The following is a 72,089-nucleotide window of genomic DNA, read 5'->3' as shown; positions in this document are numbered from 1 at the left end:
GAAGGGGTGGGAAAGGTGGGCCTCACAAATGCAATTTTCTCACCATGGGAGGACCATACGTATGAATTTTTGCTATGGGAGAGTTTGAATGAGAGAGAGACTTGTAAGGGAGAGAGAGAGAGAGAATGATGGGTGATGGAGTGATGGATGGGAGAGAGGGATGGGGGTGTAAGAACTTTTTGACTTTTTGGCTAAATGTTGTAAGAAAGGGTATGGGGGTTGTAAGAACTTTTTGACTTTGGGGGTTGCTTGGGAAAGGGGTGAAAAGTGATGTGTACTTGACATGATGGGATAGATTGATTGATGTGACACCTTGTAGAGATTCCCTCGGAATTCGCACGCGCGGCGTTTCCTCGCACCGAACGCTGGCCCACATCTCCCAACCAGAGTATCGCATCAGCGCGCGAGTCGCGGCATCGGAACCGCGGCGACGACGCGGTCGCTAAGGTACGAGTCCTGGGTTGAGTTGACTCGGGTTGACGGCACGAGAATCCAGGTCGCGCGCAATTATCGGTTAAAGGTCGAAGGTTGCCGGAATTCGACCGGGAAGACCGCGGAAGCCTATGGAACGGTACGGTCTAGGACATGGGGCTTACAACGGGCTTGTACCCTGTTCGGTACTCCAATTGGATAATTCTACGAAGGACTCCGTAGTAAGGTTGATTTTCATCCACTGTATTGATATCCTTAGCACTGGATCGAAAGGTTGTCATACCCTCTGTCCTAACCCCACTGTTTTGGTTCGTTTTATTCTCCTCATAGTCCTTAGTGACAAAGAGGAAACCATTAATACAATATTTATTGTATTGCATAGAAAAAGCTAGAGGTCCTCTCACAACATCTTTAAATTCATTATCGTCAGATTCAATGAACTCTGGTTGCCTCTTCAACCAAGATATGAATTCGTCCTCGCTAGGCACCCTGTTGATCCTCTTATAGCATCGCTGCAAGAAATCTTTGTGCTTCCTGCGCGATATTCGATAACATTATTATATTGAAATCGCATAAAGTAAGGAAGATATATATATATATATATATATATATATATACATACATACATACATATATATATATATATATGTATATATATATATATATATGAGCTTATTATACATACCATTCCCACTCGTTGTAGCTAGGATGAGTCTTCAGTACTCATCTACGAGCTTGTTCGTATTCGATACCTGCTAGGATAACACTTCGACCCGAACTTACTGGACCAACATCGTCATCATTAAGGTCATCATCAACGATATCTTCTAACTTACGTAGTCCTGGAATGACTCTGTTAAAACATTTTTCCAACTTTTCCAGTAGGCTTGTTTTCTGTTTTCCTTTATATTGGTTGCAGAATATAACTGTATCCTCTTGGATGTACTGCTCTGCAATACAACCCTCAGGTCGTGTCTAGTTACGGACATAGGCCTTGAATGTCTTCATTAACCTGACAAAGTTAATGATACATTACATATACATGCAAATGGATACATCCATCGATAGTATACAGGACCACATATGCGAGCCTCGTAAGCCAAATGGATCGACAAATGCATCATAATGACAAATATCGATGGCGGGCATATAGTCTCAAGCTCACATAACGTCCTAGCCATGCCTCTCTCGAGAGTAAGGAGTGTTTGAAGGTCTACGGCACAGGGCATTAAAGAAGGTGCAAAAGCTTGTAATTATAGGACGAATGACCTTTCTATCCCTGAATGCATGCTGGATGAGAACTGGAAGCAGATGTTGCATCAACACATGATAAGAATGAGACTTCATTCCCTTTAAATCTATGCAATCTTCCTTTACGATGGTCCTCCAATTCGCACTAAAACCGATCAGAACACGCAGCTCATGCAAAGTCTGGATGAAAAGTTTTTTCTCTTCTTTTCTTAGACAGAAAGGACTTTGTTTCTGGATCACCTTGCCATTTTTCTTTTTCAGCCATAGACGCTTCTTAATTCCCAATTGTTTCAGGTCCCTGCGTGCATTGGCATCATCCTTGGTTTTGCTAGGCGTATTCAACATCAAGGCAACAAGGATTTCACATATATTTTTCTCAATATGCATGACATCAAGGTTGTGACGCACGGGAATATCTTTCCAATACTCTAGATCAAATAATATAGACCGTTTGAAGAACCACGGTGATTCAACATCATCCGCTAGCTCTTGTCGGCCTCCATCAATACCCCTTATATTACTCTTCCCAGTCTTCCCCCACTGCATATTCAAGTTCGCTGTTTGTCTTTTAACCTCAATCCCATCCAGACGGATCGGTTGATGTTGTATCTCCACCTTCTTGTTGAACGTGCCAGCACTTGTGTCCTTCCTAGCCTGTTCTGACATTGGCAACCATCATCTGTGACCCATATAAACATGTTTCTTTCCATATTGGAGTCGCAAAGAATCTGTGTTAGGACCACATAGAGGACAACTATACTTACCCTTTGTCCTACAACCAGAAACGTTACCATATGCTGGAAAGTCATGAATTGTCCAAAGCAGAACGGCACGCATGTTGAAATTATTTTTATGGTATGCATCGAACGTCGTGACCCCTTCTCGCCATAACTTTTGCAGTTCTTCAATCAATGACTGTAAATAAACATCAATATCCTTTCCCGGTTGTCGCGGTCCCTCAATGAGCAAAGTCAACATAGTAAACTGAGGTTTCATGCAAAGCTTTGGTGGAAGGTTGTACGTCACACACATAACGGGCCATGAACTATGCGACATACTGAAAGTGCCGAATGGGTTAAACCCATCTGTAGCCAAACCCAATCGAACATTGCGAGGCTCAGCTGAAAAATCTGTATACTTGTCATCAAGATTCTTCCATGCAATAGAATCAGCCGGATGCTCCATCTTTTCATGTTGAAATTTTCTGGTTGAGTGCCAAGACATTTCTTTCGCCAACCATGGCACACTGAACATTCTTTGTAGCCTTGGTGTTAATGGAAAATAGCTTAACACCTTCCTAGGTATTGTAGATCCTTTTTTCTCAGAACCCATTTCAGTCTTGTACCTAGAAGTTTTACAATTTGGACAAATAGTTTTCATCTCGTTCTCTCTCCAGTATAAGATGCAGTCATTTCGACAAGCATGAATTTTCACATAATCAAGACTCAACTTTGTAATGATCTTCTTTGCTTGGTAGGTATTAGTTGGGGCCTTGTTACCGGAAGGTAACACCTTCTTTAGTAGTTGAAGGAGCTCTGTAAAGCTTTTTTCACTCCATCCATGATTCACCTTTAATTTGAAAAGCTGTACAATGAAAGTCAGCACGGTGAAATCTTGGGCCCCAGGGTATAGCTCAGCCATTGCGTCTCGTAGATTTGCTTCAAACTCATTAGTTTCATTTTCTTCGAAGACGCTTTCAACTATAGGGGTCACGTTGGGCTCATCCTGTACAACTTCATCTAAGTTATTACCACCAAGTTCTTGAACGATCGCATTGTGAACCTCATTTAAGTTCGAGACACTATGGTATTGTTGGGAACTTGATTCACGTACAGTACACTTAGGTGATACATGTTCCCCATGCATGTTCCAAACCCTATAGCTTGGGTCGAATCCATTTTTCATTAGATGTATTTCCATATCATCATAAGAAACCGGAAAACGTGCACATCTGCAAGTGGTGCATGGACAAGGAACAAATTCTCTACCAGGAAGGTTTTCTTATGCAAACTTTGAAAAACTTCTGATTCCAGAAAGAAAACGTGGGTCAGGGAAACTTAGTGTCATCCACTCCCTATTCAATACAGCCAAATCTCGATTAACCAATGAGTCCATTTTTAACCTGCATCTTACCAAAAATTAAAGTTGAAAATTAACCTAATGCACCATCCTCCTCAAAAGTTAAAAATGAAGAAAGTGCTATCAGATGATTGGACCCATACAAATATTATCTACCAAATACAATGTATTAAGGAGTTTGCAATCATTGTATTTTTACAATAAATTAATAATGTAATTAATAAGTAAAATATTAAACCAATTGCATAGATGAAAAGTCTCGCATGCAATTCTAATATATCAAGCTAAATGATGGATCGTACCAGTCAAAGACTTCACCACACAAGGGCAATAGAATGCTTACAAAGACGTAGGATGAAGAAACCACACAAATATCAGCTCTATCCAAAATTTCTTCAACCCACATTAAGTTTTAATGGTGAATTACCACTATTTCCTGTGCATCCAATCCATTCATATAGTATTGGCTCATCATGATGAAAAAAACTAACCAAAAATTGTATTATTCCGAGACTGAAGTGGACCATATGATGTATATTTACAATTTTTAGGTATAATTTTATAAGTGGCCAGACTAGGGGTCGAAATAGCCTGATTTTTCGAATAAAAGCCAAAAATGTTTACCCCCAAGCTTGATTCCTGATGAATGCAATGCAGTGGATTAACATGTTTTATGACACGTGTGGTGGATGAGTCACTAACATTTAAAAAAATGGTGTAAATGCACATGCTAGTCTAGCACTTCAATCATATTTCTCAATATATATATGAATGCCTATGCCAGTCACATAAAAGACACTGTAAAAAAAAATATATATATAGAAATTCAAATTGATGTCACAATCTGACAAACCCAAAAAAAATAAATAAATTCTGGAATTCCTTTCAGGATCTTAAGACAATCCACTTACATCACCATCATTACCTTTAAATCCCATCCAATCCACCCTAATCCCTTTAAAATTGCTTGGGACGTGTTTGGTTCAAGGGATTAAAAGGGATTGGAAGGTTTAATCCCGGGATTGGCCAGGCATCCCAAATAGACCAGAAATAGCAATCCCGGGATATAGCAATCCCATAGATATTGCACCAATCCATTGATGCAACTATCATTACCTTGAAATCTATACAATCTACTCTAATACCATCCAAATCCATCCAATCTGCCCAGCCAAACAGGCCCTAATGGTGAGCATTCAATCACCACAGTTTCCTATAGTGTGGTCCACCTGAGATTTGGCCCTTAAATGAAGTTAAAAAAATGAATGGCCTATATACACATATTATGGTGGAGCCCATAAAGCATTTTTAGGGCCCGTTTGGCGGGAACGGATTGGCTACTCCCCCTGCCACCAGCCCCATGGCTGGTGGTCGGTGCTCTGTGGGCCCTACCATGATGTATGTTTTTCATCCATTCTGTTTATCCATTTTTAAAGATCATTCTATGGTATTATCAAAAAAATTAGAAGGATATAAATCTCAGGTGGTCCACACCCCATGAAAACAATGCTGATTGGATATCCACCATTAAAATCCTCCTAAGGCCCACTGTACTGTTTATTTGACATCCAATCTGTTGATTTGGTCAGACAGACCTAGATGAAGGGAAAAAACAAAAATCAGCTTCATCCAAAACTTTTATGGCCACCAAAATTTTTTTAATGGTCGACGCTCATTCAACACTGTTTCCTGTAATGTGGTCCACTTGAGATTTGGATATATCTCATTTTTTGTCTCATATTTTACAATTATCTGTAAAAATAGATGGACGGCATGGATGAAACACATACATCATGGTGGGGCCCACAGAGCACCGATCACTAGCCACTGGCTGGTGTCAGGGGGAGTAGCTAGTCCGTTCCCCCGTTTGGCTGGGTGGATTGAAAGGGATTGAATGGTATTATGGTGGATGGCCTGGATTTCTAGGTATTGATGGTGTTGTCAGTGGATTGTCTTCAGATACATGGGATTGCTATATCCCTGGATTGATATATCCAGTCTGTTTGGCACACCCGGCCAATACTGGGATTAAACCTTCCCATCCCTTCCAATCCCTCGAGCCAAACACGTCTCAGGCATTGGGATCTGATCACCGACTCTGTTTGGCACGCCCGACCAATCCCAGGATTTAACTTCCAATCCCTTCCAATAACATCCAATCCCTTCCAATCCGACCGGCCAAACGGCCCTTAGATTTCAGAAACAGAGAGAGGGGCAAATCCTTCCAATCCCTTCCAATCCGACCGGCCAAACGGCCCTTACATTTCAGAAACAGGGAGAGGGGAATGCGGATTGAACCTCTGAAAGATTTGAGAAAGAGAAAAAGAGGGAAAAAGAAATAAACTAATCGTACGATGCTTCTTCTTCTTCTCCTTCATGCAGCAAAATGGGTTTCGGGAGATGCGGAATGCGGCCTTGAGACAGGGAGAGAGGGTGAGGGAGATCGGGAGATGAAGAGAGGGCAAGGGAACGAGAGAGACTGAGTGCGAGAGAGAGAGAGAGAGAGAGAGAGAGAGAGAGAGAGAGAGAGAGAGAGAGAGAGAGAGATGGAGACAGAGATGGAGAGATGGGGAGATGGGTTTCGGTCTTGGAGGGCGGGAGAAAATGGGATGGGTTTCGGTTTTGGAGGGAGTAGGGGTTTTGGATCGGCACGTGACAGACGGCCCTGGGAAGTTTTATTATTTTAGTTACGTGGGGCCCGCTGTGATGTATTTCATATATCCACTCCATCCAATAAATTTAAATTAATATTTTAAGTGTGATAAAAAATTATTTAGATAAACTCTTTAAGGTAACCACACAACAAATTAATAGTAAAAATTTAATGTATATTATTTCTTATGGTGTGGTCCACTTAGACATTTAATCCACATAATTTTTGGGCCCATACAATAAAATTATATATCCGAATTTTTGGACGGCTTAAATCAAACACATATATTCCAATGGACCTCATGGATCCCCCTAAGCACCATCTATATTTAATATGCTTTAGGTAGAGAGGTACGCTTTAGCTACAGAGCACTTAGGCTATAGCTACGGATTAAATTCGTAGCTGTTTTACTACTGATTAAATCCGTAGCTAAATGCTTTCAACCTACATGGCCATTGCTCGATTTTTTAGTAGTGGTATGCCTTTCATTAACTTCATTGTATAATTGATATTTGTTGTAACTTAAGGCTAATAGTAACCACTGAGTTAGCTACTCACTCCCACTCTGGAACGGTTTTTAAAACACCAACCAGACCCTTTACTAGATGCAGGTGAGGCAGAGCTCGACGAGCCGAGCGGTGTGAGCACAGATGTGGAAGAGGAGCTTCCTACTTCCAGCTTATGGGCGGATCACTGTAGATTATGCGGGTTGATTATGGGTTGTTGAGCTGTGGATCTAGTGCACCATTTCTTTTGAACATTTATTTTATAAATTTTTGGACGACGCCTTGTGCGATCCGTTTGATGTTCCTGTAGACTTGTGTTTCTTAGCTGCATTTCTTTTAGTAGGTTAGTTGTAGTTGTGGTTTATGTTCCAGCCTACTCCTATATTGCTCATTTAAACTGATTTATGTACAAATCACTATAATTAGAATACAAGCGACACCCGAGAATTTGGAGGCCGAGTTCCTACACGGCCCCTGAAAACCCGGGGTATTAGAATGGTAGATTTAGCAACCCAGGGTCTAATATTAACGATTGATTGTCCATATTGGAAATTAGCGGACAGATGATTTGATTTATGATTGCAGATCACTCCCAAGGGTGGGGTTGATCCCAATTCAATATCAATACTCAAGTTATATCATGATATGTTTGTCAATCATTACAAAGGTTCTTAGCCTGGTTTGGATAGGTTTTAGCAAATTGTTTTCGAAGTCCAATGGCTCGATTGTATGATCAAGTGATGGATTACCTAGTAGTTGTAGATCTAATTATCGGTGGCTCTTGATGTACAACGATTAGTCCATAATTACTTTGAGGAATCATATGAGATTTCATCTAGGTTAGGTTTCCATGAATAGGGTATTTTGTATCAACTTAGAAAAATTTTCAAGTTTTGTTTATATGTGAGCATGTTTATTGTATAAGTTACGTGTACTCTATTACAAATGTGTTGAATTAAATTACAATGATAACACCTGAGTACTGAAAAGTACAGGGTGTTATAAGAATGCTACACATCTGAGCTCCAGTCCGTTTGAGCAGCCAACTTCCTTAACCATCCTTGCCTAAGGCTCCTCCTACCCTTAGCCACCACCTCATTCAACTCCGAGTTACTCACCGATGAGAACTCTACTCTAGTGGATTCTATGTCACCACAAAGGTCCACCTAGAGGATCGAATTCTCCACTAGATTTCCTTAGGTAAAACTGGTTGAACCCCTAGCACCATCCACGGTTTTCCTCCACTTCAGCCTCAAGCTATCCAAACTTTGCCCCTCCCTATTCAGACCCTTCGATTCCACCGACTAAGCTTTGCGAAACCCTCTCTCATCCCTGCTATTGAGTCACCACTATTTGTGCCGTCACCTCTTTAGCTAGCGGCTCACGGGATTCAGATAGCAACATTCTTCTTGACTGATAAACTGTTTGGAATAGACTCACTAAGTATCCTGATTGGGCTATTTACAAACTAATTATGGGCTTAGAGAGACACCCTGACATTACAAGAAATAAGTCGATTATCGGTGCATTTTTCTCCGGTGGCCAACACAATACACCGGTGTATATGTGAATCAGCGGCATTTTTGTGTGGCTATTAGTAATTTGAATGAATAAGCACTGGTGATTCTAAACCTATTTAAAGTCCTTATTTTAGTGGGGTGGCTAACAGTGAAGTGTGAACTAATGGGTGTACTAACAAGCTTTTTTAAAAAATAAAATAAAATAAAAAAATAAAAAATCCTTATTTTAGCTCCCACATCAGGTCGTGCGATCTCCTCCTCTCTTCTCCCTAGAGGTGGGCATATTGGACCCGATCCGGTGGATCCGACCCAATCCGACCCGACTCGGTACCGTTCCGAACAGAACCGACGGCCTAGATCGGCCTTGATCGAGTTTGCCAATCCAGATCCGATCATTTTCGGTTCAGGTTCGGATAGAGGTGTATCTGGACAGAACCGATCCGAAAACTCGAACCGAAATGGTCCGACTCGACCCGACCCAACCCGACCCGGATGTAAATATATATCTAAACAAAAATTTCATCGCCTAGGCTTTTCGTTCGGCGCCAAAAAGTCCCGCCCAACTCTATCTCTATATCTATCTATTTCTCTTTATATTTGCCTCTCTGTCTCTGTTGAAGAAAAAAAGTAAGAAGAAGGCTAATTAAATATTCTTTGATAGATCAAATTCTTTTTTTTTGCTGTTGGATTTTGTAGCTTCATGGTATTTCTCTATTGGAGAAGAATATATACAGAGAAGTGGTGTATAGTTTAATTCGAAAGAGAGAGTCGTACTCGTAGCAGGTTGACGGTCATACCCGAAGTTGACGGAAGTAGATTGATTAGATCGGCCGGTGTAACGGGTCTGATCACGAGGTATGTATTATATCCAAATCGTCCATCCATTTGGTCAGCTTATTTTAAGGCTTCAGACAAAAAATAAGACAGATCTAACCTTCAACTAGACCACACTTCAAAAATTAGTAGGTGATTCAACATCTTCCATTGAAACCCTTTCTAGGGTCACATTAAATTTTGGATTAAATTTTGTTTTTCCTCTTCATTTGGTACTTAAGTTCTTATGAAATTTATTTTTCATATTCATTCAGTTACTTGTGACCTTATAAACAGATTGGATGTAAAATAAACGTTTTAGTGGGCCCTACAAATTTTTTAACGGTGAAAATCATTATCTCTATTGCTATTTATGGTGTGGTTCAGATGATCTTTGGATATGATTCATTTTTTTGGATAATGCTCTAAAATCATCTCTAAAAATAGATGAACGGTGTAGATATAATAAATACATCACTGTGGGGCCCACATAAGATGTAACATTGATCTCCTTTGAACCGTTCTCACAGCTCGGAGATCGAGGAGCGTCAGTGTTGTCTTCGTACAGCACGTAGCTAATAGGCTAGGGAGTAGGGAAGCGGACTGCGTACTGAGTAACTCAGTACGGTAAGCGTACTGAGTAAACTCCGTGGGCCACTGTGTCACTCGTGCGTTGTATCCACTCCGTCCATTTCTTTTAACACATAATTTTAGGTCTCTATACCAACAATGGATTATATCCAAACCTCAAATGGACCACACCACTGGAAACTGTGTGAATTGAAAATCTACCGTTGAAAAATTCTTGGGGACAAAAGAGGTTTTAGATCAAGCTGATATTTGTGTTTTTCATTCATCCATGTCCTTCTCATCTTATGAACAGGTTGGATGACAAATAAACATACTGGGGGCCTTAAAAAATTTTCAACGGTTGAAATCAATAGTTTCACTTTTTCCAGTGGTATGGCCCACTTAAACTTTGTGTATACATCAATTTTGGATTGAACCCATAAAATGATCTAGAAAAACGAATGGACGGCGTGGATAAACCACATGCATTCGCAGTGGGCCCAACCTAGTTTACTCGGCACGATAAGAGTATACTACACGGACCAATTTCATAGGCTAGCTGGTGCTAGCTACAAATAGCATTTATAAAGCTTCTCTAAGAAGCTATGTCACCGGTGTGAAGCTTCTTCAAGAAGCTACACAACAATAGTTTTTATTCAACTAGGTAAACTATGTGGGCCCATCATGAATTTTTTTGGTTTATCTACACCGTCCATCAGTTTTTTTAGATCATTTAAGGAGTTGATACTAAATTTTAAGTGATTTCAATAATCAAGTAGATCACACCATACGGAACACTGATATAATGATTTTAATGTCATTGGAAAAAACGAACGATTCAAGCTTTCCCCAATCTGATCCGACTCGGTTTTCTTGACCGGGTCGGACCCGGATCGATTCAGGTCAACAAACGTTCGAATCTGTTCGAATTAGATGATCCAAACTCGGTCCCGGATCGGAACGAGTACGGATCAGGTTCTACAAATTTCGAATCTGGTCGGGTTGGGCCGAATCCGATCCGACTCGGCCCGATGCCCACCTCTACCTCTCCCAATACCTTCTCTCCTCTTCTTTCCTCCCTACAAAAACTGACTCTCTCTCTCTCTCACCATCACCATGGACATCGCCATCGGCAGCATCTGGTATGCCCTCTTTGTCACACCATAGCCATCGACAGCATCTGGTATGCTCCCACCCATCTTGGCAGCCCCTATCTCTCACAACCCTCATCTCTCATAACTCCATTTTGGCAGTCCCCATCTCTTACAGCCACCATCTCTCACATTTGCGAGCCTCCTAACCTTGTGCCCGGTTGGTGGTTCTCTCAGCCTTGGGAAAACATCACATTGACAGACGGTTCAGATGTATTTTGATTGGTACATTCATGTTGCAAGCTCTGATCTCAAACGTGGGAGCATGGAGGAAGCCTTTCATGTGTTGAAAGTATGGTCCACAAGGATCTCATGAAATGGAATTCCATGATTTGTTACTTGTTGTGAATGGAGTGGGATTCAACAGTTTTTGGGCAACCTTTCTATTGGTTCTTGGCCTGGAATCTCGTAACTGTATAATTTCCTGGCTATGATTGATCTTACTGCTGTTTTGATTGGCCGCAGCCCAAGGTTCTTCTCGGCCTCTGAATGGATTTCATTGATCGTCTTTGCTTTCACCTTAAAACAAGAGGAGCCATATGCTCAAATTGAAGGTCCAAATCAATGGTTTCAAAACCAGACAGGAACAAGCAGTCAGACCAGTTTGCGCGAGAACCTGCTACCAAAAATTCAAACCAGGAACAACAATCAAAGCTCAAGCACATCCCTGTACTTGAAACTAAACACCCCAACCCACCACTAGGCCAATAGCAGACCAACTCATTTTTTCCTCTTTAGAATTTCAAATGAAGCAAATTAATTTCCAGGCCATAGCAGACAGCGGTTCTGACCATTTTCATCGGCAATTCGACCAAATTGGCAGGCCTGATGGAGCCTATGGAAACCCAAATGCCCTTAATGCTGGGTACGTAGGTTACCCGCATGGTGCTGCAAGAAGCCCATGGAACAACCAAGCTACTGTTGGATATGGCTCTACTGGTGGAGGTATGTTGCCGGTAGTGGTGGGATTGCTTCTGCACCAGCAGGCCAACCTCTGACATACATGCATGTATCTATCAGTAGGATAGAATTAGAAAATTGGGTGTATTTATCAACCTGGGTAAGTAATGACACACATGTATGTGACGCAGGATGAACGTGATGAGGATAACTACTCTGAATCCACGGAGCTTCTCTGGACTCCTCACAGAGACTTCTCGAATCCATGAGGAAAGAAAGCAGAAAATAGAAATAAATTCTAAGAAATTCGAAATTGATTAATTGATGAATAGAAACGAGTTCACAACCCTTTAAATAGGGGTACCAAGCAATAGGAAAGAAACCAGAATCAAACTACAACTCAAACTCCTAGAATCCGCGACTTACTATAAATAGTAAACTTACTATTTATAGACGATCGTGATGTCTACTAGTGCGCAAGGTTTTCGGCCAAAAATAGTAAGTGTCCTATTTGGCTTCACCAAACCGTTCTTCTAATTATTCTAAGATCTTTTCACGTTCGGTGCAACTCTTAAGGCCCGATGGAAGAAGAGTTATAATCAAACTAAAACTTACTATTTATTGTAAAAACAAAATTAAAACAGGGAAACGACCATCGATCTAGGGGTTTTTTGCAATTCCGGGCTGCATAACCCGGCATAGCAGGGTTGGTTGGCTTCAGTAGCTTGTTCTACCCCAAAATCATATATTTTACGTCAGATAACTCATTCCGGATTGCAAGATACGCCCGATTTAAGGTTCGATGGTCTGGATCACTTATGTCGTCGACCGGGCCTTTTCTGATCCATCTTGGCCATGTAACTGTCCGCGACCCGCTCTACATCAGTATGTATCTATAGAATTAGAAAATTGGGTATATATATCAACTGGGTAGGCAATGACATGCAAGGATGCATCTAAGTATAGGGAATTGATATTCAGACCCAACCTGTTTGATATCCAGATCAAAATGTACAAGGCTGTTGGCTCAGTTAATTTATTTTTCTTTGGGCAGCATGATGTTTTAGTGACGGCTGCGCAGTCCATCAATTGCAACAGGTCTTGTGAGGACCTAAACGCAATAATCAAGCTAATCCAAAGCATATTTGGGCTACATCGCAGTGAACAGTGGAGATGGGACATCCAACATCAACATGATACCGTAATAGCTTTTCGATTGGATCAGGTGCTGATTGTTTTGTATATTATGATGCTTTGAATCTTTAAGCATATGGATGATTTTTCCCCTTTGCTATATCTTAAGGTTATTTGTTTATTTATTTATTTATTTTTTAGATCATCATCATGATTGAAATTTTAGAGTGTTTCTTGGATTGGAATAGAAAAATTCGTGGATCCCATTGTTTGTCATTCAATCCCTGTTTCTTTTTTTTCTTTTTTTCTTTTTTTTTTTTTCTTTTTTATTTTTTTTGTTTCTTTGTTTCTTTCTTTTTGTTTTTTGTTTTGTTTTGTTTTTTTTTTTTTTTTTTTTTTTTTTTTTTTTTTTGCATATGTACTTATCTAGCTTCATCGTTAGTAATAGTGTTCTTGTTTATTCTACAATGAAATGTATTGACCAATTAATAGAACTACTGGTTGTCTGTCCGGCTGTACTGATCCCTTTGGAATTAAATGTACTTCTATGCTATAGTTTTTTATTTGCTTATGTGAAGATTATTTGTTGGACATTAGCTACTTATGTTACTTTAATGAGGAAGGACATTCTAGCAAAGTTGAGAGGTTTGGGTAAGTCTTGTTTTCTGTGTCGTGTCATTTGGATGGCCTAGTGGAAGGGTTCTGATTTCATTGTGTTGCCATTTTCAAGTGGTGACACAATGATGGTTGCATTGCGAGGTCTAGAAAACAATGAAGGCTGACAACCATCTGTAAGCTGCAAATCTGGCATTATGCATGCACATCAATCTAGTCTGTCAAAATCTTGGCTCCAAATTTGCATTGATCAAACATCTTAATAATTTGATTATGCTGGAACTGGAACACAGTCCATTTTAACTTTAAACATTGATTTAAGCACCCAATGTGGTGGTCAAAATTGTTTCTTGGGATTGACCTGTGTATATGCTTGTAGATAAGATAACGTGGTGGTGAACTATCACCATCATCTTTCCCTTTGTCATGCACATTATATTTGTTACTTTGCAACTTCATTTCATATTCTGATCAAGCATATTGCTTCTCATAGCTGGGTATCATATTCTTGTGAAGGGCACATCAGTTACCCTCTTCTGCATTTGGAATTTAGCTTATAGTCTACAGTTCCTGTGTATTCCTGTGTTAAGCCATTCCTGATAAAACTTGCATCACACACAGTATTCCCAGATATTTGTTCACGCTTAGGCTATTGTTATGATACTTTAAAAAATAAATTGTTTTTTAGTAACAAAAAATTTAGAGAAAAATTACATTTATGAAAGCAAATTTCTAATTTCTAGTTTCTCTTTGTTGGATATCGGAGAGCGCACAGTTGAATGGTGTTGAAATGAATTCTGAGGTGATGAAGGAATTAATATGTTGGGTAGCTCTTTTTTGTGAAGTATAACTGGAACAAACCTTTCATGGTGCGAGCTGTAAGATGTTTTGCAGGATGGAAACCAAACACATGAGATTTGAAGCCATATATGTGCAATGGAATGCCAGGTCTGTGAAAGTCTGTGACGTTATGCATCTGACCGTAGTCTACATTTAAAATTTACAAGTCTGTGAAAGTTCAATGCTTGAATATGGTCCTCTCTTACCGTTTGCGGTTTCCTGCAGCATTTGGCTGCATCAAGAGGATCATACAACGAGGAGCAAATGTAAACTGCATAGCTGAATCATTAGATAACTGATGACCTTTTAAGGTCTATTTGGTTGGGGGATCCCACCTAATCAGAATTTAATCTAATCCTGTTTTTGGTCGGCCCCATGCCATACACGTTGAATTTTCCACACTTAAGTGGCATTTCCCCCCTGCATAAATGCAATTAGTGAAGTTTTAGGAAATAAAAAATATGACATAGAGGGCATGGGGCCTACCAGAATCAGTGTTAGGTTTAATCCCATTTAGTAGGATCCCCTACCCAAATGAACGCTAACTTCTTTTGAGTGTCTAATTGCAATGAATTGGATGCTTCTGTTTTCTATCTTAGATTTTTTTTTCCTAAATAGGAAAATTAGAGTTGTATCTTTATAAACAAACCTCGATTCGTACTCTTATAGCTTCATTTCTCATGCATCTCTCCCGTACAAGTATCCTTTCTTGGCGTGCAAATGGGTCAGGTTGGGTCCGACTGTGCAGACGATTTGGCTCGAAATCAAGCTAGTCCACCCATTTGCCAAATTTTTAAAAACCATCCAATATTATCGCATGTGTGGCTCATGTGATGAGTTGACCAGTTTGATTTTTGGGTCAGGTCATTCACTATGCATATGATCTATTAGTTACGGCACACATGTCACGTTGGGCCGTATAGAGGTGTGTTGGTGAGGTTGTCTATGGATCAGATCTGGTCTGAATTCAATCCTACGAAACCGACACATATATAAAGATCCAATCCAATCCAATCCAATCCCATCCGTTTGAAATATATACACATATGAATTTTTCTTTCTTAACCTTTTAAATAAAACCCATAAAAGATCCCTCCCTCTCTCTCTCTCTCTCTGTTTTTTTTTTTTTTTTTTTAATTTATTATTATTATTATTATTATTATTATTATTATTATTATTATTATTATTATTTTGTTTTGATGATGGTATATGAATGACAGAGTGCATAAGTGCATGAGTGGTGTAAAAATAGAGAGTGGCTTATATGAGTCGATTTATCTAGGCATGTACTAGCAATGGTAATATATATATATATATATATTCTATTTCTATTTATTTTTTCTCTTTCTTTGTTTCTTTTAGGTTGTTGTAGCTTCATCTTCCCATGAATCAATCCCTACCATTGATTTTCACTATGGGTGGAAAGAAGCAAAAAGTGGTAAAGGCACATGTCATTTAAGGTGAGGATGGAGAACGGGCGAGAGGGAGAGTGCCCTTGGGAGAGAGTTTGGCCATGGAAATCCTCTTCACAATATTTCACCCTCTTTGTCGCCAACCTCACCTTCGACACTACGAAAGATGACCTTTATCACATTTTCAATAGATTTGGGAGGTTGTCGGACGTTTTCCTCCCCAAGGATCACTCCAGATTGAAGCCCCGGGGCTTCGCCTTTGTCTGATTTCGGTATGAATAGGATGCCTTCAATGCAGCTCAATGCCTGAATAAGAGGAGAGTTGACGGTAGGATCATCTCTTTTTCCAAAGCCAAGAACCAGTCGGGCAACCCTAGCGCAGAGAAGGCCCGACAGGCCCCATTGAAGCCCCAAGCAGGCTCAGAATCCCTCCCGGACAGGGCACAGGTACCGCCTCCCATTCAACTAGGGCTGAAAGTTGGGCGGGTTCAACCCGACTGACCTGACAGTGGGTTGGGCCGGGACAGGATATTTGGAGTCAGATCGTAAGCTTGGGCTATACAAACACCAACCCGATAAAACTTGGGTTGGGCTCGAGTTGAGGTCTCGGGTTGCTCGACCCAACCTGAACCCGATCAATATATAAGTTACTTATAAATTATAATTGAGTGTGGATCGTTTGTATCGAAGGCACACTAGTGATGTCGAGTCTCATTTGTCCATGTCATTTCCAAGGACTCAAGCTAACAAGATATGCCAGATTTCTCTCTCCCAAATAGACTTTGTGCTATGCTACATGACTTTTAAAGGAATAGTTGTCTTATATTTTAGCTTATTTTTTAAAAGAAAAAATGAAGTTCTTTATAATGAATAATCACATATATTATTAATAAAACTATAGATACAAAAAATAAGTCCTATATTGAAATATAATAAATTAATGTAATAATGAAAATATTAGCATGTACATACCCGACCAACCTGATCAACCAGACCGAGCCCGCTTGGGTTGGGCTTGGGTTGAGAATTCCCAACCCGAGATTGGGTTGGGTTGGGTTTCGGTTGAGGTATAGGAACCTTGGGTTGGGTTAGGGTTGAGCACCAACCCGACCCAACCCAACCCGCCCGACTTTCAGCCATACATTCGACTGGGCAATCCCACGACACTAGTCAAGAGTTGTGCAGAAGATTTGTTCATGGTTGTGGCAAATAGAGGGGAGGCAGAGAAATTGGAGGCTGGGCTTTCTTCAACCCTCATTGCCATTACTTTAAAAGTATCCATTTCGATCTTGCACTTGATTGATTCTTTTCGCAACTCCACCTTCTCCTCCCTGCAAGTTGACTTCACTAGGATTGGCCCCAAACATTTCCTTCTTTGATTTCAATCCCGGCAGGAGATGGCCACCTTTGCGGCTGCCGCTGCTCTGCACTCAGATATGAGGCTAGTAGATGTGGCTATCTGGTCGGTTGAATCCACTCTCCTGTTTCAGGGGATCTAGATTCATCTATTGGGGATTCCAGCCCAATCGTGGTTGGCCTCGATGATTGAAGCTCTAGCAAGCACCTTTGGAGAGGTCGTGAAGATTAATCGTGCAACATTGCAAGGAACATTCCATGCGTTTGCCAGAGTTCGGATCAAGCCCAAACAGGGGGCATGACCTTCACAGCCTGAGGTACTTGTTGGTAAGGGGGAAGTCTTTCCCTATCTGTGTGGTAGTGGAGAGCCATTGCTCTAGTGAGATAGCAACCAATCTCAGCCCGTCTGTTCATAGGGCATAGGAATCCACAAAATCTTGGGTGGAAAGGGCGTTCCACTCGCACAGGGACCCCCTCATTCCCTGCCTCCCACATGTTTGTGCTAATGCCTCTGAAGCCCCCACAACATTCATGCCTTTCCATTCACCCCAATCCCTTCCCCTGGTTATGAGTGGTGCCCAATCCATACCCAATTCCGCTGCTAACCCCCTCGACCCCTCTCACCCGAGGGTCGTAGGGCTCCAAGCTCTTCCTGATAGGGGAGTGTCTACACTGCCCCAGCTAAGTATTCCCCATCCTTCACCCCCATCAGATGTGCTTCAGAGGGCCAGTCCCATGCTTCATTAGGCATGAATCCAGCAGGCCCAGCATCTTCATCAAGCTCGGTCGGTTTCTAGGGTCTCTCAACACCCCAGTAGCCCTCTGCATAGAGCCTCTCAGTCATTCGAGAGAGAGAATTCAGCTCCTGTAGCTCGTGAGTCGATGGGTCATCGTCCCAGCTGTTAGGTGATAGCCAAAGTTCGCTGAGGGGAGAGCCCCTAGTTGTAGTGGGGAGCCTATGTAGAGTCAGTTCCGTTTAGAATAAGGGTCCAGAACAGCCACAATTGGGGCAGGATTAGAAGGAGATTCAGTCAGCCCCCATAGCTAGCCTCTCCAGCAGCTAGTCGACAACTTGTCCAGGCAGATGATTCCCTGGTTAAGCTAGCATCCCGTGAGCTAAGAGGGGTTGTTCGCCGAACGAGAGCCAGATCAGTTGGATGCTCCCTTCTCAGGCCTGCAGTTAGCCCTCAAGACTGGCTATAAGACAGGGAGAATATCTAGATCAACATCCTGATTCCAACTAGAAAATGGCCCAGTAGGGAGGGTCAGATTACACAGCCTGAGTTCACGGCCTGATGCTTTAGTCTCCGGAGCCTATTAACCCACTCTCCGTCTTCCAACTGCCTTGGTATTTTCCTACTCAACATCTTTTTCCTTCGCCCTTTAACTGCGCTATTAGCTGCACCTGCTGAGTGGGTGGGGGCACCGCTAAGGGTTGGGATCGCAGCGGGATCCTCCTGAATCTACTAGGCCATCGCTTGTACGCACAATTCCAGTATGGGAGAAATGGGAGGATCTCGATCTTCTGACCTTTGTCTCCAGCAAGGGCTGGATAGAGGGGTTGGGAGCCCCTTATCCAACAAGGTGTTGGTGAAGTAAGGAGACAGGTCCATAGCTATGTGACCTAACCTCCCTAATCCTGAGATTCTGCCAATCTGACCCTCAGGTCCATAGCTATGTGACCTACACATCCTAATAGAGCCCTGATTTGGAATGCCCGTGGGGTAGGCAATGTGTCTACCATCAGATCGCTGAGGAGATTGGTCAGGGACTTTAAACCCTCGCTGGTGACTATTCTAGAGCCCATGCTGCACGAGGAGAGGCGTGTGGCCATAGGTTTGAAACTAGGCTTCCACTCATCCCTTTCCAATGGCGATGAGGGGGGTAAAATTTGGGTGTTTTACCTCAACTAATTAAATGTTTATATTCAGTCCAAGTCTAACCAAATGCTCTCCGTGAGTTTGTCCGTGTAGAACTCCAGTGACAACATCCTTCTATCCATTGTCTACGCTATTTGCTCTAAAATCAACCGTAGAGCTTTGTGGCTCGAGATGGCTGACCTAAGAAAAGGCTTATCAATTCCGTGGGCAGTCGGAGGGGACTTTAATGCAATTGAGGGTGCAGACGAGAGATTAGGGACCCGAAAGGGAGACAAAGCCAGCATGACATAATTCTCAGATGCCATACAAAATGCAGGCCTCCTTGATGCAGGTTATGTTGGGAACAAGTACACGTGGAGCAAGAACCGCTCTAGGTCTGCGTGAGTGTGGGCTAGGTTGGACAGGGTTCTTTTAAATGATAAATGGTCGCTGGCTTTTCCTGCATTCAGAGTGGAACATTTGCCTAGAGCTTAATCAGATCACGCCCCCCTTTTATTGTCTCTTTCGTCGCAACACCATCCCATAAACAGACCATTCTGGTTCCTCAGAATGTAGACATTCCATGACACGTTCTAGCAAACCATCAAGAAGGCATGGGAGGGTGAATATTCTAATTAGGTAATGGTGAACGTTTAGCTCAAACTCAAGAAGACGAAATAGCTGCTGAAAGTCTGGAATAAGGAAGTATATGGGAGCATCTTCCACAAGATCAAGGCAGTGAGGATGAGCTTCAGAACATAGAGTTTAGGTTGCAGGACTCTATCAGTGACGAGTTGATCTAGGAGAGTGTGTTAGCCAGACAGCAGTTGGAGCATCTGGAGCACATGGAAGAGATTTATTGGAAACAGAAATCGCGTATTCATTGGTTAGAGGAGGGAGATAGAAACTCCAAACTCTTCCATGCATCAGCCAGCGAGAAGATTAGGTGATCATCACGTCCATCAGAGACGCAGCGCAGAATACACCGTCCAATCTAAGATAGATCAAATTAGCCGCGGTGGAGTTCTTTGAAGACCTGTTCTCAACTGAGCCCTCTACCGGCCAAGACGTCTTCACCTCTACTGTTCCCAGCTTATTGTCACAGCAGGAGGACGATGAGTTGATGGCCCCACCTTCCCTAGTCGAAACTCATATGGCGGTGACTGCCATCCCGAAGGATGGAGCTCTATGCCCTGACGGATTCTCAGCAGCATTCTTTGCTGATCGCTTACCCACGGTGGGGGGGCATGATGTCCACAAGGCAGCGGTGTTCTTGTTTGCTGGGGGTGAGCTCCCTAGGGCCTTCTCAGCGTCCCTAATCTGCTTAATCCCCAAGTCCTCCTCAGCCCAATCATTCGCAGATTATCGCCTTATCAGCCTATGCAACGTTATCTACAAAATAAGAGAAAAAATCCTAGCCACTAGGCTGAACAAACTTCTCCTTAAACTGATTGCTTGTGAGCAAGGGGCCTTTGTAAAGGTCGATCTATCACAGAGAACATTGCACTAGCTCAGGATGCTATGCGAGACCTCAACAGAAAGGTTAGGGAGGGCAACACAATCATCAAGCTAGACTTAAAGAAAGCTTATGACAGGATAGACTGACATTTCCTCAAACAAGTGTTGGTTAGATTCTGTTTCAGTGAGAGATGGGTGGCCTTGATGGAAACTTGCTGGGCTAATAACTAGTTCTCGGTTCTTATTAATGGGGAAGTGGCGGGATTCTTCAGATCAACCAGAGGGCTAAGACAAGGGGACCCTTTTTCTCCCGAACTCTTTATCCTTGTAGCCGAAGCTTTCTCTCGGAGCTTCAAAAACCTAGTTGTTCATGGTGGGTGCCATCCCTACAAGTAGAAAAGGGGCAACCCTCTTCTCACACACTTGCTGTTCGTGGATGACACCTTGTCATTTGTGAATGGTAGCAGGGCCACGCTCAAATTAGTAAAGGAATTTCTGGCGTCCTATCAAGCGGCCTTGGGCTAGAAGATCAACAATAGCAAGAGCAGTTTTATCTGTTCAAACAGGTTGTCTGCAACCAAAGTTTTATCCTTTGTGAAAAGTTACTAAATCAACAACATTACTTGTTGTTAATGAACTGATTTTCTTTGTTTTTCTTAGTAATTTTTAGAAATTTGGTTTTAATAGCAATTCATTATCAATTAATATGCTTGCTTAGATTCTACTCCGTTTTATTTCCAATTTTTTAAAAATAATGTATGCTATTAATTAGTATTTTAAATACATGAATATCAAATGGTATGTTATTTGTAAATCTATCCTTAAAAAAATTAAATTAAACATATGACCAACCTGGTCAAATTTATGAGATTCGGCCAAGTCACCAGGTCAACTTGTTTGAGTCTTGACTCATTGGTCAACCGAGCTGAGTTAGAATTCCTGGTTATCAAACAATGTGTTGACTAATAGTCCCAATATTTTTGTTAGTTTTGGTATAAGTGGGACACCTTTTTTTGGAGATCAAGGCTGTTCATTTGTTGAGGGCAACCTTTGGTGGGTGATGCTTGCTGCAAATGACACCCCTGTACGTTGGACAATTCTAGCCATCTGATCGTGGGCCTTAAATGCATGGTTAAAAATAAGATATTTCCCAATCCACTGTGGGGTCCACCAGGTGGATGATCTGGGTCACTGAAAGCTGGATCCGTGCTAGAACTCGAACTCCGCTTGTTTGTATATCATTGTGTGATATTATCTTTCTACTCATGATTTTTTTTCATCCCTTCTATTTGTTCCTCGGACATGGTCATCTCTAACAAGTAGTGATTTTTCTCTTTCACGGATGTCTGATTAATCTACGCAATTATGTGAATATTGGTCAGGGCCCATACTACTGTGGTGCGGGTGCTGACAAAGCATTCGGCCGTGACATAGTGGATTCCCACTACAAGGCCTGTCTTTACGCAGGCATCAACATCAGCGGCATAAATGGAGAAGTCATGCCAGGCCAGGTGAGAATCCATTTCACCCATCCTTTTCTTTAACAGATTTGGTCTGCTTGCATCTCTTCATTATTCGATGCAGTTCTTTAACTTTGCTTCTCATGCAGTGGGAATTCCAAGTCGGCCCTGTCATTGGTATCTCTGCCGGTGATGAACTATGGGTCGCTCGCTACATTCTTGAGGTAAATTGCAGATGCCCAAATGGCAACCTGATTCTTTTACTGTCTAATACGAGATTCCCATGTGTGGTAGTCCCATTCCCATTGGTCATATGGTTCGGCAACCACACAATTCATGGGGTGGCCCATTGTTTCCGGGTTTGGTCCTGCACAAGTAATAATTATTCATTTGAATGTAGTTATGGTGTAATTCTAAAAAAACAGACAGGCATTCCTACTATATATATGTTTCCTGTCTCCATTTTCTAAAATTAGTCTCAAAAGGAATTTTACCAGACATGATTCCTACAACCTGTTATGGGATTCCTACTGTATGTATGATTCCTATAAGATGGAATGTTGCTTGTGTGAAATTTTTAAAAGAATCATAGTATATGTATGATTCATATGTTCTCTTTGCTATGTAAACAGAGAATTAGAGTCCATGGCTGTTGTGGAGACCTTAATTTTGATATGTATATATATAGGGCTGAAAAGGAGAATTACATGGAATGTCTTGCTTATTTTAAAAGAATCTAATTATATGTATGATTCTACATTTCGTAAAACTAGTCGTAAGATTGTTCTCTTTGTTATGGAAACAGAGGATTACAGAGATTGCTGGCGTTGTTCTCTCATTTGACCCGAAGCCTATCCAGGTAAATTTATTTTTGTATGCCACCTACCTTTTTTATTTTTATTTTTCATTGTTTTACAACTTCTTGTGGTTCTCTTTGTATTTTGATTCCATTCATATTGTGTTTGGTGTCACCAGGGAGATTGGAATGGAGCTGGCGCTCATATGAATCATAGGTAATATAGTTGTTTTATGTGGAATGAGAAGAGGAATCCATTCATTCCATGTTTCTTGGTAGCAACACCAAGAAATCCTTCTCTTTTTTAGTATCTTTATGATCCAATTCCAGACCTTTGATTTGATGGACCTTACCATGGATGGAGGATGGTCCCAAAAAATTCTAGATTGGAGGATCATAGCCATTTAATCGTTGGCCTTTTTCTCCACCCAATGTGGGATAATTTTACTTACCTGTCTGTTTATAGGCCTGCAGATTGAAGGGGTTAGGATTGTTTTGTTGGGTGGATTTTTGGGGCATGGGCTATCTTCCATCCATAATGGAGCCTATCAGATCAATTGTCTTGACTAACAGCCATGGTCCCCACACGTACCTACCGAAGGCCACCCACAAACACTATCCTAGATCACATACTTATTTTCAACTGATTTGGAACAATTTGAACTTATTTGGAGTGAGTCTTGTTTTTTTTTTTTTTTTTTTTGGGGGGGGGGGGGTTTCAGCACCAAGTCAATGAGAGAAGATGGCAGTTATGAAGTTATCAAGAAGGCAATTGAAAAGCTTGGGCTGAAGCACAAGGAACACATTGCTGCCTATGGTGAAGGCAACGAACGGCGTCTCACTGGACGGCATGAGACTGCTGATATCAATACTTTCTTATGGGTATCCCTTCCACTTCATTCAATCCAAGACATGTTCTAAATACCAATGTCTGGAAAACGCATATTCATTATTCGTTTTGCTTATTGTGATTTGTGCAGGGAGTTGCTAACTGTGGTGCTTCCATTCGAGTCGGTCGAGACACAGAGAAAGCTGGCAAAGGTGAGGGTTCTTTTAAGCTTTAATCATCATCTCCTTTGTTGTTTTCCAAATTCCGCCATTTGGGTATGTTTTCCAAATTCCGCCATTTTGGATGGCTGATCAGTTTCTCTTGAATTGTTTTTTCTATTTCTTAATTGGACAATCTTAACCATCCCATATCAGCTGTTGTCCAATTATGGCCACCAATCGAATGTTTAGGACAATCGAATAAATGCAGTCTTCAGGATATATTCCATCCAAAATGGCACCATCATTTGGATTGCTTGCCCTCACCATGGATGGATCTTCAGGATGTATTCTGTCTCTGGTCCATTTTGTTTTAATTTGAACTGTTGCTGTATTTTCTTCTTTGGCCATCCATTTCATTAAAACAATCAAAGGGTCATTAGTCAATTCTCCCATTTGGGTCAATGATTTGGATGGCCTGGATTTCATATTACGTGTATGCATGTGTACTGCAGATGAGTTGTTGCCATCTAAGTAATGGTGGAAAGCCCATATCAGTGTAGTAGACCTTGTTTATCTATCAAGTTCAATTCATCAATCGGCCTAAAATGATTCGGTCTTATGATGAAGGGACTAAACATGTTGTGATGATCTTGTGGGCTATTTTGAGGACAGGAGGCCCGCCTCGAACATGGATCCCTATGTGGTCACTTCCATGATAGCAGAAACGACGATCCTGTGGAAGCCAACATAAGCTAAACATGGGTAGATTGGCCACATCCCCATTCTTCGTGGGGCCCGAATTTCCATTGGTTTGAGACCTTCCAAATGCATTTAGGATCTCTAATCATCTATTCTCATTGAAAAATTGCATGTGGTGCACGTAGTGTGTTTTTACTAGTCTTCCTTGTCCTTTTGTTTTTTTTAGGTTGTAGAGAGGCAGGTGAGAGAATGCCTCATGTTGAATAACACATTAGTAACAGCTAATAAATGCAAAGTCTTCAAAGTCTCCTTTTCTTGTATGGGAAAAAAAAACGTTGTTGAATCTTCATCACTGTCTGATCTGGGGCCCACCTCGTCTTCATGAGTGAATCAGATTAAGTGGAAAGAACGAGCTCTTTCATGTCTGCAAGAGTATGATTTCATGATTTTTTGAAATTCCACGAGCTGTGGTGGCCCAAGCCATATGTAGCCATTTTTTAAAGGCCCGTTTGGATGGCACCTAGAAAGAAACATTAGGTGCCTAAACTACATTTTTCAGCCAAGCCCGAGTCTTTACTGTATTACGGTCTCCATCTGCTTGGCAAAATAGGAAACGGATTGGCTACTCCCCCTGCCACCAGCCCGGTGGCTGGTGGTCGGTGCTATGTGGGCCCCACCATGATGTATGTGTTCCGTTCATCCATTTTTACGTATCATTTTAGTCTTGATCCGGAAAATGATAGGGATGTAAATCTCAGGTGGAACACACCGTAGGAAAACAATAGTCATTGGATAATGGATATCCACCATTATAATCCTCCTAAGGCCCACTGTACTGTTTATTTGACATCCAATCTGTTGATTAGGTCATACAGACCCAGATGAAGGTAAAAAACAAAGATCAACTTGATCCAAAACTTTTATGGCCCCCAAAAAGTTTTTCATGGTTGACGTTCATTCAACACTGTTTCCTGTAATGTGGTCCACTTGAGATTGGGATATATGTCATTTTTTGTCTCATACCATAAAATGATCTAGAAAAATAGATGGACGGCATGGATGAAACACATACATCATGGTGGGGCCCACAGAGCACTTCTCGTTGGGTCCACCAAAAAAGTTGGCGTGGAAACCCCTTTTGCAAAAGTGCATCCAAGCGGGATTGGGGAAATTGGATTGCGTCAGGCCGCCATGATTGTACGCTGTTTATCCACGCCGTCCATCCGTTTTTCCAGCTTATTTTAGGGGTTGAGCCCAAAAATCCAAAGCTCAAGTGGACCACACCACAGGAAACAGTGGGAATAATGATTTCCACCGTTGAAACCTTCCTAGGGTGATTTGTCATCTACTCTTCATAGGATCACTTAGACATGGATGGAGGGAAAACACAAACATCAGCTTATCCAAAACTTCTGTGGCGCGGAGAATTTTTCAATGGTAGAAGTTCAATTCACACTGTTTCCTTTGATGTGGTCAGCTTGAGCTTTGAATATGCTTCATTTTAGATCTAACCCAAAAATTATCTCGTAAAACGGATGGATGGAGTGGATAAAGTACATAAAATCACGGTGGGACCCGCAGAGTGATTCCGTGTTTGGGTACTACCCCCGGCAGGCCAAGCCAGAGGCAGACGGTCCTCTCAGGGATTACATGAGGCCCACCGTAATGTATGTATTTTATCCAGACCGTCCATGCATTTTTACTTATCATTTTAGGTGATGAGCCTAAAAATAGGCAGATTTGAATCTTAGCTTCAATGGCATTTTTACCTATCATTTTAGGTGATGAGCCTAAAAATAGGCAGATTTGAATCTTCGCTTCATCCATTGAATGTTCGTATCATGAGTCTAATGACCCGCGTAGCATATGCCGTGGATCATCATTTGGATTCTGTAGTAACCCCTACGGTACCCAGGTCGGTACTGGTCCTTGTTGGAAAAGCTGTGGGCCCCAACATGATGAATGCGTTTTATCCATGTCCATCCAATTTCCTACATCAGGCATATCTAAATCTCAGGAGTATCACACACCAGTAAACAATGGTGATTGAATGCCCACCATTAAAAAAATCTTGAGGTCCACAAAAGTTTTGGATCAAGATGATATTTGTGTTTTCCCTTCATCCAGTTCTGTGTGACCTAATCAACAGGTTGGATGGTACATAAACATTACAGCGGTCCCTAAGAACATTTTAATGGTGGTAGTTCAATCAGCACTATTTTCTGTGGTGTGGTCCACCTTCATATTTAGATCTGCCTTATTTTTGGTATCATGACTTAAAATTAGCTGATAAAATGGATGGACGGAATGGATTAAACACATAGATTATAGTGGGACCCACAGTAGCGAGGGGTACCAAGATCTAGAGGCGGAGCTACTGTCCGAGTCCAATTGGAAACCGAAACCAGCCACGTACCGTACTATGGAACGGCGCATCATAGCCCTATCAAAGCCCATTTAGAATAAAAAAAGGAAATGAGTAAGTTAGCGATATATGCAGTATGAGAAAAGCTACAGTGCTCCGTATCACTATATAAGTTACGAAAGCAGATTGGGTGCGTTATGGGGCCCACAGTAAGTATGTGTTTTATCCACGCCGTCCATCCGTCTTTCCATCTAAGTTTAGGGAATGAGCCTAAAAATGAAGCAGACAAAAAACCTAAGGGGCCACCATTAAAAACTTCTGAGGGGCCACAAAAGTTTTGGATCAAACTGATATTTGTGTTTTCCCTTTCTCGAGGTCCGTGTGACCTTATCAACAGGTTGGATGGCAAATAAACACTACGGTGGTCCCTAGGAAGGTTTCAACTGTAAGTGTCATTACCCCCATTTTTTCACGTGGTGTGGTCCAGTTGAGCTTCAGATCTTCTTTATTTTTTATTTCATGCCTTAAAATGACATGGAAAAACGGATGGACAGCATGGATATGAAACAGATATATCACGTTGGGCCCCGCAGCGCTAGGTGGTGTTGGGGTGACCACCCAATCCGCTTCCATAAGGTATAGGGCTCCTTGTTGCATTGCGATATTTAGAAGGCGCAATCCATTGATTCAGACAGTTCATTGTGTCTAGAGAACATTTTTTGGGCTATCATTGAAACAACACACTGATCCGACAAATATTAACCATTTGATCGATGGTCTTCAATATGAATGGACAAGATTAGTTACATAAAAAATAGTCGAAATCATAATTCGATCCATCTATTTGTCAGGATAATCATGGATTGCTTATGATTCTAAAGAATTACTTTCGTAAGGCAGTTGCAACCATCCCATCCATGGCTTGGAAGAAAGGATGGCTGTCGAAATATGGCCAAATCAAGGTCGATTGGATCATCCGATCAATGTGAATTTTGAATCATAGATTATAAAATATATTTTGGACTTAATGGACGGTTCAGAGTAATTGATAGAATTGTCAAAGTGAACCGATGTAACTAGAAGCACCCTGACTGAGTGCTCTCCTCATTTCTCATTAAATATAGGGAATTTGAAATTAAAAGAACTACTTCGGCATGATATAGAATTTACATTTCCGTACCTTCATGAAGAAGGCTTTTTTTTTTTTTTTTGAAATAAAACCACGCACCCCACTAGAGCTGGACATCAACCCAAACTAAGATGAGCTTGGCACAACTCTACTCGTTCGGCCAGCAGCTTACCTTGGCTTGAGTTCAGCTCAGCTCGGTCCTCAAGTTGTATTGGACAGCTCCGCCTGGGTCGGTCAATAGCTTGAGCTAGCTAGAATCGAGTTTGAGTTTGAGCTTTTGAGTTCGAGAACTTACGGTATTCACAACATCAAGTTAATATCTTCCATATGAGGAGTGCTTTCTTGGCATATAACCATGGTCGTGTCCATGATAGTTACCTCCTGCACCTGAATCGGATCCATCACTTTCATCGTCGATCCATCCTTAGATGTGTTTCTGTCCTTTTTTACAACAAGAGATTCGTTTATCAAGCTTGAGTTGCTATCTAAATCTCTATATAGGTGCTCATTCATCTCTCTTGAATCATAACGTGGAGAGAGTTATTATTATTATTATTATCATGCTCTTATATAGTTATAAGAGTTTAAACTAGATTTTTCAAGCTTTCTTTATGAGTATATTTATATGGAGTACCCAACACTGTATAAAATACACCAAGACAGAAGAGAAACTTGGTTTATTACTTTTTTTTTTTCGCTCGTGTTCAATTCTACTTCAATATCATGTTGTATAGGAGGACATCGATGATATCTAAAAGCCTATTCCATACTACGATTCAAGCCGAGTTGTAATTGCTCTTTTTTCAATTCTAATAATCTGACTTACTCTTCTCACTTTTCCATAGTAGTTCTCTGATTCCTTATCTTTCGTGTATTAGAACTTTTCCCTATTAAAACTCTTATGGAAGGTTTGGATAGGGTCAAAGGCTTTTTATTTGAATTTAGAATAGCCTGAAAAATAAGTTGGATCTCCTTTGGGGCTTTAGGACACGGTTTTGCATCTCCACTCCTACATGCTAGGTGTAACCTAAGTTGATTAGTTTTATTAACAAACTTTGTCCTATATAAACGATACATAATCTTCTTTTTTTTAGACCTTGAGGAATGGACTAGGGAATCGTAGTCCCAAACGTCAAGTAATGAGTCAGATGATGACATATCTATACTTCATATTTTAAAAGTTAGTATTTTGATATAGTTAGAAAAAAATAAAAAATAGAAGCAACAACTTGATGTAAAAGCTAAACAAAAAGTCTGTAATATAATAAACAAAAGCAATAATGAAAATAAATAGTCTATTATGTGAAACGGATATTACTAGATTGGTGACGGTCGGAGTCTGTTGGTCAGACTGACTGTGTTCTATTAGTCCTACCGACAGGAACCGACAATCCTGTTAGTCAGACTGATAGAACAGAAACTCAGTCTGTTTGCCACTGTCCATAGGTTAATTAGACCGATATGGGTGCTGGTTGAACGGATAAAGCCTAAAAGTCTCTCTATACAGACTCAAAGACAAATTATTGACAAATCAAGGTACTAATATTATGTAAAGAAAATAAAATAAAAGTGATTGTATTTCTTCGTTTGTGTGATATATTTAAATATACAGTACACCACTTTCAACAGATTAATAATAATCTATAACCTCCTTCATGTTGATGTCGTTGCAGGTGCAGTCTCTTTTTGAAACTCGATATTCTTCCTTCTCCTTATCCTCATCCTCAATATCAAAAGTATTGCCTCCCCAAACCAAATACAACCAATCTTTGTATAAATTAATGCTTTAATTATTTTTGGTGAAAGTGAGCTTCGATACTTGCTCACAGCCTTACTCCCTATATTAAAAGTGGATTCTGATGTCACTGTTGAAATTGAAATTGACAATATGTCCCGTTCCATCATTGACAGTGTAGGATATTTTGAGTCAATGAATCTCATCTTCCACCATCTCAAAACATGAAAGTCTAAATCCGAGCACTTTACAATTGGCTCTTTGAGATACAAATCTAGTTCTGATTCCTTTATATGATCATCTGTTTTTTCTTGTGTTAAATAAGACATGTATTTATGGAGCATAATATCATGATTTATAGAAATACTCACAGTTCTAACTTCTTTATCACCTACTATAGTTGTGGATAAAGTAGAAACATACGAAGTGTACAATTCATTGATTGCGTCATGAACCTTAGAGGTTTTGGTTACCGCCCTTTCAAAAGAATAATTTTTTATAAAAATGAACTTATCCAAGCCCATATTGCAATGATAATAAAAAATAACTGTTAAGACTATTAATAAATGGTATTCATCCTAGTACTTATCAAACTTCATTTGCATATCAATTACTATTAGTTGTAGAAAATTCAAACCTTCGTCGACACTTTTTTCAGGGCTTTTTTAATCTTCTAAAGAGATGAATGAAAAAGATTTGCTGTAGGATACTTATTTTTAGAAAAAAATTATATAGTCATAAAAAACTTTGAAAAATGTGTGTAGTTGTTTTGTTTTGTTCCAACCATCTTTATTAGGCAATCAAGTATACGGTTTATCATGCGTCGCATATTTAAGAAATGCAAGCTCTATTTCTATAACCGATTCTAATATTTTAAAAGTTGAATTCCAACATATGCATACATCTAACTTAATTTTTTTTTTTTTTTGAGATTTCTCATTCAAACATTGGATTATATCACTACATGTACTCAATCTTGAAGGTCACCCCCTTATTATTTTATATACACTCTTATGTTTTTTATAATGTAGTTAATTATTTTCAACTATTCTTGTATAATCAAGTTTAGTATGTGAGTACAACACCCAATCTAAAATATTTTCTCAAAAAATAAATAAATTTTCAGTTACCTTAAACTTGTTATATAAGAAGGAAATTATACTATTATTTGCAGAAGCATTATCTAAAGTTATTAGAGATATTTTCTTTTTAATGCCCCACTTCAATGGACAACTATATATGTAATTAGAAATAACTAAATCAGTATGAGGAGGACGAAGGTAGCATAAGTTAAAAATTATCTTACAGAATTTTCAATTTTCATCAACGTAGTGTGCACGGTTAATGAAATATATCTATTTTTTTGATTGAACTTCATCCACAAATCACAAGTCAAACTTATTCTAGAGACTAATGCAATTTTTATTTTCATTTTTATTTTCTTGTTTACGTATATCTTCATACACTCTTATTACAGTGATGCGGGAGGTCTTCTCAAGTTAATGATTAAAGAATTTACTATATCTTATGAAAACTTTGCTCTTTATCATTTAAATTTTTTTTGTACAATAATTAATAATCTTGCATACTACACTTTCAACTTTTCTTTGTCATACTTATGAGTGAAAAATATACGTTGAGAGTCGTGCCCTTTAATCTTGGTAAATGAAAACAATTGTTGACCTAGAATTGAAATTTTGATTTATTTTAACAACTTTTCTTATGTCTATTTAAATGAGTATTTCCCTCCTCATGATTCTTAGTGTATAATAATTTACAATGAACATATAATCTTCACTATATCATTAAGCACGACTTCTTAAAAGTTATTCCACACTGCTGATATTTTCTTTCCTTTGGTTTAAGGTGAAGACACTTCACCCTTCATAATAAGAGGAGATATGGCTGATCCATTGATATTAGAGGTACATGAGACTTTCTAACTAGTCATTTATAAATATAAAGATAAAAAATTAATTTTATGCATTTATCATAACAAAGTAGTGTTAACTTATAGCAGAGTGGGATTTAAGGAATGAGAATTTGAATATCATGAAAATAAATTATCTACACTCCATATATTGTAATGCTTTCATACAGGCTATACTTGCCTAACTATAACTATCTAAATTAGTTACCTATTTAAGGTTAGATAGATTGTAATTCATTTATTTTATAATTAAAATGTAATGTTAAAATTCTGATAGCATTCCCCCTTATTTCTATAGAAATATTGATCATGTATTTGATTCTCATGTTAAGTATCAATATAAAGTGTGGATATTTAACGACATAAATAAATATAAGAAATATATCTATAGAAAAAAGGAAGATGAGTCGAATCAAATAGATGTATTTAAATTAGAACAAATGAAAGCATTCCAATATATATAACCTTGAACTATAAAAAAAATGAGATAATTTGAGAATTTCTATGTGTTAAAAAACACACTATATTAATGCCTGAAAATATAAAAATTCTCAATTGAGTATAAGAGAATGAATAACTAATTATCCTATACTACAACAATTAAAAAAAATAAAAAATCAATTTAACCAATTGAACAATTGATGAAAATTTGATATACAACCTAACAATAACAAGAACAATCTAATAATAAAAATCTAATATACAATATAATAATAACAATAATAATCTAACAATAAAAATCTAATATATAATCTAACTATAACAATAACAAATTAACAAACTAACAATAACAATCACATAACTAACAATTTAACAATAAAAATTTAATATACAATTTAACATTAAAAATCTAATATATATACAATTTAACAATAAAACTTTAATATATAACATAACAATAGTAATAACAAATTAACAATCTAACAATAGCAATCATATAACTAATAATTTAATAGTAAAAATCTAACATATAATTTAATAATAAAAATATAATATACAACCTAAAAATAATAATAACAAATTAACAATCTAACAATAATAATCATAGAACTAATAATTTAATAGAAACAAATTTAATATATAATTTACTTTAAAAATATAATATATATATATATATATATATATATATATATATATATATATATATAATTTAAAAATAATAATTTAAATAATAAAAATCTAATATACTATCTAACAATAACAATAACAAATTCACAATTTAATAGAAAAAATTTAATATATGATTTACTTAAAAATCTAATATCTATACAATTTAAGAATAACAATTTAATAATAAAAATCTAATATATAACCTAACAATAATAATAACAAATTAACAATATAATAATAACAATCACATAACTGCTACACCTTTATGTTTATATGCTATCCAAACCGTTTATAAGGTCATTCTCAATAGGATGAAGTGAAAACACTGAAAAGATAACCTAAAATAAAACTTTTATGGTCATAAGAATGCTTCAATGGTGCTCGCTGAATTCCCGCTATTTCCTCTTTATGTCCCAATTAAGTTTTGGATACATTTCATTTTTTGTCACATTCTAAAATGAGCTACTAAAACTAATGGATGGGGTGGATTTCTCAAAAACATCACGTGGGACTCCATCTAGAATCCTTGCGTACGAACTTTGTAAGAAATATGTGTCCCAAGTTACAGACGACATAAACCAAACATTATAAATAAAAGCCCATACCAACCCTTAAATACCCATAAAATAACAATGGCTAGAATCTTCCTCTCTATCTTTCTCTCCATCCTTGTCGTTCTGAGTTTGGTGATTCGACGGTCAACACTAGCAACAACAACTACATTGATGCATCGTTGAAGACTGATCACCCGTCGTACGATGTAGATGACCCTGATTATGAGGCTAATTGGACTCGGACTGTAGCGAATAGGTTGGATGGTAAAAAAATCACGATAACCCTTAAAAAGATTTCAATGGTGGGTGTCATTATCATCGCAGCTTCCTTTGGTGTGCTCTACTGGAGGAATTGTGAGACCTGACCCGAGTTCGCATGTGTGCATGTGTGTGTGTAAGTATGCATCTCATGTATTTTGGTCCCGCGGTCCTACCGGTCAAATTTCGGTGACTCGCGATCTTCGGATAGTGATTGTGGTCACCCTTGAGTTTGGTCACGTAGATCCGACTCGGATTGACCCAAGACTTATGCCATTGCGACCGCATCGTCGCCGCAGTTCCAGCGCCGCATCTCATGCGTAAATCCGGCGTGTCCATCAAAAGTTATAGGCTACGCATTATTTGGACTGTTGATTGCATTTTTGGTGGGACCCACCTGATTGCACATTTCCCAATGTGCACTATTTCCCATGTAAGCCACCTTTAGCCTAGCAATGATGGCTTCTTTTCTCAAGAAAATCATGATGAGATTAGTTTCTCTAGGCAATGATGAGCCACCCTATCCCATGAGCAATGATTATTTTCTTTTTTCAAGAACTCATCTTTTTCTAAGAAAGTAATCATTTCAATTTTAGAAACTCTCTCATCTCCCTCTCTCTTTCTTCATTTCTCTCTTCTCCTCTTTGCAAATGCCCTCCAATGTCCTCCATTGCTGAACTTTTCCAGCCCTCTTTCCTCTTCTTTCCCCCTAGATCTAACCATTTAAGATCCATCATCACCATTAAACCTCATTCCTTGAAGCTTAAGGAGCATGGTGGTTGAAAAATCTTGAAGATCCAACAAGTGGGTGAGCATGTAGGATAGATTGCATGGTTCTTATTTTCATAGATATTTTGTTGCTTCATATGGAGAGTGTAGGACTCACCACATCAATGGTGAAGGTCCACCACTCCTTGGATAAGGTTTTTTTTAGCCATCACTTGCATGCATGTAATCTTGATGGGGCCATTCTCCATGGACCCCATCTTGATGAGATTTCATTTCTTCTTCTCTTCTCTCCTTTCTGTGGTTTGGATGTAATGATTATGTGGCCCACCTGATGTGCCATGCAACCAGAATTTTTAAATTTTTGGGATATCTAGGCCCAAGTTGTTGGACACCCAGGCCCAACTGTGTTGCCTAGTTTTGCTGCTTGATTTGGAAAGCCTTTGGGCCTAGTTTTATGGATTTTCTTGGGGAGGGGCTGGGCCTGGGAGTTGTGTGACACATCAGGGTGGACCCCACCTTGTGGAATCTATGATTTATTTCACATTTATTAATTTTTTGGGCTGATCTAGACAGCAACATGTTGCTGTCCAGATTGCTGGAATTTTTTTTATATGCTATAATGTATGGGTTGTAAGCCTTGTTTGTGGTCTCTTTTTCCTGATTTCTTAGACTTCTCTTTGAGGTGTGGACCCCACCTAAAAGTATGCTAAGCCTCACCTTCAAATGTCCCTATTTGATCACCCAAAAGGGTGGGCCAAGGAGGGTGGACGGTCCAGATTTTTCTGGACTGTCCAGCCACACTGTTTGTTGGAAAATCATAAATATCAGTCTGATTTTGAAATGGTGGGCCACCTTTGTGGACCCCACCTTACTGTATACTTGTATAAGAAGGTTGGCCTTGTATTTTTCCAAATTTACATAGACCTGGGCCCACTCAAATGGGGTGCTAAAGTCAGGGACAGCAGCATTGCTGCAGCAGGAAAATAAAAATCTGGACCTTGCTGTCCATAAATTGCATGAGTTAAATAAAATATTTTTACTATCCCAAAAATCCTAAATTTTTGTAGGGAGGTGTCCCACCCATGGTAGGACCTATCCACACAATTTTAGGGCCAAGGAATCCTATTTGGGCATCCAAAAGGGTGGGCCAACATACTGGACTGCCAGAAATTTCTGCTGTGCAGTCCAGCGGCATAGTCCCATAAAAATAATATTAAAAAAATAATTTCTAAGAAGGTGGGCCATATTTCTGGATCCCACCTTGTTTTAGGCTTGATTATGGACCTTGGGTCCAAATTTCAGGAATTTTGGAGGCCCAGAACCCACCCATTGGATGACCCAAATTCAGGACAGTTATATTCCAGCAATATTTCACCCTGTATAGATTGTATTATTTAAATTAATTTAAATACTTTTGAGTATCCTAAAATCATGAAAATTTATAGGGAGGTGTTCCACCCATGGTGGGACTCACCTACAAATTTTTGGGGCCAATGGAGTCCCATGCACATCGTGAAAAGTGCTGGACTGGCTCACCACGTTCAGGTGTCCCGATTCACCAGATTTTCTTGATGGTCTGTCCATCCAAAAATCACAAAATTTTGAGGATTCGTGGTCCACCTATGGGAGGACCATCTTGTAAATTTTCATGGCCATCGGGCCCCTGTACTGACCATGGTGTGGCCTGTAAACTTGGGTCAGTTTTGGGCCAGATACTTAGGCCCGTAGGACTACCCACCACGGGACGCCCCTACCTTGGGCTGTTGGTGGGCCTGTATTCCAGCGGCATAGCCCACTTCTAATGTGTGTTGTGCATTTTCCTCTCATCCGGTGGGACCCACTGTGATATGTGTGGGTCACCATGGGCTAGTAACTCATCTGAATTACATAAATTTCTGGATTCCAGCAGGCCCAGGAAGTGGGTGGGCTGGAATTCCAGTAAGGGGCCCAAATTTGGTCCATAGTTGATTGTTTTGGAGCTGTTGTGGCCCACCAGATTTAAGGGAGTATTGCACACACTCCTTGCCTTATTTCCTTAGATATTTTTGGGTGTAATTAGTGGCTCTTAAGGCTCACCTTTGTGGTGATGTGGGGGTTAGCCTTAACCAGATTTTTGGTAGTTTATAGGCCCAATGGGCTGGAAACCTATTTCTTGAGCCCAAGATCATGCAAGGCCTGACTTTATTATTTCATGGGCCCAACGGGCCGTCTACAGGCTAACCGTGTGTATTTATTAACCGTGATGCCCTCATGAAATGCTTAATTATGGGCTGACCTGCGGGGCCCACATAAATGTATATTGTGGAGGGCCTTGCTAAGTCTTTGGGCTGATGTGGCAAGGCTCACACTGTCAGTATAGGCCTTGCCTATGTGTATTCTTGGGTTTATGGGCTGCCCTCAAGCCCACCATAATGTATGAATTGGATGACTTTTATTTTGGGCCATTTCTTTAGGGCCCATTATGTGATATAGTATATGCATGTTTGTGTTAGCAAGTAGGCCTTGTGGACTCAGTTCTTTTGGATAGGCCCATTGATCTTGGGCCTATACTCTCCTATCTATTGTGATGGGCTTAGGGGCAATGATACACAAGAAGTCGGGCCCTTGGCTGCCCACTAAACTGACCCTATAGTTAGGCCAAAAGTGAGGCCCAACTCACTTGTGTTAAATGTGAAACTTGCCCAAGTAAATGAATTACTGGGCTGCCCATGAAGCCCACCACAATATGTGGAATTATGACCTTTGTGGTTGGGCCCAAACCTTACTTGAGGGCCCACTATATGGCCTATGAGTTGGGCTTGGTGTATGGCCTACTAGTCCACACATTGCTTAGGCCTTAAATCTTTCATTATATGGGTAGTGGCGAGTTACCTCTTGGAAACCAGTTGAGGTTAGATGTCCTCCTGGGTGATCCTAAGGTAAGCTCATAGGCTTCTCTATGGGTGGTTAAAGGCCCACCATAGACCTTAGGCCATTTATTTAAGGCTCAATGTGCATGTATGTGGAACCTACCTTAATGCATGTTTGGTCCAGGCCGTCCAAGCCTTGGATCTCCCGATTGTGGAAGCACTCTTTGCCTTGGGTTGCTGCTGGACTCACAATCTAGTAGCAGGCCCACTTGATCTTTTCATGATATATACACACTTTCTATCTGGTGGGATCCCCCAGTGAGTATAGTTGGCCTTCATGAGATTATTTTCACATACTCAACTAATTTTTGGACCTTAGCAGGCCTAGGAAGTCAAACGGTCCAAAAGTTTATCAAGGGGCCTTCGATGTACAATTTTATGGTTACAACTTTATTTGGCTGTGGGGCTCACCATATTGAGAACTTGTGTACGTGTTATATGCTTATGCTTTCTTATAATCTTTGGGCTTAATCAATGCATTCTTTTGGGTCACTTTTAGTGATCTTATGAGGACCCCATCTTAAGATCAGAATTTTGGGACATCCAGTGAGCCCAGATTGGGCAGGGACATCCCAGCTTGGCCCAACCATACATTGGGCCGACTTCCACCATTTTGATGGACTTGTGGGCTGAGGTAAGGATAGTATTGGGCCCTCAGTTGCCTACTTAAATTGTTAGTTATTGGGCTGATGTAGTGGGGCCCATTTCATCCAAACTTAAACCTATTTTTATTGGCCGTATATTGTGTATGCGGGCTGCCCACCAAGTCCAATTTAATGTATGGATTCTATGGCCATTGGGAATTGGGCCTTGGGCCTTAATTCCCCTCTCAGAGCCCATGTTGTTAAAAGTGATATTTTATCTTTCTATGGCCTATTATGAGAAATATATGTAAGTGGTTACTTTTATTTTTATTTTAAGTGTAGGCCTTAGGCCTTTTATCCATATAGTTCATGGTTGATATGCCTTTTTGGGGAATGGTGGTTAAATGTCCCCATTATGGACCCCTCTAGGTCCGGTTGTATTTAAGAGTGATTGGATACTTATCTTAGACGGTTGCTAGGATCATTTCTATATTACTTAGACCCGTAGTTGTATGCTTAGTCTCATGGGTTACCCCAGGTAAATGGGCCCCCACTAGAGGTGGAATTCCTTATGGATATTGTCTAAGTACCTAGTCTTGGTTCCTTCTTGGATAGGAGGAATGTAATTTACTTTGTATATCGCCGCATGATGCGCCTAGACCCATCTTCATGGCCCATGTGCATCATTGTATGCTTGAATAACACTGTGTGTGTGGTTATGATTGTGTCATTGGGCATTGCATGCTGTCTTCTCGAGGGACGTAATATTCCCTCTTGAGCATGTTGGATGCTTGGAATTGATGCATAGTTGATTGTGTGATTCATGCATCTGGCATTGTATAATATATGAGCATTATCACCCTTGCTTCATTAGGGTTGTAGCCTCCACAGATACATCGTGGATGGCCATGTTTGGACACCGAAAATATTACTTGAGCATACCGGGTGCATAGGATGCCCATGGGTGAAATTCTCAAAACTTCCATGGTACCAAGGATCTGCTCCAACGCCGTGACCGGGTGGAATATATGAGCGCACGAGGGCCTTATACCATTAGGCCGCGACTCCCACTGTTGTGTAATCGGTTGGATAGGGGTGTGGCCTTACTCGCCTGATGTAAGAGGGCATTGCTAGGCTGAGTCTGACCAGCTCGTGAATGGGTCCGCTACCGTCAGGCCTTGCTGGTGATTGGTTGTCCACAGGCGGGTAGTGAGGTCTCTTACGCTCGTTTGACTGTGCGGGGTCTGTAGAGCGGCAGTCATCCAGCAGTGTAATGGACCCTGGTGATTTTCTTATGATTGGAAATATACTTGACATACGGTTTGGTTATGAGCACTGGCATTACTTGCATTGCATTAGTATTGGTTATGTAAGCCCCTTCATGCATTGCCTTGGTATGGCGTCTAGTACTCATTGTATCATATTCATGATAAGCCTTGGTAAGGCTAGTGATATTCTCATTGAGCATGTCTCCTTCTTGTATCTCCTATTATTCTTCTGTGCACTATTATCACACACTTACACCACCATCTAAGCTTCTATAAGCTTATGCACGATTGATGCGTGCAGGAGATCCTAGGCAGGTGTCGCAGTGGCAGAGTTTGGATTAGAGCTGAGCTTGAGGACCCTATATTGCATCCTTCCTTTCTTTCTTGTATTATCTTATGTATGTCCTTTTGGACCTTATGTAAACTTGTAAAAGTTCAAATTCATAGTGAATTTTGTGATATGTGCCTTTTTTATTTTCAGATTTACTTGTTATGATCTTAGGTGTGCTCGTAATGGTTATATTGTTATGAAAATCCTCCTTATAGGATCCCAGGATCGGAACCTGCTTCAGGAGCCGAGAATGGGGTACTACGGAGGCTGTTGCGGCCAGAACCGGCCATCGGGTTCCTTGTGAATCCGGTTACCGAGTCTGGGGCGTGACAGGAATGGACCTGCCTCATTTTTAGGATTATAAGTTAAAATGATCTGAGAAAAGTGATGAACGGCGTGGATAAAACACTTACATTACGGTACGCCACATAAAGCCCTACCCGGACGGATTACTGTTCGGGTGGGGATAGGACGCAATTCGCATCTGTAGCTAATCGCTTTCCAAATTAAACACTTATACCCACTGCATAATCCAAACAATATAAATAAAATACCCCCCTTAAATACTCATACAATAACAATGACGAGAATTTTTTTCTCCATCCTCCTCTTGTACGTGTACATCACTATTATTGCATGCCACGACTACGATACTTTGCACCGAAGTTCCCCGTTGTTCTTATTTTCGACAATTTTATTGTCGACATCAGTAACAACAACTATATTGATAAATTATTGGAGGCTGATCACTCGCCGTATGGTGTGGATTAGCCTGATTATGAGGCCATGAGCCACTTCTTAGATGTACGACTGATGCTCGATATCTTAGTGTTCGAGTTGAGCATTAAGAAATCGTTATCGCCGTTCTTGAATTCATTATTATCGGACGATGAAATCAATTCCAATGTTAGCTTCGCGTTTGCGGGTTTCGGTATCGATGACTTGACCACGGTAATAATAAAAATATAATATACAACTTAATAATAATAATAACAAATCAACAATCTAACGATAACAATCACACAACTAACAATTTAATAGAAAAAAATCTAATATATAATTTACTTTTAAAATGTAATATATATACAATTTAAGAATAACAATTTAACGATAAAAATTTAATATACAACTTAATAATAATAATAATAAATTAACAATCTAGTAATAATAATTACATAACTGCTCCACCTTGATGTTTATATGCTATCCAAACCATTTATAAGGTCATTCCTAATGGGATGAAGTGAAAACATTGAAAAGATAGCCTGATACAAAACTTTTATGGTCATAAGAATGCTTTAATGATGTTCACTAAATATCTTCTATTTCCTCTTGTATAACCCAGTTAAGTTTTGGATACACTTCATTTTTGGTCACACGTCCTAAAATAAGTTACTAAAATTGATGGATGGGGTGGATTTTTCAAAAACGTCATGGTGGACCCCACCCAGCATCCTTGCGCAGGAAATCCGTGTCCCAATTTACAGACAACACGAAATAAAAATAAAAGCCTATACCGGCCTCCAAATACCCACAAAATAACAATGGCTAGAATCTTCTTCTCCATCCTCCTCTTCTGCATACCATCATTGCATGCCATGACCTCGATACTTCGCCACCAAAGTTTCTCGCCGTTCTAATCTTTAATGATTCAACAGTTAACATCGACAACAACAACTACATTAATACATTATTGAAGGCTGATTACTCACCATACTGTGTGGATTACCCTGATTATGAGGCCATGAGCCACTTCTTAGACAGACAGCTGATGCCCGATATGCTGGTGTCCAAGTTGGGTATCAAGAAATCACTACCACCGTTCTTGAATCCATTGCTATTGGATGATGGGATCAAGACAGGTGTTAGCATCACATCGGTGGGTTTCGGTATCGATGACTTGACCATGGTAGCGGCATACATGATACCGGTGTCGCGGCGGCTTTCGATGTTTAAGAACTATATAAATAGGCTTAAGTCGATTGTAGGTGATCAAGAGGCTAATAATATAATTAGTAATGCACTAATATTGATTAGTGCAGAGACTAATGACTTTCTATTCAATTGATATGATATTCCTTCAAGGAGGTCACAGTTTCATAACATTAGTGCGTACTAGGATTTTTTTATAGGAAATGCTACGTAATCAACTCGAGGTTCAATTTTTTTCTCTTTCTCTCTGTCTAAGATCTTATCATTCATTAGGTGGGCCTACCATATGAATATTTGGTTCCAATGACAAGCTAATCTGCAACACGAATTAGATACTACCCCCACCAGGACCTTACTAGAGACAGATGGTCCTGTCAGGAATTTTTTGGGGCCCATCGTGATATATTATTTGTTTTATCCAAGCTCAACTTGGCTCAAACCCAATTTCAAGTCGAGTCAAGTGGAGTTTTTTCAAGTTGAGTCGAGCGAGTTAATAGAGCTGTAGTTCTTGTGGACTACCAAATTCTTCACCCTCTAAAATAAAAAAAATGGCCTGATTGCTTTTCAAAATGCTTCTAATTTTCACATTTTCTATTATTATCATGTGAAGAAATTATACCATCTCGATGGTCGAAAGTTTATCGTGTCGGGCCTTGCATTGATCAGTTGTGTCCCATTTCAAATAACTACAAAATTTAAGAACCCATTGTAATGGGTGTGCATTGAAGAACATAACTTAGACCCTACCATCTACAATGCCAAACTCAAAAATCTGTTGCCTGAAATCCAGTCTTCACTACCTGGAAGCAGATTCATCTATGATGGTTTTTATGATCCCCGGTAGCAGACATGTTCAATCATCCTGAAAAATATGGCAATTCTCTTCATTTTCATTTTCTTATAGGTTTAAATGATCTGGATTAAACAGTAGTCTAATAATTAGAACCATTGGAGTGTGGTTTCTTGATGAACCATTCTCTATAGATGAGGTCATAGTTCAAAGATCTAGTGCCTTAAATAAACCATTCTCTACAAATTGGTCCATGATTCGGTGATCCAGACCATTTATCTGATGTGTCATAAATCAGTTGCTCAATCAAAGAAAAATAAAGTAATTATCCACAGGAAATGCCGATAATTCAATTTGTAAGATGTTTTGACCTGAAAGAGTTTTGGAGTATTTCTTATCTTTGGTTGGTCTCATAAGATCAACGGTTTGGATCTCCAAACTACTGGGCTCACATGTACAAGATGGGTCAATAAGGACATTTTATAACATTATAGGATTGCTCGAGTTATCCTACACAACTAGTTTGTATTGTCTTACTATGCAAATCAGTTGTACTAGATAAATGGCAGAAGTTATTAACTTATTTTGTGATTATGATTATGTATTGCAAATCTAAATTGTTATTGTGTGGATCGAGTCCTACAAATCGCTTAAGAAAGTGAATGACTTACTTTGGGTTGATTATCCCAAACTTATTTGGTTGACCGATGTTGAACACAAATGACCAATAGTAATTGGAACTACATGGGATGCTCTGCACTCAATGTCAGTTTTATCTGGGGACCTCCATTGTCGATCGGATCAGTCCATTATATGGCTCAATCATTCTTATGTTTGGTGGTTGTATAACATTTAATGAAATCTGAGATACTATTATTATTCATGATTATGTCCATTCATAATCGTTGCGTATTACGATCCTATAAAGACTCATAAGCTGAGCATGGTGGTATGAGACACTGTGTCCTAGTTGTTGGCTTATGCTGGGGTGACGTGCCTGCTAAATTGGCAAAACATTAGGTGACAAACCCACTATGTTAAAACATTAGGTGACGAGCCTCCCTGTAGCTACCATCGAGCACCGATGAATGCCACAACCTAACTATGTTCTTAATGATATGGGGTAACATGCCTTTTTCACATTTATGGGCTTAGGTGACGACATTTTCACTAATTGTGAATGTCTTTGGATGACGAGTCTTACTATCAATTAGATTAAGTTATATGGATTATTGGGTGATGAAGCTAAATTTAGATTGAGGGACACTAGTGATGGGCCGCTAAATACCGCCACGAGATACATGGATCCGTTTAACGACTTTTAATAGAATGAAGGTATTCTAGTGTCGCCAACCTGCTGTTTAAACTGAAAGTAATAAATACTTAGCTAATCATGCGTATCATTATATTATTATATTGTGGGCTAACTATTGCGCATATGTTAACATCCTCATTAATAAGAAAGTCGGTGTGAAAAGTTTACGACTGTTGTGTTCACTGGCATCATCATGGTAAATATTGTTGGGTTGTGTTATGAGATAACCATTGCGCATATCATCATATCATCCATGCATTTAAATAATTAAATTAGAAAGTTTTTGTTTTATAATGCTATCATTGCATATGCTTGATTGTGTTAATAACATATGAAACTTAGAAAATGGTACCACTGAGTTAGTTACTCACTCCTACCTACAACAGTGTTTTAAAACACAAAACAAATGATATATTTGATGTAGGTATCATTGATATCTCAGATAAACAGACGTTAATCGATTCGTTTCACCGTCGTGATGTTTTAGGAGTGTTGGGCGAAAGCAGAATTCTTTATATTTTTCTTTCATTTTGGACAAGTATATTATGGCTTGTGTAGTCCTCATTTGGGTGGACACCACTTTTGTAACTGTACATTTTGAATATTAGCCATATATTTCTAAGTTTAGTTACTTCTACTTAACATTTGATGCCGCTGATTTAAAATTAATCTGATTATTAATTATGTGTAAATATTAATTGGACTACGTGGGCATGTGAGAACTCGCTTATGTACATTTTTACTAGCTTCACACTCGGAAACTCGGGATCAGAATTTTCATACTTGAGTATCAAATTTCAGGGCGTGACAATTCCTCTCCTTTCAGTCTCTTTCTCTCCTTAGTGGATGAGTGGTTGTTGGTTAATGAAGATAAGAGGTAAGAGATGAGAGATAAGAAATTAACGAATGGAATATGGTTTAGAAATAAAGAGGAGGGAGAATTTATAGGTGTGAGGGATGAAAGTTTTGTGATTTTGAAAAAGTTTACGGGCTAAAAAGGATTTGAGAGGCTGTGATTGGTTGAGGGTATGGTGTGACACTTGGCAACACCTTATTGTTTAAGGGGCTTGGTATAGAGCGTCATAATAGAAAACTAACAACAGAAGGGTCATTTCAGCTTGAGTAGGACTCTCGAAGTGGGGTTTCATTTCTCTCTTTTCTATCTACCACGTGATAAAATATTATGAAAATTAACGTTCATATGAGTCTTGGTGAGGTCTGATTATTCCTTTTTATTAGTTTCCTTTACTTTATTATGGTCCTAATGTTAAATGAGCTTAGGCTTGGGCTTGGATTGAGTTTTAAATTGGGCCTAGTCTGGGCTTGGGTCTAGGGGTCACATAGTGTTCATATAAGCTCTTTCACCCTGGGTAGGGTGTTTACATGTGTTGAAGATGAAGGTTGCATGTTGACACATTAGAGCATATGGCATGTTGACACTCTTAAGGATGAGGGGTTTTACCCATCGCACATGTGGCACATTGGCATGTGTACAATGCTTAAAGATAAAAGTGGTTAGTGACACGTGCTGCATATGTCGTGCATTGACACACATTACACATGTGAAGCACTTAAAAATGGACAGTGGCCATGTGACACATGTAGAGGTGCTTGAAGATGAAACTGACACATATCTTATATGACACATTAGGATATATGACATATTGAAGCGTGGGTCACTCAAAGATAAGCAATGACGTCATATAAAAGTGTAGGTCACTCAAAGATAAGCAATGTCACATATTATATGGGTAGCGCATGTATAACAACACTTCACATGTCGCATATTGGAACGTGGATTGGGTCATTTTTCAAAATCATCATTAAGCTTAGTCCATATGAATCTCCTTTGTGTTTCTCTGACGAGATCTCCATTGGAATGGATCCGTTTTAGTCGATAAGAAATACATACAATAGATGTTACACCCACCTTTTTGTCGATGTTGCCCGGGGAAAGATATAATGAGGGTAAGACCCATGGAAAAGGAAAATTGTCGTGGGAGAGTATACCCATTCCCGTGAAAATATAAATTGAATAAGTCATAGGAAACTCAACGGAATGGACAGAATGACATCCGATGCTCGCCGGAGTAGGTCCCACGGGGTGGCACAATGGTCTTAATTGCCTTTAAGGTTGGTGCTCTCCTCTCACCAACATAACTACCAAAAATAAATTCGAATGTCACCAAAATTGGCATTTTTAAAATCCATGTAGTTTTTTAGATCATTTCTCTGGGATTCACGGTGCATTTCCTTTGAAATTCAATATGACCATTAGTTGGGGGGAAGAATTTCAGGGATGCACTAAAAAATGAGGGAAGAAGACTTCAGTGGTGGACCACACAAGAGGAAACAACTCTGAGAGGAAAGTCCATCGTATCTCTATTGATGGTCATAATGATCTTGGATGAAGATGAAATCAACACCCTTCGATGACCTAGGGAGTCCTGAATAACATTAACGGATTAGATCGACCAAGGAACGGGCCTTCTTCCTATTTTTATGGGATTGAAAATACCCATTCTAAATCCATTTTCTTCTTTTGAGACATGTAACGTTGTACGAGAAGCAGCTGTAGCAAATGCACATTTTTATCTTGAAAAAGATGAAAAATGTGCTCTAAGGTTGTTGTGGGGCCCACTAGGTTGTCTTGAAGCAAATCCATCTCTTTCACATGTAAGGGGTTTTAATTTAATGTCATCGGTCCAAATTTGAGGGCAAAATTCATCACAGATGAACTATATATGAGGAAAAAATTTATAATTAATGCAAAATGTTGGTGTAATTATGGGCCATAGAGAACTTCAAATAGAAAATAGAAAAAAGCCTCATTGGAATTCACGATTGTCCGATTAAAATGAACGGAGCAGATCGATTAAGGGGCCGGTGGGCTAAATTTAAGTTTCTGATGGGGCTCACATGCCTTTTTAAAAGGCCTTTCATTTTTTGAGACGAGAGCCCGCCATACGAGACACAACTATGACAGGGTGGCATTTTCATCCTCTAAAAAAAAATAAATGAAAAAATGGATTCAAGGCTACAAATTCTTATGTTTAGTCCATATAGGCTCTTGCGATGACTACGTCATAGTACAAGGTTATTTGGACCAAAAACTCTTTGAATTTTCAAAATTGAAATTCCAATACACTAAAAATCAAAACCAACATAGATCTGAGTCCAATAGATTGGAGTCCAATGAGTATAGTGGTTGGATCTAGTTCAGATTTGGTTATCCAAACCATTGATCTGATTAGATACTCAGAAGCGGTGGCTTCCTTGAAAATCTCCAATATTGGAAAATTCTAACTTTGAATTAATGACCCACAAAATAAGAGTTCAACAGACTGTCCAATATGCAAAGGAAAAGTGTTAGATGATCGAAGGGTTGAAGTATTCCATTACGAGAGTTTTGCTTAGATATTCCCAATTCACGTTGGGGACCATCATATAAATGGTGTGGATCACCCGATCTAACCCCAGACCAAATGGATATAGTCTCGACAAATCCAACAATGTTCCCTGTAGAGCTGTACACAAGTTGAGCTAGCTTAAAAAGCTCACTTAGCTTGACTTAGTTTAGCTTAGATCGCCTCAATTCAAAAGAGGGATTTAGGATGGGCTGAGGCTTATTTGACTTAGCTCATTAAAAAATAAACTGAGGTTGACCAGCAAGTAGCTCAACTCGACTCCGCTCGAAGCTCGAAACTTGACTCAGACCTCGACTCTCTCTCTCTCTCTCTCTCTCTCTCTCTCTCTCTCTCTATATATATATATATATAATATGAAATTTTCACTTGCGTATATGTTTTGTGCGCCATTTGTGCTTGTTTGTGATGTAGAGCGGGTCGCGGACAGTTTCATGGCCAAGATGGATCAGAAAAGGCCCGGTCGACGACAGAAGTGATCTAGACCATTGGACTTTAGATTGGGCGTATCTCGCAATCCGGAATGAGTTAGCTGACGTAAAATATATGATTTTGGGGTAGAACGAGCTACTTTAGCCAACCAACCCAGCTACATTAGGAGCTTGGCATAGTTCGGCTCGACTCGGCTGGATGTACAGCTCTAGTTCCTCGTGAGATACAAGACGTATTTTGCTTAGAGTCAAAAGCTTCTAAGACGTTTAGGCTCACCATATTGATAGGTAAAATTCATTCCGTATATCTAGTCTAAAATCCTGCAATCATGATAAATGCAAAAGATCAGACTGATCTTATGTGGACCACACTAGTTGAAAAAAAGAAGTAAAACTATACCTAAACCTTACAAGTTCTTGAGTTGTCGCCTGTTTGATTTTTGGATGAGACTTATTTTGGTATCTTCCCTTCATCCTAGCGAGTAAATCCTGATGAACGGATTTGATGAAATATACACACCATGGTGGTCCCACACAAACATATGATTGGCATCCCATCCCCGTCATTCACTGTGGCAGGGCCCACCTCTATTTTGGATATGGCTGATTTATTTTCTTCATTGCCCAACATTAAGGGGTATATATACCAGATGGATGGAGTGGATTTAACATATACAATATCATGGGCTGGTTAGTTGTTTTACTTAAAAAGAGTAATTCTATGTGCAAAAATGATTTCATTTTCTATAAAAGAATTTAAAAACAAAGAAGAAGATAATGTGGGAACTTTAGCCATATGATCTTGGTATATTTTACCGATCCAAGCTAAGCCACACTCAGATGATGGATAAATTATAGTTAAAAGATCATGAGTTGTAATATTTCAATCTTTTGATCCTTTAATATTTTATTCTCATATGGACAGTCTTCTTATCTTTTGAAGAATGTTAAGGGTTGACACATTTGAATCTGTAGTATTCTTTTGGTATCTCCCACCCAATGAGGTCCACCGTATAAACGTTTTGGGTAGTTGAAAATAAGCCCAATCAAACGGGTAGATTCTTATTTCAGTTCGGGCCTAATGTAATAAATATGGTACTGTTGCCGTAGCTAGGGACGCGGATTTCCTGCGAAAGCCTTAGGGCGTGTTTGGCCGGGCGCTGGATGCCAAACAGACCCAGCGAACTTGTCTGGGATATAAGCAATCCCATGGATCTTAAGACAATTCACTGACACCACCATCATTACCTTAAAATTGATCCCATCCCACCAAATCCCATGGGATACGTCCGGCCAAACACGCCCTTAGGGTCTGTTTGGGCGGTGGGATTAGAAGGGATTAGGTGGGATGGGATTCATTCCACTCCATGTTTGGGAAGAATGGAAAAGTTTGGAATTACATTAAATGGAATTGCATTGGGTCCCATACCAATTTCACTCAATGTTTGAGAAGTTGTGTAGGTCCCGCCATGATGTGTGGGCTATATCCACACCGTCCACCCATTTATCTAGATTATTTTAGAGCATGGGCCAAAAAATCAGGTAAATCTAAATATCAAGTGAACCCCACCATAGAAAGCAATGGGGATTAAATACTTACTGTTGAAAACTTCTTTGGGGCCACATAAGTTTTGGATCTACCTCATTTTTAGGCCCATGCCATAAAATGAGGTTTCAAAACAAATGAACGGTTTAGATATAACACATGTGTTATTCTTAGTAGTTTCAAATGATGATGGGTATATCCATTCAATGTACCACCGTATTATCAACGAAGCATGGCATTAATTTTATCCCAGGGCAACAGGGGACAATCCCTGCCATGTGTAATAATTATGTTTTTTGAATCCCATCCCACCTAATCCCTTCTAATCCCACTGCCCAAACAGACCCTTAGGCATAGACGCGGTTTGGCTGGTGATGTTGCCACTATCAAGTTCGCTAGTGGCCGGTGCCATGTGGACCCACCATGATGTATGTGTTTTATCCACGCTGTCCATCCATTTTGAAAGATAATTATAGAGTTTGATTCCAAAAATGAGGTAAATCTAAATCTCAGGTGGACCACACACTACAACAAATGAGACTTTTAGCAGCGCTCACAAGCGCCGCTATAAGTCCCTAAAAGCGCCGGCGATTCTATTATTGGCGCTAGTCAAGCACCGATAAATGGGTATGTCACTAAAAGTATTGGCGGCGCTATGTAACTTCTATCGGCGCCTTTCTGAGCGCCAATAACTGTCTGTTTTTCCGACGTGAAAAAGCACCGGTAAAAATCACTTAGAGCGCCAGTAAAATTGTTTTGTGGACACTTTTTCTTGCGAAAAAGCGCCGTAAGATTTCTACACAAGCGCCACTAGAAGCCTTTGTATGGATTTGTGAGGCCCTAGCATGCTAGTAATTTTTATTTTTATTTTTTTATATATAATTCAATCAAAACCTGTATTTTTTAAATATTTGAAACATAAAAATGATGCAATACAAATAAAATTGAATATTAAACAAAATTTATATTACCACACAATAAAAAAAAATATTACAATAAATGGTCTTGAATGTAAATAAATAAATAAAAACAAATCCTCTATATGGTCTTACTCCTAGCACGAGTGGCGTCAAAAGGCTGAAGTGATTTGAACTCTGGATTGCCCCACTTGTATGCAACGAGAAGAGTGGATCACCCACCATTAGCCCTTTGAAAATTGCTCCTATGATAGCCAGAACCAGGCTAGTCCTTAGCTGCTCCATGGAAGTTGGTTTTTCGGCGCTTTACGTGGCTTCCCATCAATGGCATAACCATGGTTACAATGTTACTCTACTTATAGTATGGGGTCTATAAAAGAAAAAAAAAATAAATTCATTAAAAATTGTCTTGGGAAAAGAGAACAAGATAAATACAGATCCACATAATTTTCAAAAGACCCAAAAAGAAAAAATAAAAAAAAGAAAGATTACCTTGGATTGTGAAAAAGACCCACTTTGTTTGCATACAAAGGGCTTATACTTGTGATTTGATTCATCTGCTTCCACTTTTGTACCAGAAAAGATGAACAAAACCATCAAAGCAGCTCCCACCAATTTCACTAAAGGGCTAAAAGCTTTCCACCAAAGAACCAAATGGTTCTAAGTCATTCAAATAGTATTAGAATTACATGATGTTAGGCTGGTCGAAAAATAAATTTATTAGACTTTCAACTGGAGCCAATTTAATGATGTTCTTACATTGTTTTACACCCCCAAAAGCATAGGGCTGACACCATTTTCCCTCACAAAGATTTAATCTACCGAGCATGTATTGAAGTTAGGTTGACACATCTCATTTACGAAGATAACAACAGATGGAAGGAAAAGGAAACATATTCAACATCACTGCATCAATCAATACATGGTAAACAAGGATTTCAAGTGATTAATGTCAAACAGTAAGCATGCCATCAATAGAACCATACCTATTACTTCCATCTAGAGCAGAAGCCGCCATGGCATGCCTCATATCAGAACCAGTTTGCAATGATTGAGCTTTCAACATCTGCTGCTGTCGAGCCAATGATGCCTGGTAATATTTGTACAAAGAATTAGATAGATGGCTAAAAGTTTAACACTGACCATAATCAGATGCAAACTTAGGAGACTCTCCTAGAGCTGAACCATAATCAGCATGACCAATCTATAGAAGCACACATGCTACTTAGAAACATCAAAATGCAGCATATATAGTCATACTACAAAAATAAATATAGTCAATCTTCCTGAAATAGAATCCTCACTTGCAAATGGTCTACATACTAAAAACAAATACCATTTTAACCAACAAGCTAGCTTAAATCCTACCATAGCATACCCATACAATAAAGGTGAAAGTGAAAAACCCTTTTCTCACATAACCAAGACCCAAACCAAAAGAGTTCTATTTTGATATCACAAAGACTTAGACCTTACTTCTGCTCAATAAAACCAATATTTTATATCTATTTAAGCTTTGTTTGGATGCACAACCGAATCAACAAAAGTTTTTTTTTTTTTTTTTTTTTTAAATAGTAGCAAAAGTACAAGCAGGAGACTTTTGGTTATTGAAATGACACGTGTCATTGAAGTGGCTTGGTGGATCATAGTGGATCCTTGTGGGGCCCACCATGATGTATGTATATTATATCCATGCCCTCCATGTATTTCACCAGCTCATTTTAGGCCAGTCAGAAAATGCGACAGATCCAAATCTAAGGTGAACTGCACCGCAGGAAACAGTGGTGATTGGACGCCTACCATTAAAATTTTCTTAGGTCGACAAAAGTTTTGAATTAAGTTGATACTTGGGTGGTCCCTTCATCCATGTCTTTGTGACCTTATCAACAGCTTGGGTGGTCCCTTCATCCATCTCTACCTGTCAATTAATATAATTATCAATAAACAATTTAGCACCTTCAATCTCCACAACTAAATATGCATAGTCACTGGTGAATGCAGAACATCATTTCCTCTCTGCAAAATCAGAATGTGGTACAAATTGAGTAAGAGAGTGAATGATTTAAAAGGATACAGACAAGAAAAGACCATTGAAATATCAACTGGTTAAAATTTATCGACTAAAAGCTACATACAAGGAAACCTTAATATTTAAATCACTTCATGAGTAATAGATTCATCTTTCAATACAACAATTTGAAAAAAGGTAAAAGCAGAAAAAGCAAAAGATCTTTATCTTGTTTCTTTCTTGCCTTTTGGTACTATAGGTTTTTGTCAACACATGCATGCACAAGGCAGCTCATGTACATGCCAGACATCTGCTAGCATGGCAAATTGGTTACTTATGGAGAGCAGCACATTCTTTCTCCACACCTCCAAATCTAGATGTAGGTTGACTTCAACAAATACTTTGAGCCAGTTGTGTAATCAAAAGAATCCAACAAGTATCTCTGCTACCAAAAAGAACAAAAAATAAATAAACATGTATTGTAGTTGGAACATTGTATCAAAGAAATTGAATGGTCAAGAGAAAAAACGATACTATGATTTGGGACATGAAATCTCTTTCCATTGGTTCGGGTGCCTCTGCAACATTCGTAAACCTCAACCAGAAGAAATTGGTACAGAAAGAGAAAACAAATTACAAGTGTAACCATGAAGGGGACCTTGCAATTACAAACCAACAGAAACCAATAATACAAGCCAAAAGTTCACCAATTTCAATTGGGTTTTGCTTGTGTTAGAAGCAGTAAAGGAGTTAAGCGAATCAACAAAAAGATGATACTAAACAAAATGCCAGCAATTCTCAGAAGAAACTCAAAGTTTCAATTCAATTTCAACAATCCAGAAACTTGCACTTACATATCTTATCAAATTCTGTGAAGGATCGTCCCTGAAACATAAAATTTCAACAATTCAGTCATATGATCTGAAAGTTTCAGATTTTAACATGGGTAACATACATATGAAAATGCTGAAAATATCAACATAAAGCAATTAGAGATTACACTGTCAACAGAATTTTGGATCAACCCACTTCTTAACCTGTAAAAAATGCTGAAAATTTCAACATAGTATTGCTGCATTAAAGAAATATGGAAGAAAATGATACAACTCACCTTGACGCTCAAGCCTTTCTCCCTCCTCCTTTACCCGGGCTTGGGACCGGCAATGCAAGTAGTTGCATTGGCGGAGTTAAAAAAGGGGCTTAAGATCCATTTGGTTTGATAAAAAATTATATTCATAAAGATTGATGTGATGACCAAATGGAGCTTAAGACTTATAATACTTACATAAATGTAGTTGTTCTCCTTCGCTTGGCTTCCATCATCTAACACTGCCACAAAAAACACGCTAAAAAAGGTCAACGCCATCCTATTAATGTTGTAAAGAAACATGGAAAGAACAAGAGTTGCATTGAGTTATAAAGAAAATTGATAAGAACAAGAGTAAATCATGTTGGCTAACTTGTTGATTTAGTTACCCAACCTGTCATATGCATTGGATCTTAAGTCAATCTAAATTCCAAAATGAGAGTTAAACACTTTCTATCTAAAACCAATCACACATCAGTCCTAAACCCATGCACAAAACATAAAACATTTACAAGAGAGAGAGAGAGATCCTTTCATTTAGCTCAATCCATCTCTCCTTAAACCTACAAAACAAAACAATAAAAAGAAATTAATTAGTACTCGCATTCTTGTACAAGAAATTCTATTGTATATGGAAAATAAAAAAAAAAAAAAATCTGACCTTACACATAATAGAGGGCCGAATAATACTCGTTCCAATAGCATCCCCAATTGTTTTATATCGTCCATAGGGTCTTATCAAAACCTCCTCCCGTACTATTGCCACATGAATTAATACTTCCCAAAAATCAATTCCAAGTTCGTGCCTCCCTACTTTTGTGAGCGGATCCTTGCTCAAAACAATTCCTTTAGCAATAGTAACCCCGGGTTTGACAATACTTGTAAGAAGAACTCTAGTCACATCCTACAAAATAAAATTCACTATTTGACAAACTGCATTGTATTGAATAAACACTCATCCGTATACCACATATAATTAAGAACACAATAACATCAAAATATAATAAAAGAACTATTCACTTGGTATAAGGAATTATCCCAGCGCTAGTGCAACTCGTGGTCTTCCCCTTATTCGTCGAGTGTTTCTGCAAATGATAAATCAATATCAATCATTAAATACCAACTAAACGATATATAATCTAGGACATAGTGCATATGTAAATAAAGACATTTATATAATATAATTACCTGAGAGTTCACCCAATGGCTTGATGATGAGGACGGTTGGTTCATGTTAGAACTAGCTGCAGCACTGAATACTGTGGGTGGGTTATTGTTTGCATTATTCATAGTAGCTATCAATTTCATCAGAGTTTCTTTCAAGGAAGAAATTTCAGCATCTCTTGCGGATGAGATTTCAACCATAGTTTCTTTAAGGGATGACATTTCAGCTTCTCTTAAGGATGAGAGTGCAGCTATATTTTCTTTAAGAGAGACTATATCAGCATGTAGTTCCTCATATCTTTCATCTCTTCTTTGATCAATGGAAGTCATCCTTTGTTGGCTGGATGTTGCACCCCATAAATCAGATGGAGATGGTCCTAACCCATAAGTGCGGACACGACCATACTTGTCTTCTCCCATAACTTGAGATAATAGATTGCAGCGTGGATATGTCATGACCCAAAATTCACACCGATTGAATGATCCTAGCCATTCAATCAAAAAAATTTGATGGGTTATAACTACCCTCCTTTCGAAAGCTACCCATTGACCGATCCATCTGGGACGTCGAATTCAATTGCAAGTCAGCATAAAGGTCAAAAATTGTGGGCATGTTGGGGCTCCATATATAATAAGTTGTTTATTGTCATTCACAATCACAAGTATCATTCATCATCCAACTAACTATTAACAACATTTACAAAAATAAAAGACATCCAACCAACTCTATATAATAACTTGCAACTTAACCTACTGGGAACCGTCATACACCGTAATATCTTACGGCAGAGCGGGTTCTGAGGAGTTACAAGTTGGGCCTCTACTCTCTAGGAAAACACATAAATGAAGCGACAGAAATATAAATTAAGCAAGATCAATTATTTATGGAAGAGATTGATGAATAATACCTGGCAAACAAATGGAGAGAAACCCGCTGACTTACTTTGTAGAGCTATATAGGAAGAGATTGCTTGTATTGGTTCTAAGAATCAAAGATATGCAATTTGGAAGATCATGTTGAATTTCATCTAAAAAGAGGAAAAAAATCTACAGCTGAAATTCTAGAAGATACTAACATAGAACTTGAAAATTTGTTTGGAAATTTAACATATAGACAACAACTTTCAGTTTTGCTCTCCATTAAGCACTAAAAATGACAGAACAACAAATAGAGAATTGTAGCACCAAAATGAATTGGGACAACACCTTATCGCTTTGGACATCGATTTGAAGCTTGCAACAAGTACAGTAAATAAGATAATGATTCTCTCTCAACTCTCCTTGCTTACAGATGGGACACCAAACCCTGTTGTCCTTGCCAACCTGGCACCCAATTTAGACAGTCTATACATGTAATCTATAAGAAACATAGTTATTGGTACACAAGTTAGAGGATTCATGCAACTACAATAAAAACTAAAATTCAAGAAAAGCACAAATGTCGTATATAGTTGTTTTTGTTGTAGTGTTGGTTACATGTGGCAGCATATGAGGCTCAGAATGTGGATGCATCATGAACCAAAAACTTAGTTGAAAATACTTGGACATTGCATGCAGCATGCAAGCACTTCAAATCAAACGGTCCAAATTGTAAGGTCACATTTTACATGCACCGTGAACCAAAAACTACATTTATTTAATCAGTTTCTTTCGAGTTAATGCATGCCTCATGTACAAGCTTTGAATGCATACATATCAAGTATCATACTTTGCAATTGATGGTAAGCTCAAATCAGATGACGATTGTCATTTGCATAACAGTGAGGGGCACGTCAGTAGAAAGTTTATTTTTGAGGTTGTTAATGATAGCCTGTGTATGAAAAACAAAATTCTTAACACAGATAAATTACGGATCATATAGTTTGCACAATAGAAAATATGAGTAAAGCACCTTCAGTATTGTCAGCTGCTCAACATGATCTATCATATAGTTTGAACTGTTGAAGTTTCTAGGATGACTGTGGCTCTATCACAGTGCGCTCTACCTGATGAATGGCCCTGAACTGTGACACATGGAAGTTGAATCATAGCCCTTTCAAATTTACGCAAACATCCATCAACGGTGAATTCTTACAAATGTTCTGGCCCTAATAAAAGTTGGATAACGACCCTTTTGAATTAATGCAAAAAAAAAAGAAGAAAAAGCACAAGCCCGCCAATCTGATCCATGTGGGAGGTACAAGTCTGTGGAAAATTCCTTCAAACACCTTGTGACAACCATATTAATTATCATGAAGAAATGAAAATAGTGGTTGAAGAACAAGCTAAATATCAAATATGAATGTCTCACACAATGCATGAATGCTACATGTACAATGGCAAATTCAAATAGCAAGCTGATTGACTCCAAGAAAAAGGGCTTGGACTTAAATCAATAAATGCCCATCTGATACAAAACATGTACAATAAATAGTCCTCCAAAATGTAGATTTTCTCACTATTATTTGATTATTTATCTGGAGATTGGATTAGTGGTCATTCGTTATGCTGTTAGAAAATGGAAAATACCTGTTAGTCCTATTTCAACAAACAAGTGTCCACGAACCAGTGGTTAGGATCTTGCTCTGCATTTTCTGGATTCTCGCATATCAAGCTCTCATACTTTGCGACCATCCAGATCATTTAAACAAACAACTGTTTTTCTATTGTGGAGATGATGGCGTGTCCTTATCTACTACGTTTTTAGCACATACAAATGGGTCCTGCTGTAGATAGCCATCCATGGAAAAACCATGCTATCCTACTCACTAGATAAATGGTGACAATTATTAGAACTCGGGCAATATTCAACTTTCAAAGGAGAATAAACAAACAGCTGAGATCTCCTGGTTGTATTTGGGTGGCCCACCTGCAGACGGCTCAGATTCACAGAAAAATACAGCCACATGTACTATGATGAGTAACAAGAATTTAAAATACAGTCATTAACGGCAATATGGGAAGGGGAAATGATCCAATTCTGCAAGTCAGTACAACATCAGAGTAAGGTTCGTTGAAATTAGACAAGCCATCTCCATCTTAAATGATCTGGATGGTGGGATAGGTGGGCATCTTCAATCATCCATGACCAAAAACCATCTCCACAGGGAGGATGCATGGTAACCACTGTCAAATCAAACGCCTGAAAATAGAAAGACATGAAAACAGAGAGACATTCCATATTCAAAGACTGAAAAGAACTTTGGATCCCCTGATCGGACCGAGAGTGATGGCCCATGGACAATTTGGGGAAATTATCACTTGTGTTTCGACAATACGGTACTTGCCATGTGTTTTGAGCCATGCAGGGCCCATCGTAATGGGCCAGCACCATCCAACCCCACATCAACAGTGCATTAGCACCATCCAACGAGGATACATTTGAAGAAGCGCCATGAAAATTGCAACAGAACATGACAATAGAAAAACAGTTGTTTGTTGAAATGGACTATCTGCTGGTGATTCGTCTCAAATCCTAAAACAGTTTCAACAAAAATGATGGACAAGATACAAACAGGAACAATATATGAAGGTTTTAGCTAATACCTTTGAACTTGTGAATCAGATCAACACCATCAACAACCCTGATTCGAGAATCTACAGATGTAACAAGCACTTCTAAATCAGGGATTCGACCATGCAAATCCCTAAAAATGGATTCGACAATGCAAATCCCTAAAAATGGATTGGACAACGCAAATCCCTAATTAGGGATTTGTATTCAACAAAGCATATTCCTAATTAAGTATTCCAAAATAGATCATACCTGAGAATCTGAGATTCACCAGCAACAGAAGACCAAACTGCAGCAGAGTGCAGAAAACAGATCCAAAACCCTAGGAAACAAGAGAGTAGCAGATCTAGATACTACGGAGAGATCCCAAAGCAGCCGTGAGAGAGAAAGAGGAGAGAGAGAAGGAGAGAGTCGTGGACTTGCAGAGAGAGAGAGAGAGAGAGAGAGAGAGAGAGAGAGAGAGAGAGAGAGAGAGAGATGTGAGAGAGTTTTTTTTTTAATATGGTATGATATCCGTCGTTGGGTCTTCGTTAGCGCCGATAAACGTGCAGCGCAAATGCCGTTTATACCGCTTTTTGTTGTAGTGACACCATGGGAAAACAATAATGATTGAATGTCCACCATTAAAAACCTCCTAGGGTCCACTGTAATGATTATTTGACATCTAACCCGTTGATTAGGTCATGAAGACTGGAATCAAGGGAAAATTTATATATCAGCTTGATTCAAAACTTTTGTGCCCCTTGGTGTGCGTTCAATCAACACTATGCGGTCCACTTGAGATTTGTATCAACCTCATTTTCGGTTCATACCATAAAATGATCCGGAAGAACGGGTGGACAGCATGAATAAAATAAATACATCATGGTGGGGCCCATAGAGCTAGTGGCAGGGTGAATAGGGACGCGAATTTCCTGGGAAAGCCCTTCTCATTAAGTTCCTTCGTTGGGATGCAGTCCACCGTGTTGTTTGTGAGAAATCTAACCCGTCCATTCATTTTTGGAGCTCATTTTTGGACATGCGGCAAAAAATAGGAGTATCAAAAAATGAAGAATTCCTACAGTAGAAACCTTTTTAGTCTCCACCTTAATGTTTATATGCCATCCAAACCGTTTATAGGGTCATTTTCAATGGGATGATGTGAAAAAACCACAAACTTAGACTGATGCAAAACTTTTGTGGCCATATAAATATTTCAATGGTGGTCAATAAATCCCCACTTTTAACTCTCGTGTGGCCCATTTGAGTTTTGGATCTATGTTATCTTTGGTGGCATGTCCTAGAATGACCTTGAAAATGGATGGACAGGTTGGATTTCTCACAAACATGCAGTGGCCCCACCTAGAATCCTTGCATAGGAACTTTCCGCGGAAGGCTTTCGCAAGAAATTCCCGTCTATCCAATGGACGTGGATTTCCTGCCAAAGCCTTAAGCAGGAAGTTCCTGCATTGGGAACCTAGGTGGGGCCCACTGTGATGATTTTGAGAAATTTTTTCGGTTCATACGTTTTGTGAGTTCATTTTAACACATGAGGCTAAAAATGAACCGTACCCAATTCTCAAGTGAGCCGAAAATATGAGAAATGAATTTCAACAGTTGAAATATTCGTGAGTCAAATAAGTTTTGAATCATTCTAATGATTTTCGTGAGTCAAAGAAGTTTTGAATCACTCTAATGATTTTTTTTCTTTTCAGTTCATCCCAGTAGGAATGACGTTATTAACGGTATGGATGGCATTTAAACATCACTGTAGAACCTAGGGAGGTTTCAATGGTAGAAATTTCCCTAACCACCTTTTCCTTTAGCATGGCCCACTTGAGTCGTGGATCCTGTTAATTTTTGGTCTTATAGCCTAAAATGAGCTCACAAAACGGATGGACAGGGTGGATTCCATATAAACATCACGGTGGGCCCTACCTGGGTTCCCAGCTTTCGCAGGAAATCCGCGTCCGTATCCAATGGACGCGGATTGCGCGGATTGGCTGGTGTCTATCACATATAGCTGATGTTGGTACTGTCGTGCGAAGACGAGCGCTGACACTCTTGGAGTTGTACGAACGGTTCAATGGATATCAAAGTTACATGTACCCCACAATGATGTATTTATTATATCCACACCGTTCATCCATTTTTTCGAGATCATTTTATACAATCATCCAAAAATGAATCATATCCAAAGATCAACTGGACCACACCACAAATAGCAGCCGTGATAATGATTTTCACCGTTAAAAATTTTGTAGGGCCCACCATAACGTTTGTTTTCCATCCAATCTGTTCATAACATCACAAAGATCTGGATGAAGAGGAAAAACAAATTTCATATTGATCCAAAACTTATGTGAACCCCAAATAAACGTTATGGGTTTCAATGGCAGACTTTCAATCCCCCATTGCTTTTTTCAGTGTGATCCAACTGATCGTTAGTTATGTTTTAATTTTTGTCCCAAGCCCTATGACGAGCTTGAAAAATGGATGGATGGTTTGGATATAACATATACCTCATGATGAGATGATGTAGAGCGGGTCGCGGACAGTTTCATGGCACTTTAGCCAACCAACCCCGCTACATCGAGTTGCGCAGCCCGGAATTGCGAAAAACCCCTTGATTGACGGTCGTTTCCCTGTTTTAATTTCGTTTTTACTATAAATAGTAAGTTTTAGTTTGATTATAACTCTTCATCCATTGGGCTTTAGGAGTTGCGCCCAACGTGAAAAGAGCTTAGAATAATTAGGGGAACGGTTTGGTGAAGCCAAATAGGACACTTACTATTTTTGGCCGAAAACCTTGCGCACTAGTAGACATCACGACCGTCTATAAATAGTAAGTTTACTATTTATAGTAAGTCGCGGATTCTAGGAGTTTGAGCTGTAGTTTGATTATGATTTCTTTCCCATTGCTTGATACCCTTATTTAAAGGTTGTGAACTCGTTTTTAATCATTCATCAATCAATTTCGAATTTATTAGAATTTATTTCTATTTTCTGCTTTCTTTCCTCGTGGATTCGAGAAGTCTCTGTGAGGAGTCTAGAGAAGTTCCGTGGATTCGGAATAGTTATCCTCTTGAGGAAGACGGTGCTCGACCTCACGTCCTCCCCTGCGTCATGAGACCCACAGAACTTGTGGACGTCAATACACAAGCTATTGAGTAAACTCCATGGGCCACCATGATGTATGTGTTTTATCTAGGCTGTACAACCCTCATTTTAGTGCATGAACCCACAATTGAAGCATATCCAACGCTCAAGTGGACCGCACTACATGAAATAATGTGAATTGAATGCCTGCTGTTGTAAACCTTCCTGGGGCAGCAGAATTTTTGGATCAAGCTGATATTTGTGTTTTCCCTTCATCCATGTCTGTGTGACCTTACGAGCAGGTTGAATTAGAAATAAACATTACCGTGGACCATAGGAAGGTTTCATCCGTGGATGTCATTATGTCCACAGTTTTCTGTGGTGTGGTCCCCTAGAGCTTTGGAATTGCTTCAATTTTGGATTCATGCCTAAAATGAGCTGGATAAATGGATGGACGGCATGGATAATGAAGCATGCATCACAGTGAACCGCACATAGTTTACACACTGCAAGATCTACGCCCACAATACTTGGGAAATAGATAAAAAAGAAAAAGAAAAATGAATTGGCTTTGCCTCTGTAGTGGATCCTGAATCAGGATCTGTCCCTGCCCACATGCTGAGATGGTTCGGCAATTTGAACTCTACGTATTCTAGCTACTATCATGAATAAGCTAAGATCTTATGTGATTTTGTGGGTATGAGCTATTGAAAAAGTAGGGGTGCATATTGAAACAGTGGAACCCTGTAACTGATCAAACAGTCCGGTTTGGTTCGATTCTAAAGTGCACAGATTCCGGTTACGGTTCTAAAAATCACATAATCGTTTAGATTGGTTTCCGGTTTAGGGGTATCTAAAATTAAATTGAACCGTGGACCGAACCGTGGAATCGAACCTACATTTTAAAAAACCCTAAGTCTACCGGACCTACTGCATGCGTGCGGCTGCCCCTGCCCTCTCTCGTCTCTTTGCTCCTCTCTTGCCGTCGCCGGCCCTCTGTCTCTCGCCGACCCCCGATCCTCTCTCTCTCTCTCTCTCTCTCTCTCTCTCTCTCTCTCTCTCTCTCTCCACACACCACAGAACCATGGAACCAATCCGGAACCGAACCGGTTTTCACGGTCTGGTCCTAGTTTGGTTCTAGGGTGCTAATGGTTTGGTTCTGGTTTAGTTCTAGGGTGCTAATGGTCCGATTCCGGTTCTGAAAATCCTAGAACCATATGGAACGGTTTGGTTCCGATTTCACCCCATAACTGAACTGAATTGATCCATGTGCACCCTTATGAAAAAGAACAATCTTTTCATTGTTTTAAATTCATCCAGAGAGAGTGACAGGTGCAATTAGCTTGCATTAGTTTGCATAGGTTAGAGTCTCCAACATGGATGGCTTTGATCATCAAACTACTGAGCATGTGAGCCCCAATGGCAGACACCGATCCATAGCTCAAGTGGTGGACTGAGTGACGATAACCTTGTTTCAATACTAAGGTCTTGGTATCGATTCCCAAGTGGGGTATGGCTAACCAAAATCCAAAGAGTGCCAATCGCAGGAAAATTCAGCGTGTCGAAACCTTCCTTAGGGTATACCATAAGTTTTATTAGTCATCTAACATGGATGTAGGTAAAACGCAAGTATGATCAGCTTGATTAAAGCCTTTTGTGGCCCTAAAAAGTTTTCAATAGTCGGCATCCAATTATCATTGTTTCCTGCACAGTGTGGCCCACTTGAGACTAGGATTTGCCACATTTTGGTCTCTTGCCCTAAAATGATATGGAAAAATGGGTGATGGGCCCCATAGAAGTTCCATGTGTCAATACTTCTGATTTTCTTTTCTTTCCCGAATATGTTGCACCACGCACCAAGCAACTGTAATTTCTTATCGTGTGAAATTTTCATGGGTCTCATCATGATATATTTCTTAGATCTGCACTGTCCATCCAATTTTTCAAATCATTCTAAGATACAAGCCTAAAACAAGGTAGATCCATAGCTCAAGTGGACCACACCACGTGAAATAGTAGGAATTGGATGCCTACTATTGAAAACTCCTTGGGGCCACAAAAAGCTATGATCAAGCTGATATTTTTGTTTTCCTTCATCTAGGCCTCTATGACCTTATGCATAGGTTAGATGGCAAATGAACCTCACGGTTGGCCCTAAGAAAGTTTCAACTACAGTTTGTTCAATCACCAATGCTTGCGATAGTGTGGTCCAATTGAGCTTTGTATGTGTCTCATTTTTGGGCTCATGCTCTAGAATGATATGAAAAAATTGATAGACAGTGTGGATCTATCACATAAATTAGAGTGGGGCCAGGGAAGTTCCATGTGTTAAAAGTTGTGTTGCGAAAGAGGGAGAGAAAATCAGCACGTCTTGTGAGCTTCTGTCATCAATGACGTGTACCAATGAGAAGCTACGACCCAAATTGAATGTGGGACAGCTAAACAAGTTTCATAACAAAGATATAAACATCAAACCAAGCAAAGACTCAATTCATTTTCAAAGACATAATAAAAAAGAGTACACAGACTAACCATGATATTTGTACCATCCACTTAACTCGTTAGTTAATCGCTTTTCATACACGTGGCACACACGTACAAGATTAAAAGGGATCATTTAGGTGTGCTCTACCTTGGATGGGCCGTACCCTAAAAATACAGCCACCACAGCAATCATGACCATTCTACGGGAAGGCTTTTAGACAAGAAAAATAGGTAGGATTAGGAAAAGTCAACTAATCTGTCCTCTTTGAGAACTCATCTAATTCAAGGGTTAAGATAGTATAATCAATGTGACTTTGGGACATGGGCAATGCTGTGGTCAGATGTGAATGATAGCCAATGGTCTAAATTCAACAGTCAAATAACTAATTGGTGCTTAAATTAAGATATGGCACGTTGAAGAAACTATAACTTATTTATTTTTCTGAGAATAATTAGAAGATAGAAAAGATGAGACATTAGTAGAGATTTAGAGAGACTTTAACACACACACACACACATATATATATGATTTCTAATTCAAGAAGATTTTCCTAATCTACACTAAAAAATTGCACTTTCTAGGTGTGCATTTATTATTTCTTCTTTTTTCCTACTGACTGCTGGCTCTCTTTTACCGGTGATTTTAAGGAAGTTCAATTCACCTAGAATTAGTTTAGCATTATTTAATAAATAACTGTAGCTCTTCAGCCTTACACATGGCATGGTTATTGTAGTGCAACCTAGGCTATCCGAATCGCTGACCCAACGATGAATAGAACATAAGGAAAGCAATTAAAAAAAGAAAAAAGAGAGAAAAATATTAACTATCAAAATTCCCTTTGAATTTGAACCACTCATCATATAACTTGTAACCATCGAATTGATAGTCACTATAAATGGACGGTTAGAACCCGCTTGGTGAGTATGATTATCGAGATCTTCTCCATCCAATTTTGGACCAGCCTAAAAAAGAAAGAAAAAACCAAACTATATACCGTTTCTCAAACCAATTCAACCACTAGAGAGATTAAAGAGGAAAAGAAACAAACGGCAGAGATTTTCTCACCTTGATCTTAAATTCTTTTCCCGTTGTGGTCCACCTCACTGATGATCTTGATCTTGAATTCTTTCCCCGTTGTGGACCACCCCACCGATCATCTTCCCGCATTCATCTACCGTACCATCTTGGCCGAGACTCTTCACCACCTGCAATTCATACAGTTTCAAAAAGAAAAAGGAAAATCAAACTACATACAGCTTCTCATAATCCCAATTCAACTGAGAGAGAGAGAGAGAGAGAGAGAGAGAGAGAGAGAGAGAGAGAGAGAGAGATTGTTTCATCATGATCTTGGATTGTTGAAAGAGGAAGAACGCATGCATGCCACAAGTCCTTCAAGATCAAGAACGCAAACCCTAGATATTCAACTCATGAACTCGTTCAGGTTGATGAAACCATCAACGTTCGATGAATCGGCGTCCCCGAACGAGTTTATTGAGCTCAATATCAACGGCGTGGGTTCTTTAATGAATCTCAATCACGTTTGGAGAGCTCCGTCTGGAATATATAGACACACAGCATGAGAGAGGCGTTTCTATTGAAATGGAATGGGTTGGTATTTTCAGAGGGATTTCCTGAATTATATTTCTGTCAATCTATTTCCAGAAGCTTCCCGTAGAGTACTCGTGCAGTTTCGTCATTTCATTGACCACACACGTGCTGTCAATCCATGCCAATCCCCATCTTCGAAACTGTGAGGGTCATAATGGGTGCAGCATAGATTGACTGTTACATTTTTGAGGCACTCATCGCAGTCTGATCGACCCTTGAATTTGGACTGATGACCATTTTCAAAATAACCGTCAGTTTGGTTTGATGGTCAGGATCATCCGATGGTACGAAAGTGCCATAACCATATGCCGAGTGATGACGTGGACCAATCACATTGCAACAAGCATAAAATCACGATTTCATCCATACCGTCCATCCATTGGCTACTAATGAATCTCGATCACATTGCCCCGCCTGTTCCGAGCAAGGCTGGGCTCCGAGGTCTGGCGTGATGTATGGATTCCATCCATACCGTTCATCCATTTTTTTCAAATGATTATATAATTTGAGCACGAAAGTAAGAAAGTCCAAGGCTCAGGTAGACGACACGGAGGGGATTAAATTACTATTATTGAAAATTTGTTAGGGACTATAGGAGTTTTGGATCAAGATGATATTTGTTTGATCAGTTCATCCATGTGTATCCGACCATATTAACGGGTTGGATGGCGAATAGATAACATGGTGGGCCATAAGAAGGTTTCAATGGTGGGCATCCTTAGCACCACTACTTCCTATGGTGTGGTCCACTTAATCCTTTGATCTGTCTTATTTTTAGGGTTATAGTTTAAAATGATATAAAAAATTGGATGAACAGTGCAAATAAAAGTTATACATAGCCCCACAAAGCTTCCACCTGTCCTGAGCTCCGAAAAGGAGGGGGTAATACCTAATTTGCGCCCATTCGTAAAAATCCCTAATAACAATTAGCATAAGTTCTAAGTTAGATTTCGAGCGCAAAATTCATCAAGAAATGGATGTTACCAAGTAGTGCCTCCAGTCATTGTGATATCCCAGGCAGTGCTTTTCCAAGAGAAGAAATTACGTTATTGCGCTTTTTTTTAATTTTTTTTATTTTTTTAATTTTTTTTATTTCCTTTTCTTTTTAAACTTTTTCTTTATAATAGGATGGAAAATGTGGTATGTGTCTTAATCCAACCCGTTTAATAAATGCACACCAACATTATTATTATTAAATAAATAAATAATACGGTGGATTCAGTAGCCAATCTATAAAAATCATTTGCACCATTCGCAATATCATAATTTAATTATGATTGCCCTTATGTTTTGTTGGTATTATTACCAGGGTGTGGTGCATACATTTAACTGGTTGGATGTTATACCCATACCATGTGGGATTATAAGTCTTGAAAGTGAGACAAAAACCCCTCCCAACGAAATTCCAAAATCCCTAATTAAAGCCTTTTGCTGTAAGGATGAAAAGACGGGGTGATATGGGATGCCCTTCGTGCAATCCCTTGATTTAAAGAACATGCAAAGATTTCCATTGATCAGTATTGAGAATTGACAATTAGCCCAACATTTATCATTCAGATTGATCAAATCTTGCCTAAATTAGACCGGAGCAAAGTCGCTTTCAAGAATCCTGAATCCACTCTATCATAAGCTTTCTCTATATCCAACTAGCTACAAGATGAGATTGTTTCATTGAACCTTCTTGTCAATATCTTTGAATAGCTCATCTATAGCCTTTTTACATTCATTATTAGTGGTATTTCTTAAACAATGAGATCTCGTGCAAGATCTCATTTCCGTTGCAAAAGAGGCTTCGAGATGCCCTAAAATAGATGCCTAGGATTTCCTTACAAGGTCTTTAAGGTGCAAGGAATGGTTGAAATTGTTGGGAAGCGTGGAAGTGTGAGCTCTTAAGATCTGACGGTCTACACGACATGGAACCCCCACAAAGCAAAAGATTAACGCTCCAACGGCCCGCCTATATACTAGTGGAGCAGATGGATCTATTCACACCTCTGATCCTACGGTATAGATGGCCCCGGATCACGATCTATAGATTAGATTGTCCCAAGGACAAGCCAAAATGGATAGATTACTGTGCACACTATATCTTTCTGTATACTCTCGGTATTTCTTATGATTAATGCTTTTTTACGAGAGAAAAGCTGTCCCTTTTTATAGGAAAGGAAGGAGATGGGATGAGACCAGATTATCCGGTCTTCTCCCTATCTCCTATCCAAAATCAAATTCAATTTTGAATTTGAAATCTCAAAGGGCCCAGAAGAGGCCTAAACTTATGGGACCCACCCATTAGTGATTGCTCACCAGTGGGCCCCACTGGCCTATGTCCAACAAAAATTTCACCCTGCTCCCAACGGTGAAAAGATTCTTTTCTTTCTCTATTCGAATGTGAAAACCCTACAAGGAGGTCAAAACTGAGGGCTGGGATTTAACTAACTATGCGGCCGAGATGCTAGGGGAAATATTTCCCCGCTCGGATCGCCAGCCTGTCAAGGAAAATGGAGATGTTGTTTTCGGAATGGACGCACACATAGCTGATCGTGCTAGGGATCATGCGTGCACACATGCGAAAGAACCCAGGGTTCGGTCAGATTTTCCATGTGGACACGATGGACGGATCGGATCACTTAAGTGATCACATATGGTAGGCCCAATTTCAAATCAATGGACACTGTCCGTTCGTTGGTAGGAGAAATAGAAAGAAGGAAGGAAATTTCATTCACTAGCCCGGGTTAAACTGGTTTGACCGGAATTCTTGGCTCAGTGCACAGTAGGTGAATGCCATCTACTGCGCTCGCATTCTAACAGTGGTGTCCACCGTGATGTATTGTAAAATTCACTCCAACCATTCGATTCATCGACCTATGTAAGCCCATGACTCTAAGAATGGGGCTGATATAAGGCTCATGTGGGCTATACTTTTAAATCTTGGGAATTATTTATGCATTTTTGTCGATCCGACGGCCAAATTCCTTTCAACTCTGACCAATAGTATATCTAATGGCCCGTAGTGCTCTTTAATAAAGTTTTTGCATTTATATTTATAATCTAATGGCTAGATCATTCGATTAAATGGTAATTCATCCCATCAGGGTTAAGCATGATGAATGGTTGTAACGTCCTGGATCTTCACCGTTTTGAATTTCTAAAAAATCCTTTTTCTTTTTTTTGTAATTAACTTATAATATCACTTACTGACCATTAGCACTCAATGTTAGTTTATACAAAGGTGGTACCAGTAAAGAACCGCATACGTCTGATTAATCAACCGTAGGAAGCCAACGAATCTACCCGATCACTTGAACATCAAGTTTAGCCCCATGATTTACTCACATAGGACCCAAATTTAATCGACCCATCGCTAACTAATCAAGATAATCATAACTAAATTAAAGATATAACTAAAGCCGAGTCGGATAAGGCCCAGATCATGACTAATAGACAAAATCAACCTTATTACTCTTTTAGCCTAAAATTGACGGTTTAGAGTAATCATGACCAAATATCCACTTTCACTAGCTATAAATAGGCCACACTATGAACATAGTTAATCCAAACCCTAATCATTGCCTACGAGAAATCTCAATACCCAATTCATTCCAGAAATGCCCCGATTTTTCGAACAAGTTGTATACTGCTCGTTGGTGGGCCACTAGTTCTAAAACTATAAAATAATGTCCATCTTATTGGGCTCGAAGTCCATCGCGGGAGTTGGACCTGGGTACTGTACAGAACCGCTCAACTTGAGTCAAAGAATGAGTAAATGAGAAGTGCAAATACCTTAAAGGAAGAAGATGAAACTTAAGTGAATTGGGTCGTCCACTCTTATGCAAAGTTGAGGATTTCGTATCGTCAGTTTACAACCAAACTTCACACGTGGAGTAAGGATATTTCCCTTCTCATATCCGCATAGCTGTAGCCTCGATTGACCATCGGTGACTATTGAACAAATTTCTAACCATATCTGTCGATCGACGCATCCAAATGGCGGGCCGAACATGTCCATACGTAGATCATCATTAAAGCTAACTATCATATGGTGTATATCAATATGTACACCACGTAGTGGGCCCTAGAGGTTAGAAAAACATTCCCATAGGACTATTATAGTAAAACCCCAACCCCTAGGGCCATTTACACCAAATCTGGTACTATATAAAGGCCTTATTTGGGCACCCCCTCCTCCTATAGAATTTCATGCCCTAGAGCAAGAGAAAAAAAGGGAGAAAGGGAGAATAAAAAGAGGAGAAAGGAGAAGAGAGAGACCTTGGGGTGTGGGTGTTGGTGCACCTCCGCCCTCTCATCCCCTCTTTAGCCGCCTTACCGTAGCCGGAGTCGTCGTTGGAGCTTTCCCGACAATGGTTGGAGGTACATGTTAAATGTCAAATATAATTTAGGATTTCAATAGTTATTTATCCCAAATCTCATAAGTTTGTATGTTTATTTAGGTCTTTCAACAATTTTCTCTAAAAACCTAACCCTAGGAGCTCAAAATCGAAGATTCCTTCTTAAAGGTGCGGACTATTACTCTTAGGTGGCCTAGCACCAATTTTAGTATGAATGTAATGATTATGAATGTGTGGGTGATGTATTTGGATAATCTAGAGAAAACATGAGAAAGACCACACCTTTGATCCTCTCAATCAACTTGTAATGGTTATAGAATATTTGTTGTTTCTCACATAATTGGGTATGAATTTAATGATTGTATGTTCATGTCTTGTTTGATTCTTGTACAATGTTTCCTTATAGCATGTATGATGCATTAACCCTTGTATATTTTTGTACTATGAGATATATGAAATTCTCGGCTTCCTCGCTAACCCACACAACACACATGCACGTTTATTTCGTAATATTGTTAGTAGTTTACATTTATAGTAAATTCTGAATTTATATGTTTAATGCGTGATTACACGACATCACTTGTATAAGATGATATTTCCTAACTTGTTGAAGTGCTATTAAATACCATCAAATCCCTAGGTTGGTCAGGAAACTGAGGTGAGAGAAGGTGGTCCCATTTGTAGGAATATTCTGAGGTTGAACCAACAGATTTGGGCAGATGCGAATGGGTGACAGTAGTTGGACTACATGGGTTACTTGTACCCGATGTCGTCCGTCACGTACTCGGCTAAATTCGTATGGTCTGGTCCACTTACTAACCAACCATGTTTGTTAACCCTGTCTGCTCATACTTGTATGGAACCTGGAACACCCTTCAACCATTGAAGCCTATTGATAACCATTTGAACCTGATCCACTGACTCGAGAGTCGGGCATGGTGGAATGAGACACTTTGTTCGAGCTGTCGGCCTACGCTGGGGTGACGAGCCTCCCCGTAGTGACTGCGAGCGATCTCTCTTCTCAGCACTCTCCATGTGCTTGACATCGAGGATGGAAAACCCGATGAAATCAAGGATCGCGGGGTCCTGGCCTCGCACGTTGAGGGGCCTTGGCATCGCAATCAGTTGAGGGCAATGATACGTGGGGTGTACCAATTTTTTCAATCTACTGGATGAACGAAATTAAGTAAATACTCAGCTAACATTATCCATGCATCGCATTTGTTAGGATTTGGCTACTTGCAATTGTGGTCGTAATGAGGGTGGTTGGTCATGCGCGATCGTTAGACAAAGTCGCTCGAGGGAGTATTTTTGTGAGGGCATACATAATATCATAATACATGCATATGCATTAATAAGATTAGTTAGGGATCTGTGAATGTATGCCTTTCATTAAATTCATTGTATAATTGATATTTGTTGTAACTTAAGGCTAATAGTAACCAATGAGTTAGCTACTCACTCTCACTCTGAAACGGTATTTTAAAATACCAACCAGACCCTTTACTAGATGCAGGTGAGGCAGAGCTCGACGAGCCGAGCGGTGTGAGCATAGATGAGGAAGAGGAACTTCCTACTTCCAGCTTATGGGCGGATCACCGTAGACTGTGCAGGTTGATTATGGGTTGTTGAGCTGTGGATCTAGTGCACTATTTTTTTTGAACATTTATTTTATAAATTTTTGGATGACGCCTTGTGTGATCCGTTTGATGTTCCTATAGACTTGTGTTTCTTAGCTGCATTTCTTTTAGTAAGTTAGTTGTAGTTGTGGTTTCCAGCCTACTCCTATATCGATCATTTAAACTGATTTATGTACAAATCACTATAATTAGAATACAAGCAACACCCGAGAATTTGGAGGCTGAGTTCCTACACGACCCCTGAAAACCCGGGGTGTTACAATGGTAGATTTAGCAACCCAGGGTCTAATACTAACGATTGATTGTCCATATTGGAAATCAGCGGACAGATGATTTGATTTATGATTGCAGATCACTCCCAATGGTGGGGTTGATCCCAATTCAATATCAATACTCAAGTTATATCATGATATGTTTGCCAATCATTACAAAGGTTCTTAGCCTAGTTTGGATAGGTTTTAGCAAATTGTTTTCGAAGTCCAATGGCTCAATTGTATGATCAAGTGATGGATTACCTAGTAGTTGTAGATCTAATTATCAGTGGCTCTTGATATACAACGATTGGTCCATAATTACTTTGAGGAATCATATGAGATTTCATCTAGGTTAGGTTTCCATGAATAGGGTATTTTGTATCAACTTAGAAAATTTTTCAATTTTTGTTTATGTGTGAGCATGTTTATTGTATAAGTTACATGTACTCTATTACAAATGTGTTGAATTAAATTACAATGATAACATCTGAGTACTGAAAAGTACGGGGTGTTATAAGAATGCTACACATCTGAGCTCCAGTCCGTTTGAGCAGCCAACTTCCTTAGCCTTCCTTCCCTAAGGCTCCTCCTACCCTTAGCCACCACCTCATTCAACTCCGAGTTACTCACCGATGAGAACTCCACTCTAGTGGATTCTATGTCACCACAAAGGTCCACCTAGAGGATCGAATTCTCCGCTAGATTTCCTTAGGTAAAACTGGTTGAACCCCTAGCACCATCCACGGCTTTCCTCCACTTCAGCCTCAAGCTATCCAAACTTTGCCCCTCCCTATCTAGACCCTTCGATTCCACCAACTAAGCTTTGCGAAACCCTCTCTCATCCCTGCTATTGAGTCACCACTATTTGTGCCGTCACCTCTTCAGCTAGCGGCTCACGGGATTCAGATAGCAACATTCTTCCTGACTGATAAACTGTTTGGAATAGACTCACTAAGTATCCTGATTGGGCTATTTACAAACTAATTATGGGCTTAGGGAGACACCCTGACACTACAAGAAATAAGTCGATTACCGGCGCATTTTTCTCTGGTGGCCAACACAATACACCGGTGCATATGTGAATCAGCGGCATTTTTGTGTGGCTATTAGTGATTTGAATGAATAAGCACTGGTGATTCTAAACCTATTTAAAGTCCTTATTTTAGTGGGGTGG

At 39.4% G+C, this 72,089-nt stretch overlaps 2 protein-coding genes across 2 annotated transcripts; one reads left to right on the top strand and one right to left on the bottom strand.

The window, feature by feature from the left end:
- Positions 1 to 21,930: 21,930 nt before the first annotated feature.
- Positions 21,931 to 24,803, top strand: LOC131236227 (glutamine synthetase cytosolic isozyme 1-like). Its single transcript, XM_058233361.1, has 7 exons — positions 21,931 to 22,060; positions 22,159 to 22,233; positions 22,815 to 22,868; positions 22,985 to 23,022; positions 23,528 to 23,687; positions 23,786 to 23,844; positions 24,450 to 24,803. The coding sequence occupies exons 1-7, from the start codon at positions 22,049 to 22,051 to the stop codon at positions 24,544 to 24,546; spliced, it is 495 nt and encodes a 164-aa protein (XP_058089344.1). The 5' UTR covers positions 21,931 to 22,048; the 3' UTR covers positions 24,547 to 24,803.
- Positions 24,804 to 52,822: 28,019 nt separating this feature from the next.
- LOC131236226 (uncharacterized) lies at positions 52,823 to 54,377 on the bottom strand. Its single transcript, XM_058233360.1, has 2 exons — positions 54,036 to 54,377; positions 52,823 to 53,932 (listed from the first exon to the last, which is right to left on the bottom strand). The coding sequence occupies exons 1-2, from the start codon at positions 54,339 to 54,341 to the stop codon at positions 53,864 to 53,866; spliced, it is 375 nt and encodes a 124-aa protein (XP_058089343.1). The 5' UTR covers positions 54,342 to 54,377; the 3' UTR covers positions 52,823 to 53,863.
- Between the last annotated feature and the right edge of the window lie 17,712 nt (positions 54,378 to 72,089).

Source organism: Magnolia sinica, unplaced genomic scaffold, assembly GCF_029962835.1.
Source record: "Magnolia sinica isolate HGM2019 unplaced genomic scaffold, MsV1 ctg322, whole genome shotgun sequence".
In the NCBI taxonomy this organism is placed as follows: Eukaryota; Viridiplantae; Streptophyta; class Magnoliopsida; order Magnoliales; family Magnoliaceae; genus Magnolia; species Magnolia sinica.
This window is presented reverse-complemented; position numbering and strand designations above follow the sequence as displayed.

What these genes read in the sequence shown, in the direction of transcription:
- LOC131236227 (XM_058233361.1), top strand. An exon ending in TCGCTCGCTACATTCTTGAG is followed by an intron (nt 22,234 to 22,814) that starts GTAAATTGCAGA and finishes TTATGGAAACAG; the next exon opens with AGGATTACAGAGATTGCTGG. An exon ending in GGCGCTCATATGAATCATAG is followed by an intron (nt 23,023 to 23,527) that starts GTAATATAGTTG and finishes GGGGGGTTTCAG; the next exon opens with CACCAAGTCAATGAGAGAAG.
- LOC131236226 (XM_058233360.1), bottom strand. Translation starts at nt 54,341, where the DNA reads ATGACTTCCATTGATCAAAGAAGAGATGAAAGATATGAGGAACTACAT. An exon ending in GCCATTGGGTGAACTCTCAG is followed by an intron (nt 53,933 to 54,035) that starts GTAATTATATTA and finishes TATCATTTGCAG; the next exon opens with AAACACTCGACGAATAAGGG.